General features: G+C 38.2%; 4 protein-coding genes and 1 long non-coding RNA gene across 8 annotated transcripts in view; 2 read left to right on the forward strand and 3 right to left on the reverse strand.

Moving 5' to 3' along the window:
* The window catches only part of slc29a2 (solute carrier family 29 member 2), an 11,156-nt gene extending 3,829 nt beyond the window's left edge, over positions 1-7,327 (reverse strand). The window contains exons 1-10 of the mRNA XM_053648726.1: positions 6,311-7,327; positions 4,303-4,370; positions 2,876-2,917; positions 2,683-2,761; positions 2,452-2,600; positions 2,182-2,321; positions 1,962-2,096; positions 1,744-1,841; positions 456-531; positions 196-356 (exon numbers count right to left, since the gene is read on the reverse strand). Coding sequence (XP_053504701.1) covers positions 196-356; positions 456-531; positions 1,744-1,841; positions 1,962-2,096; positions 2,182-2,321; positions 2,452-2,600; positions 2,683-2,761; positions 2,876-2,898 — 861 coding nt within the window. The 5' untranslated portion in view covers positions 2,899-2,917; positions 4,303-4,370; positions 6,311-7,327. The remainder of the gene's footprint in view (positions 1-195; positions 357-455; positions 532-1,743; positions 1,842-1,961; positions 2,097-2,181; positions 2,322-2,451; positions 2,601-2,682; positions 2,762-2,875; positions 2,918-4,302; positions 4,371-6,310) is intronic.
* Positions 7,328-17,031: 9,704 nt separating this feature from the next.
* On the forward strand, positions 17,032-26,162 carry LOC128622558 (complement factor B). Its single transcript, XM_053649170.1, has 18 exons — positions 17,032-17,154; positions 18,060-18,260; positions 18,348-18,533; positions 18,644-18,817; positions 18,937-19,023; positions 19,133-19,266; positions 19,698-19,845; positions 20,469-20,600; positions 20,724-20,804; positions 21,110-21,247; positions 21,409-21,518; positions 21,966-22,092; positions 22,520-22,667; positions 22,947-23,023; positions 23,259-23,365; positions 24,659-24,791; positions 25,033-25,079; positions 25,220-26,162. Exons 1-18 carry the CDS (start codon positions 17,088-17,090, stop codon positions 25,370-25,372), a joined length of 2,250 nt encoding a protein of 749 aa, XP_053505145.1. The 5' UTR covers positions 17,032-17,087; the 3' UTR covers positions 25,373-26,162.
* Positions 26,163-29,163: 3,001 nt separating this feature from the next.
* LOC128622831 (uncharacterized) lies at positions 29,164-33,220 on the reverse strand. Of its 2 annotated transcripts, XR_008388451.1 has the most exons (5): positions 32,815-33,220; positions 32,538-32,739; positions 32,384-32,451; positions 31,916-31,962; positions 29,164-29,485 (listed from the first exon to the last, which is right to left on the reverse strand). It is a non-coding gene; the product is annotated as an uncharacterized LOC128622831 (long non-coding RNA). The 2 variants fall into 2 exon arrangements; XR_008388450.1 differs by having other exon boundaries at positions 32,538-33,220.
* A 1,779-nt stretch (positions 33,221-34,999) lies between these two features.
* Positions 35,000-44,817, forward strand: bbs1 (Bardet-Biedl syndrome 1). 3 transcript variants are annotated; one of them, XM_053648729.1, is made up of 17 exons: positions 35,000-35,345; positions 35,764-35,840; positions 35,975-36,009; positions 38,091-38,363; positions 38,811-38,857; positions 38,959-38,997; positions 39,097-39,169; positions 39,624-39,755; positions 39,831-39,937; positions 40,114-40,234; positions 40,426-40,584; positions 41,054-41,123; positions 41,517-41,675; positions 41,811-41,944; positions 43,485-43,619; positions 43,717-43,803; positions 43,887-44,817. In XM_053648729.1, the coding sequence occupies exons 1-17, from the start codon at positions 35,314-35,316 to the stop codon at positions 43,971-43,973; spliced, it is 1,767 nt and encodes a 588-aa protein (XP_053504704.1). In that variant the 5' UTR covers positions 35,000-35,313; the 3' UTR covers positions 43,974-44,817. The 3 variants fall into 3 exon arrangements, with proteins under 3 accessions (XP_053504704.1, XP_053504706.1, XP_053504705.1); XM_053648731.1 differs by lacking the exon at positions 35,000-35,345 and adding an exon at positions 37,110-37,900 and having other exon boundaries at positions 35,357-35,840; XM_053648730.1 differs by lacking the exon at positions 35,000-35,345 and adding an exon at positions 37,110-37,216 and having other exon boundaries at positions 35,357-35,840.
* Positions 44,818-45,430: 613 nt separating this feature from the next.
* On the reverse strand, positions 45,431-58,182 carry si:dkeyp-50d11.2 (calpain-1 catalytic subunit). The gene is made up of 22 exons (XM_053648732.1): positions 57,892-58,182; positions 57,298-57,568; positions 57,070-57,139; positions 56,251-56,369; positions 54,079-54,212; positions 53,378-53,546; positions 53,209-53,292; positions 53,051-53,136; positions 52,859-52,933; positions 51,853-52,013; positions 51,567-51,727; positions 49,230-49,241; positions 48,811-49,022; positions 48,130-48,169; positions 47,528-47,593; positions 47,380-47,437; positions 46,882-46,946; positions 46,690-46,758; positions 46,487-46,565; positions 46,283-46,399; positions 45,604-45,662; positions 45,431-45,511 (listed from the first exon to the last, which is right to left on the reverse strand). The coding sequence occupies exons 2-22, from the start codon at positions 57,547-57,549 to the stop codon at positions 45,485-45,487; spliced, it is 2,115 nt and encodes a 704-aa protein (XP_053504707.1). The 5' UTR covers positions 57,550-57,568; positions 57,892-58,182; the 3' UTR covers positions 45,431-45,484.
* Positions 58,183-67,765: the final 9,583 nt, after the last annotated feature.

Here is a 67,765-nt window from a genome sequence, read left to right on the forward strand (position 1 = left end):
TGTTACCACCGTGTTTGTTAAACTGGCTCTTTACCTAAAATCTTTGCAGAAAGCATAGGCAAGATTATAAAGGATTTCTTAAAAGAGACGTGTCAAAGTGTATTATCAGCAGAAAATCAAAGTTTCCAACAGGTTTTCCCAGACCACCACTTGTGTATCATTATAAAACATTGTTGTTGTTTTTTTTAAATGTACCTTTTTAAACACTGCCAACACTGGCAACTTTTCTTCTTGCTTCTCTACTCCAGCCACAGTCTTGAAGGCTTCAGCATCAGGGTGAGTTAACATACTTTGACCATTGCATTCTGGAGTGTAGTCAAAATCAGTGGGCTTCACTTTGACCAAGGCCACATTCTCTGCAGCAAAAGACAAAAACCTTTAAAACATGAAAGTTACTCAAGTCTCAAAATTTACTAAAAGTAACTTTTATTAAAAATTCAATGTCTGAGACCAACCCTTTTGTTTGAGATCCAAATCTGGCTTAGTCTCTTTGTTTCTAATTCCAGCTTCTAAATATAGTCCAGCAAATTTCTGAAAAAAAGTTCATAAATAAAATACATGCATAGCATAGTAACTAAGTTTAGAATCAATCATTTGCTGACATCTAGTATGATGTAATAATAATATTCTTTCAAATATTATGGATGGGACTAAGGTGTCTGTCTGTACTGTAAAACATAGCACTTATTAAGATAAACATGATTGGATTACATCTTACAACATAGGTTCTCAAGTGCTTTGGATCCAGCCCTATAACTGTAAAATTAAATTTTAACAGAACTCCTCTAAATATAATCCAACAACTCATATTAGTCTGAACTGAATGTTCACTTGTTGCCTAATATAAATAACATTATTCACGTCATATATCTATATGTATATATATTCCCAGCACAACATTGCCCAGAGCATCTCCCTGCCTCTGCCAGCTTGCCTTCTTCCCATAGTGCATCCTGGTGTCATCTCTTACCCAAGTAAGCAACACACACGCACCTGGCCGTCCATATGGTGTAAAAGAAAACATGATTCATCAGACCAGGCCGCCATCTTCCATTGCTCCATTGTCTAGTTCTGATGCTCACGTGCCCATTGTAGGTGCTTTCGGCGGTGGACGATGTCAGCATGGGCACTCTAACCAATTTGTGGCTACACAGCCCCATACGCAGCAAGCAGCGATGCACTGTGTGTTCTGACTCCTTTCTACCATAGCCAGCATTAACCTTTTTCAGCTATTTGTGCTACTGTATCTCTTCTGTGGGATCAGACCAGATGGTCTAGCTTTTATTCCTCACACGCATCAGTGAGCCTTTGGTGCCCATGCCCCTGTTGCTTGTTCACCAGTTGTCCTTTCTTGGACCACTTTTGTTAGGTACTAACCACTGCAAACCGGGACCACCCCACAAGACCTACCGTTTTGGAGATGCTCTGACCAAGTCATCTAGTGATCACATTTTGGCCCTTGTCTAATTCCTTATGCTTGTCCATTTTTCCTGCTTCCAACACATCACCTTTTTCTTGCTGCCTAATATATCCCACCCCTTGACAGCTGCCATTGTAACAAGATAATCAATGTTATTCACCCGTCAATTTTTTTTAATGTTAGTGGGGGATCGGTGTAGATCTCACACTATCCCTGGCTATGCTTCACAGACTTCTGGGATCCCCAGACCCAACTTTGACAACCACTGTCTTATAACACTGAGTGTTTTTATGAACTAAGAAAGCCATAATGAAGGAATGTACCAGGTGGGGCAGCACTGAGTAACAGCACAGTGTGAGGAGTGTCGCAGCACAGGGAGTGATGAAGTAGCCTAAAGCTGCACTCTCGTTGTCTGTTTTAGCTAGAGATACAAAGCAAACACGGTCAAAGGCAACTTTCATTAAGGATCCACAATAACACATTAATCGTTTAGAGTGGAAAATAAATTCATATTGTGCAATTGGAGCTCACTGATACTCACAGATCTTTGACATCAACATGGCAGCTGCAGAGAAGATGCCAGCCATGGCCTGGCCACTCATAAACCACGAGCTATATTTTGGGGGAAATTTCCCAACAAGACCAAACAGACTGCCCTGAAGCACCGCCCCGAACACTAAAAGCAGAGAAGTTTACAATGATCACAACTGATCAGACTGTGTCTGTTTATTTGCATTAAGCCATAATGTGGCCAGACATACTGTTGATGAACCAGATGGTTGACATTGTGATGGAGAAGAAAAGATCCTGTTCCATTTTGACTTTCACTAAAGTGGCTGTGAGGATAAACAGCAGTAAAATGAAGACCATACTGCCAGCTATCCTCATCCTTTCTGGAATACTACAAAGCAAAATAAAGAGACATCACATCACACACCCCCCAAAGCAGTCAGAGACATAGTTTGACTTTTTATTTTCATTTATCTCTAGTGTCCTTAAAACTGAATATAAACAAATCAATATGTACTTACTGCTGGTAGAGAAATGAGTTCAGGAATGTGAACAACAGCAAAGGTAGCTGGGAAAGCAGCACACACATGTTGTCGAACATGTACGGATCAGTCTTGTGAGATTCCGAAAAATTGCTCGACGTTGTTGTGTTGAGCCTTTCATTAAAATACTGTGAAAGAAAGCAAATGAGTGATATAGATTTCTGTGGGGAAAATGTTGTGCAGACCTAAAAAAATCATAATGCTTCTTACATCGAAGGCAGTGATGAAGAAATTCCATGGAAGAAGTGTTCCCATGCCCAGTATGAAAAAGATGATGGTCACAAAGCCTCTGTCAAAGAAAAAGCAACTTAGTTTGGTATTAGGGTAGGTAGTTTTACTTAGTAATAAATCTCTCGAATTCTAAAACCAAAACTTGGGTTGTGAGTATAAGCAAAAGACCCACCTGTTATCTGATGCACATACCATTTTTATCCCTCAGTTCTGCCTAAAGACAAAAAGACAAAGAGAGAAAAGGAAACTTCACTAATAAATAGAATGATATGAATGAGGTAATTAATTCAGAATTATGGACCTAGATGTTTATTAAATTCTCATTGCCCATATAAAATCTTATAGTAGGCTAAGGAAGGAGTAAAACACAATGGATCATAAGCTGTTATAGGAAAACTATCAACTACCCTGAAGTTGATTATTTTCAGTTTCATATTTTTATTTATTAAAGAACATGTCATTCTTTTTATCCTTTTTATTACAGTTATATTTTATAATGTCCAGTGCCGGCGAAACAAGTTGTTTCCTGTTATCGCTTATAACAGCTATAAACAGTTCCCTCCCCAGCCTTTTTTCTCTCTCTCTCTCTCTGGAAGTTAATAAGACAACTCAATATGTCATCATAAAGAACAAATTCCTCCACCCTGAATACATTCCATTTTTGGAAAACTTACTATAACAATGCACTGACAAAATAAAAAATAAAAAACGTGCTTTTAGACTATATAAAAATACAATCCCAATCCCACCTTCCCAAAGATATTCTCTTTCTATTATTTCTGTTTACACACCATTGCAGTATATTCAAACGAATGCCATTGTAGCCCATAAGATAAGATAAACAAATGAATAAATGAGTAATCCGATTTATGTCCATTGTAGTTCAGACGTTGAGCCATTTGTTACAGGTTAGATACTGTAGTTCAGCTCCTTGCCATTTGTATTAAGAACCACTGAAATGTTTACTTCAAATGTATTACCCGTCTTTTTCACTGTAGCATATAGACCAACTGCCTCTTCTAATACATACACTTTTACACTACTAAACCAGCATAAGCAATTCGCACATGCCTGACTACCATTTCTTTAAGACAATTCTATAAGAACCACATTGCTACGAGGAACTTTTAACACTTCTTCTACTTCCTCACTTCCTGGCACCACGTGTTAGTGATTCATGCACTGCCTGTTAATTTTGATAGACCAGCTGTGTTCTAAAAGAGAGCTTAAATATTTACCAATAATCAGACCAATTCTATGTTTTATTTAACTACATTGTGATGAAAATTCTGTGATGATTTGTAAATAGAGCAACTGTATTAACATTTCTGATAGATTACACTCTAAGATAAACCCTAACCTAACACAAAAAGCAATTCATTACCAAAACAAGCAGAAAAAAGATACACACCAAAATAAAGTAAATAAAATCACTACAAAAAAATTAAATGCCCCCCCCCCACAATTAATATTTTTTTAACCATTTCAACTGTCCAAGCAAGTTAAACTACAGTTTAAGTATTCAAATCGAAATATAGGTAAGAATGTGTATGATAAGAATAGTGTGTGTAGGTCATGCTGTCTAAAATAGTATCTTACCTTGGGTAAGAGATTCGGATGTCAGTTTGGTCAATTCAAGTTGCCTCTGTCTGGGTAAAACACGTGTGCTGAAACATGGCAAGGTTGTTTCAATTTAAGTACAAGACATGCGCATCAAGATGATGTGGCAATATGCCAATGGGGTCTATACATGTGCAAATTTGAGCTTAACTCAATGCATTACTTTCTTAAGCTAAATGTATTTTTGTACATAAGTCTGATAATAAATATATAAAAATCTTTTATTGGCCCAGGGAACCTATCCCAGGAACAATGTGTGCAAGGTGGAAGCACATCCTGAAAGCGACACCGGTCTATCACAGAAGACCATGCGTACCCACACACACTCATTTACACCTAGCAGCAATTTAGCATAGCCAATCGACCTGCTGGCATGTTTTTAGGAGGTATTCTAGTGGGTGTAACAATACATTTGATTCAATTCAATTAGATTTTCTGAATATTTTGAACAAACTTTGAATGAAGTAAAATGATGACTGATGATCATCATGATGAAATAAAATGATTTTATTTCTGAATCATATACAATGCAGAACAATGTGCATTTATGTCTGTATAAAACTAATTAAATCAAAAATACCTACAAACAGAGGTTTAATATTATAAACAAAATGTTCTACAGGTTCACCATATCTTAAAAATAAATGCATTCATAAATTCTCCCAAAATTTGACTGAATAAACATAGTCTCTGATCTGGGGAAGATGATCGATTGAAACATAGTGTGCTCCAAAGCAGCACCTATATGCTATATCATGGTCGTGTAACTGTATTACATGAAATGCATGTCAGTCACTGTCATCCAGAGCTATCAGTACCAGCATGCTCTCTCTATTTTTATTTTTTTGTAAAAAAATGGGTTGTGCAAATTGGGACCTCTGATGTTCAAACAGTGCAATTCATGGAGAACATGCAACCTCCACAGGGCCATGGTGGGAATCAAACCCCCGACCCTGGAGGCGTGAGGCGAACGTGCTAACCACTAAGCCACCATTACACCCTTAGTGCATTCTGAATATCTCATTTTGTCCCACTTTTTCTGAATTTTGATTGTATTATAGTTGAAATAAAAGTAACCCAGTCAAGTTATCGAAAGACATTATATAAAGCACAATCAGTAAGACAAAAACATAAGGCTACACGAAGAAATTATGAATCGGCAACATTATGTACAAATCTGTTACACAAACATTACCTTGGAGTCACTACTCATCTTTATAGCCAACATATATGGTATAACGACAAGCTTTCTTATAAGATACAGTATAGGGCCATGTATTGACTCCAATGGCCTTCCATAAAGCAGAAACTTACTTCCTGTTTTTGTTCTTTCTGAACAACCTAAATGTAATCTTTTATATAATAATAATAATAATAATAATAATAATAATAAAAATACATAATAATAATAATACTACACAAACACACACACACCATATACGCACTAAACAGGCAATAACCTGTATGGAATATCCTATATATACATAACCATAATTTAATTTTATGCAGTTGCCTATAGGCAAATATGTTAATGTGTCAAAATTTGGTCAATAGGCACATAGACAGCTTATCTGGATATGAACGTACATTTAGTTCTACTTTTGAGTTTTTATTTTATTTTTAAAGAGTTGGAGGTTGTGCGTAAAAAACGCGCGTTTTACGTAAATTTTGCCGCCAAATAATTTTTTCTCAAAAGGAAACCCATTTTTTGAAAGTTTATTACGCTAATCTTGAACGCCAATGCAACACATACGACACTTAGTAATAAACTGTCCATGCGGTTATTTTGTTTCAACTTGTATTACTATTATTATGACGCACAAACATAATAATGTCACCTTAGGCTTCAAAAATCATAGAACAAGCAATTTAATTTTACTCATAAAATGCTATGAAGATAAACCGGGCTGTTATAAAGATTCCATTTGACATAATCTGCACTTTTACTTTAGCCTAGGTTAACATATATGATATGAATAATACTCACGTTTGAAAGGTGGACAGTGTGGAGTAATGAGACCTGCCACAGCCTCAGCCCGCGCTCTGTTTCAAAATATTGGCGCGTGCATACAGCCTGCAGAATGTGTCGCTCCGCCCATAACTGGTCTCATTGGTTAGTGGCAAGGAAATGCTTATGACTCATTTGTGATATTAAGCTGTTTGTTATTAAAAAAGATAAAAGTTTCATTCATAAGTACATTTCCAGGCAAGAATCCACTTACTGCTTTACTTGCCTGATTGTGACTTAGCCTTATATGTCATGTCATGTCACATGGGCATTAAGAACTGTAAATCTCAATGTCAATGAATATTGTCGATGTACAAATTCATATAGTTGTTTATCTCTGGCTGTTGTTTTTTTATTTATACAGGTGCATCTCAAAAAATTTGAATATCACGAAAAAGTTCATTTTTTTCCGTAATTTAATTTAAAAAGTGGAACTTTCATATATTCTAGATTCATTACACATAAAGTGAAGTATTTCAAGCGTTTTTTTGTTTTGTTTTGATTTAATCTTGATGATTACGGCTTACAGCTCATGGAAATCAAAAATCTACATTTCCACATTCTATTATACTTTTAATATTGTAATCTCTTATATCCATTCTCCTTAGCTGTTCCTTCATCTCTTGCCTTTCTTGTGAATATCTCTTGCATGACATAAAGATCTGTTTAACTGTCTCCTCCTCCTGATATTCATAGCATAAACATGTAGGATGTTTTCCTATGACATGTAGAGTTTTATTTAGCTTGCTTAGTCTACTTATTATAACTTGTTCTTTCCTTTTATTTCCCCACTCTCTTACCATACCTATTTTATTTTGAACCCTGTACAGATGTCTCCCTTTCTTTTCATGCTCCCACTGATGTTTTTCCATTATCTTTTTCAATACTAGATTCTTCCCTTCTGACTTTGATAACTTAATTTTGACGTCAACATGCCCCTTTTTTGTTGTGTCTTTTGCCAATCTGTCAGCTTTCTCATTTCCCTGTGTTCCCACATGTGCTGGGACCCACATGAATGTAATACTTCTCCCTATAGTCTGCATATTCTTGAGTTTGTAAACAAAATTTCATACAATATTTCTTGATGATTTTGAGTTATTCCATACTTAATACTCAGAAGGGCTGATGCAGAGTCACTACATATTAAAATGTTGTTGTCCCTGGTCTGTTCAATACATTCTTATGCTATTAATATAGCATAAAATTGAAGTGTATATACATTTAAGCTGTCAGATGTTCCCGAAACAGACTCCCGTTTCATATTTATGGACGAATACCGCAGATCCTGCTGCATTTGTTTGTACATCCTTTGACCCATCTGTAAATATTTGAATGCTGTCTTTGTATTTATAATGTTTGTATTTATAATATTCAATGGTTATATTTATACATCTTCTACTTCCTTTATTTTTTAAAAGCTCTAGATCAACTTTTTAGTTTTCCAGTAACCAAACTAGTTTATCAGACCACACCAGAACATCTAAACAAATTCTTTATCATACACTTCCATTTCCTTTGCTATTAAATCACCTGTCTATTTACTACTTTCTTTCTTTCTCTTCTCCTTCTCCCAACATTTCTGTAATACCTTTTTCATTGGATGGTTATCTGCATGTCCCCATAAACTGATCCAATAGTTGGTTGTTAATTGCCTTCGTCGTAACCACAACTTCATTTCATCTGCTTCAACCTGCAGTACACATACTGGGGAAGTTCTGATTGCCCCTAAGCATATTCTTAACCCTTGTGCATTAATTTAAAAAAAGTTACACATAGACATTTTTGTCTTCTATGGACCTATGTCCAAAACTGTCATAAAACTATTATATATGATTTGTTTTCCACTTTCATTGACGTCAATTTTTTTTTTACCAGCATCAGTTCTAATCATAATTACCACATCAGTTCTAATCATAATTACCAAACTTTCATTTATTTTCAGAATTGCTCCATTGTCTGCAAACAAGGACCTTCCCATATCTATTGGTAAGTTTAAGTAAATATCATTAATCATTATGGAGAATGAAGTGGACTAATTACACTCCCTTCTGGTGTTCCATTTTCTACATTATATTGCCTTGATATATTTAACCCTATCTTCACCTGTATATTCCTTCCATTTAAGAAATCCATGATCTAGTTGAACATACCCCCCCCCCCACTCCCATCAAGTGCAATTTTATTAGAAGTCCCTCTTTCTATAGTATATTGTATGCCTTCTCCACATCAAAGAACATTGCTATTACTGTTTCTTTATTTATTTGAGCTGTCCTGATTTCCTCTTCCAAGTTTATCACATTGTGTTTCTTCTAATTGACTTTCACTTATCATGTGTCCATTATTTTACATGTATGTAATGTTAATGCATCTTAACGTCTACTCGCATCTTTCCTAGGCTTACTTATTGGAATAATTACTGCTTCTTTCCAGCTTTTTGGCAATTTTCCCTCCTCCCATTCTCTATTATACGACATCAATAGTTTCTCCTGGGTTTCTGGACTTAAATTTTTTAACATACTGTAACATATTTTGTCTTTTCCCGGTGCAGTTTTCCCTGTATTATTCAATGCTCTTTGCAGTTCTGCCATACTAAAAGGGACATCTTGTTCTCCATCACCAATATTTTCCCTACATAACGCATCCTCATTCTCTACTTTTGTTCTTTCTCTACCTTCTATCTTCTAACTTCTTCTGATAAATTATTAGAGCTGTTTATCTTAACAAAGGCTTTTGCCATAATCTCTGCTTTTTCCTTATTTGTTACTGCAGTTTCATTTTCTTCAATTGTATCTGGATAGCTCCATTCTCTCCTATCACCCCCCCCCCCACCCCCCCCCCCCCCCCATATTTTTAATCATACCCCATATTTCTTCAATCTGAGTTGTTTCCAATTGACTCACAATATGTTTTCCAGAATGTTCTCTTTCTTTGTCTTATTGTCCTCCTTACTTCTGCCTGAGCTTGCTTATACTGAGCTTACTTATACTGAATGTGTTGAAAATTGTGTTCTTTTAACTATCCTAAATGCGTTATTCCTATTTTTACTACTTCCTTACATTTGTCATCCCACCATGATACTACTTTCTTTTTAATTCTTCCTTTACTCTTGGGAATTGACTCTGCTGCTGCCAATATTATACCTTGCTTTATTTTGTTGTCTAATGTTTCAATGTTCATTTCAACTTTAATTTGTTTTAAATAGCTACTACTTTCCTCCTGAAATTTTCCCCAGTCTGCTTTCCCAAGATTCCATTTCTTACTTATGTTCTCTGTATTCCATGCTAACTCTATATTTATTTTACACCACAGTGGATAATGATCACTGCCTATTGTTCCTTCTTGATACACTCACGAATCACATATTGCTGCAATGTTGTTTGTTACTAATATAAGATCCAGTACTGATTCTTTCCCTGTATTAATATCTATTATTGTGCATTCCCCATTATTTAAGCACACTAAATTCTTCTCATCTAACATTTCTTCTACTATTTGAATGTTATTGTCTATTCTATCTCTCCCCCACAATGTATTATGACCAATAAAATCCCCACACCACACTATGTTGCTACAATTTTGTCCCTCTATCTCATCAAATTTCCTTAACTCTAGTCTTTTACAAGGATTATAATAATTTACAATCACAAACTCTTTCTTTTCAACCAACATCTTTACTATCACACATTCTTGCTCATTTCCTACACTTAATACTTGGTACGGTATTCCTTTTTTTAATTTTATTTATTTATTTTTTAAAAAAAAAAATAAATGTAGCAAATCCTCCTCCCCAATCTCTTCTATCATATCTTACCACCACATAATCATACAAAACAAAATCCAATTGAGGTTTTAACCAAGTCTCTTGAATGCAAACAATCTCTGGTTTTCCTCCCCTACCAGCTACAAATTGTTTAAAATCTTGCCCAATAGCTATCAAACTTCTCGAATTCCACTGCAAGATTATCATTATTAGTACTATCACCCGACACATGATGTCTTCTGACTTGCATGCATCCTAAATTCTTCATTTACTTCCTCCCACTTCAATCCTATCATGCATAAATGGTGTTCCGGTGCTTTCACAATCACCTGAATCCTTTCTGTTTTTTATTTAATTTCATACATTGCATTTATTACTCATGCAGTGAAAGTAACCAGTTTCTTCTTCTCTATCCATGTGTTCCTATTATCTTTCTGTTAATTTATTTCCCATTTCCATTTATTTATTCTGTTTATTACCTATTCCCTCCTTATTCTGATTTTCCTGACCAGCCAACCTAACTGCTTCAGCATATGACACCTTTTCTTTTACCCTAATCTGCTGCACCTTCACTTCTACCTCACATCCCCAGTAAGCTACACTGTGATTTCCTCGACAATTACAACACTTTGGCTTTGTTCCCTCACCACACTGCCCATAATCATGTTCCCCTCCACATCTGGCACACCTTCTCTTGCCTTTGCACATTTTGTCTGTATGTCCAAACTCTTGCAGTTATAACATCTCATTGGTTTGATTACATACTCTCTTACATTATACCTTACAAATCAAAAATATACCTCCTTAGGTATCTCTTTTCCCTCAAATTCAATCAACACAGCTACTGTCTCCTTTTTCTCTATTCCTTTTGTCATTCTGTTTACACTTTATACTGTACCATTTTTCACTCTCAGGTTTTCCATTATTTCTCTACTATTAACATTTATGGGAACCCCATATATCACTCCTTTGCAACCATTAAACCTCATTTCCCCAACTTTTACGACCTTAACTTCTCCAACGTTTGTCATTTTTCCACCCTTCTCAATTTGATCTTCATTATTACGTCCAATTAGCAAATTTCCATCTCCTAGAATACTTGCATATTTCACTTCCCCTATCTGTCCTCTGATGATTTTTTAAAATTTAATCAGGTCTACTTTCTTAATTCCTCCCTCTCCTTCAAATCTAACAACTAGGCTATATAGACTTTCCTTCTTTTCCCCCTTTTCACTTCGCTCTTTTTTCTTTCTTTTTCCGACTTTTCCCTTTCTTTCCCTTCCCTACGCTTTCCCACTCACTTGCCCTTCTCTCATCTTCCTCACTAAAATCATGCGATCACTCTCACTATCCGTCTCTTTCCCTGCCATTTTCTTCTAGGTTTGCAAGGAACTTTGTGATATTATTGTTCCGGACCTATACAGGTCATCGGTTGATAATCCCACTCCAAGTTCCCCACAATACCCAAATAGTATTGGGGGTTCGAATTTTGCCTCGGCAATAATCACTTCCGGTGCAGCATCAAAGGTTGTGCTAGCCACTGAGACTCAAAGCGGAAGTGGCTGTGCATAGAGTCCAATGAGAACATGCTGAGGCGTCGACGTCATTACATTGCCACTAACCAATGAGATTGGTTATGGGCGGAGCGACACAAGTAGCCCCGCCAAAAGTGCATTCCCGCCCCGTTCTGCAGGCTGCAGCCAGGACCTTCTCAATCACTTTCTTTTTTTTCAGATTTCCTTTTCACCCTAAACGGTTCAGTAATTACAGTCTGCCGCCTGTAGATGGCGCCATAAAGTGCACTCTCACTCGCACAAGACTATAAGCTCTGAATAAAAATGTCAAAAGATCTCATTCTCAAAGCATCTCACAAATTTGATCCCAACAGACACATATGAGACACAATGTAACACACTATCAAAATACTCCACAAGAAGAAATTTTACTGTAGTATTAAATAATAATAATAATAATAATAATAATAATAATAATAATCTCTCTGTTGGATCATAACCTTGTTGTGGTGGAAGGGCTTGTGTGATCCTGTGAACCTTGGAGCTATGTTGTCTGTAGGCTAGTACTCCTGGTAGGGTTTCCCTTGGGAAAAAGGTATGAGGCAAGACTCCAGACAAATAAAGATCCACCTGAAGAGCCCCATGATGGTGACTAAAAAGACCGAAAGACCCTCGCCCGGAACAGGGATACCGGGACCCACCCCTGGAGCCAGGCCTGGGGATGGTGTTTGTCGGCGAGCACCTGGTGGCCGGGCGAACTACGTAACTACGTAAACCGGCCCAGCTCAGCCCAAAATGGCTGCCAGAGACCCCTTGTGGGCCCACCACCCACAAGGCAAAGGGTGGGGGTCAGGTGTGATGCCAGATTGGCAGCCGTAGGGATGGACATAGACAGACTGGACCTTGGCAATGGAGACTGGCTTGTGGGACGTGGAATGTCACGTTGCCAGTGGGGAAAGAGCTGGAGCTTGTGGAGGAGGTGGAAAGGTACAGACTAGATATAGTTGGTCTCACCTCCATGCATAGCATTAGCTCTGGAACCAAACTTCTCGAGAAGGTGGGTATGGTGCTCGATAGGGTGCAGCCTACCAACTCTGTTGTCTTACTTGGAGAATTCAGTGTGCATGTAGGGAACGATGGAGATACTTGGGGGAGGGGGGGGTAATTGGGAGGAATGGCATCTCCGATCTGAACCTGAGTGGTGAGTTGTAATTGGACTTCTGTGCTAGTCATGGATTGTCCATTTCAAACACCATGTTCGAGCACAATGATGTTCATAAGTGTACTTGACACCAGAGCACCTTGGGCCGAAGGTCGATGATTGATTTTATAATTATATCATCGAACCTAAGGCTGTATGTTTTGGACACTTGGGTGAAGAGGGGGGCAGAGCTGTCAACTGATCACCACTTGGTGGTGAGTTGGATCCGACGAACAGGACTCTGGCTGGATAGACCCAGGAAACACAAATGAGTAGTGAGGGTATGCTGGGAATGTCTGACTGACGATGCTGTGTGGAAAGAATACAACTCCCACCTCCAGACAAATTTCTCCTGTGTCCCAAGTGAGGCCAAGGACACTGAGTCCCCGAATGGACATCAATTCAATTCACAATTGATCTCAATTATGGAGGCGGCCTCAACAAGCTGTGGCATGAAGGTGGTTGGTGCCTGTCAAGGTGGAGTCAAGAAGTCACCTACCTCACCACAAGTTGTTTGGAAGGGTTTCAAGAAAAAGCCTCTACTCTCATCTAAAAACAAACTCAAGCATCTTCAGTTTGCCAGACACTACTGGAATTTCAAATGGGATCAGGTTCTATGGTCAGATGAAACCAAAATAAAGCTTTTTGGCAATAAAAACCAGACGTTGTTTTGGCACACAGAGAGGTAGCCATATGGAAAAGTACCTCATGCCCATAGTTAAATATGGTGGCTCTTTAATGTTTTGGGGCTGTTTTCCTGCCAGAGGATGTGGACATTTTCTTAGGATACATGGCATCATGGACCTGACTGCCTCTGCCAGAAAGCTTAAGCTGGCCCGTGGTTGGATCTTCCAGCAGGACAATGATCCAAAACATACATCAAAATCAACACAAAAATGGTTTACTGACCACAAAATCAAAGTCCTGCCATGGCCATCCCAGTCCCCTGAATTGAAACCCATAGGAAACATGTGTGGTGAACTGAAGAAGAAAGTCCACCAGCGTGGGCTTCAAAATTTGAAGAATCTGGAGAGATTCTATATTTTGGAATGGTCTCAGATCCCTTGCCATGTATTCTCCAACCTCATCAGGCATTATAGGAGAAAACTCAGAGCTGTCATCTTGGCAAAAAAGCACAAAGTATTGACTAAAAGGGTGACAATAATTGTTGCTCACCTACATTCAAAAAAATATATATTTATTTTTAGGATATACCTGTGTTTTGTTTGCAATTGTTTGACCTCAATCCCCACTGATCACTTTTGAGATAAACTGGAATGCTGACTGTGTGTCAGGCCTCCTCGCCTGACATCAGTGCCTGACCTCACTAATGCTCTTTTGGCTGAATGCCACGCTTAGAAATGTAGTGAAAGGCATAATATTTTTTCTTCTAAATAAAAAGTTCTCAGTAAATTCCCTAAGTAATGAATAAATACGATTTGATAATAAAATTGTATGCTCTTTTTTTTATATAGGTAAGGCACCCTTTGCTTTTTGAGTATTCAAATGCACTTTGTATCTCTGTGCGTTAAATTTTGTAACCCCAAAGTTTTCTGGACTTTGTACTTCAGTCTGCACAACAAACTTATCAGTACTCTTTATCAAAAATTGGCGCAGGCTTGCGTGGATTATGGGAATTAGGATTAGGTGTATGTGTGTGTGTGTGTGTGTGTGTGTGTGTGTGTGTGTGTGTGTGTGTGTGTGTGTGTGTGTGTGTGCGTGCGTGTGCGTGCATTCATGAAAGTGTGTTTGGACTCTTTCCTGTGTTTATTTTTCTCAAGAGTTTACTTAGATATTTAGGATGTCTTTGCTGTTAGCAATTTTTTTTATTCACTATTTGGTAGGTAGATCAGTGTGTCAAACTGTGTTGATGTATAATGAGTACTGTTTTGTAAAAAAAAAAAAAGAATTTCATTTTGAATTGAAGAGGTGGAAGTTCCATTATTTTGCTAAACCAACTCAGTCAGCTCTGCATATTTTGTTGTGGTAAGTTTAGGTTGCATGTTGTCAGCATGTTATAAGTAACTTCCTAAAAACAAGTGTTTATTCATATGAACTACTAGGTGCAGGTGCATTTATCTAAGTTGACACGATTTTAAGAGCCTGACAAAATTGCATGCAGGCACGTTATAACTAGGACCACTCAGCGAATCATACACAAGGTCACTGCCTAAAACTGTTTTTTTTTTTGTTTGTTTGTTTTTTTAAGCAGAAATTAAATTAGCATTATTACATTTCTTACACAATTACTACCAAAGACCCTTAAAGGAGCTTAACTTAAAAGGATTCCTATCCTCCAAATTACAGTCTTCCTTGACACAGGATCTGAGTACCAGATGAATGTTGCTGAATTCAGATTAGTGAACTGATCATTTATTCATTCATCTTCATTAACCTCTTCATCCTGGTCAGGGTCTCTGTGCATCTGGAGCCAATCCCAGGAAAATGCAAGGTTGGAATACAGCATAGATTCCATCACATGGCACCAAGCACAAATTACACACACACATTCACACCTAGAGGCAATTTAGCATAACCAATCCACCTACCTGCACCTGTTTTTGGAAGGTGGAAGGAAAATGGAAAACCTGCAGGAAACCCACATGGATTGAGGGAGAACATGCAAACATGCACAGATAGTGATCCAAGCTCTGTAATATATAATTACATTAAAATGTCCTAGAAAAGCATATAGTTGGCAGCCTTAAATGTGGTCTTCAGGTGCATGAATCAGGATGTAGTGTACCTAAAACAACCCACTTTTCTAGGAACTCTTCTATTTACATACTGTCACATTTAAGGTTTGTTTACATATCCACCCACAATAAAGTCTTATATAAGATCCTGTAAGCCACAGTAATTCTCATCAAATTGTGACAGCTTTGTTTGAGATCTGTAATCTGTAAAAAGCCCCGAAAAAGTGGGACTGCATTGGGAATAGCCATCACGAGACAGGTTTTGAGGAGTATAGGTTGATGACAATACCCATACTGCTCTACATTTTATTATAGGTATGACTTAATTTTCACCTGCTTGCTATCTGAGCCCATCATGTTTTATGACGAGGACTACCTTAATTAAACATAAGGCCAATTATACACACTTGCTCTGACTAACACACTGTAATTTGCTAAAGAATTAATCTGAAGTAAAATATCCTGTAAATAACCAATATTTACCATCCATCCATCCATCTTCTATACCGCTTATCCTTTTCAGGGTCACAGGGAACCTGGAGGCTATCCCAGGGAGCATCGGGTATGAGGCGGGGTACACCCTGGACAGGGTGCCAATCCATCGCAGGGCACAATCACATACACATTCACACAACCATTCATACACTACAGACATTTTAGCCATGCGAATCAGCCTACCATGCATGTCTTTGGACTGGGAGAGGAAGCCAGAATACCTGGAGGAAACCCCCGCGGCATGGGGAGAACATGCAAACTCCGCACACACAGGGCCACGATGGGACTCGAACCCCTGACCCTGGAGGTGTGTGGCAAATGTACTAACCACTAAGCCACTGTGCGCCCTCAAGATTTACCATTAGCTAGAATTTGAATTGCTGCTTAGTTAATTTATTTTATACTTACTGGAATTGATGCTTGTCGAACCTGGTATTAGCAAAGAAAACAGGCTAACTTAAGTTAAACATAGTTAATGTTAGCAAATTAGTAAAAGTTATCTCAACACACTTTTTAAAATTGGATGGAGTTCAGGCCATTTAGGGAGGCAAAGTAGACACCTCATTTTGTGTTGTCTAATGGAATTAATAATACTCAGGTAAATACACCAAAAATATAGTAACTAAAGTATAGTATGTAAGTTCAATTACTCAAGTATTTTCCACCCCTGATATTCAGTGACAGTCCTTAGACTCCCAATCCTCCAGAACCTCAGCACAACCTGTCATTTTTGAGAAGACATGTTGTGCTACCAGGGAAGGTCTGGTGGGTAGTGCCCTGCCTTGTAATATAAAATACAAATTTTGCGAAAGATTTTTATTTTCATTGAAGTTTTATTTGCTGTGTTGCACCTCAGTCATACCACTTTCCAAAGCATTTTGCTTCCTGACATGATTTGGGGAAAAAATACTAATGATCACTTTATACATTGTTGGCCAACGACCCTCTTTATTTACTTAAAGTTAAACAGTGACCATATGGTATTTGTTCCACCCTCCAAATGACTCATCCAGCCTCGCTTTATAAGTATTCCTAGTTACTGCTAGTTCCTTATTTTTCATCTCATTTACAGTAAGGTTGAAACGGCAACATGCAGTCTGTGCTTCTGTGGAGTTCATTCTTTTTGGTGATTTTCAGCCATTGCTCCTTTCTAGACGGTACGTTTATTGAGTCTGTCTTTACAATCTGAGTGTTTTCATGCTTATTTTATGTTTACACCCATTCCCTTCTAGATGGGCAAATATATTCTATTCATCATATATTACACTCTTACTTTTCCCGCCTTTTGTTTCCCCGTCCCAACTTTTTTGAGATGTGTTGCGGCCACGAAATTCAAAATTACCTTATTTTTTTCTTAAAGTGGTACATTTACTCAGTTTAAACATTTGATATGTTTTCTATGTTCTACTGTGAATAACATATGGGTTTATGAAATTTGCAAATCATTGCATTCTGTTTTTATTTACATGTATTTACATTTTACACAGCGTCCAAACTTTTTTGGAATTGGGGTTGTAACTTAAGGAAATGTTATTGTCCAGCACTCAAAAGTTTACTTGGAATAACATATACAAATATTTACACTAAAGGAGCTAAACATTAAAAATTAAAGTGAGTAGAGATATTCAGTCTACATTATAAGTAATAATAATAATAATAATGTAATTTCAGAGTAATAATAAAAATTACTCTGAAATTACAATCAGAAATGAATTATAGATGGTTTTCTCTACATTTACTGCAACTAGTTTACAAATATTGATCATTTGTAAACTAGTTGACATATAAAAGGAGGTTAAAAAAAAGAGTTGAGTTCTTTTAATTGTAGTAAAGTAAAAGTATCTAAATGTATAATAAAGAATAGTACAAAAATGTAAAATGGTCTATAAAAACCGTACTGCCCTGCTTATCTTTACTAAAATTTACTTTGTTGTTGAGCTATGTCAGATTAAACCTCTTTCGAAACCTGAATTTTACATATAGAAAAATTAATCAAAACACATATGTTTTTTTTGAGTATCTTCCAATCAATTATTAGACCCAATTGTCTGTTCCTGTGTAGGTGCTCCGTCTTTATCTCAGTGCTCTGACAGTAATCTGAGTATCAGTGGGGGCAGATACACCCTCTCCAAGTTGCATAATGATGGTAGTATACTGAGATACATCTGCACAGAGGGTTTTTATCCACATCCTATAAAAAGTCGTAAATGTGACGGAGGCCAGTGGGATCCTATACCCAGCACAAAGCTTCCAGTATGCAAGAGTAAGTAACAATCCATTCTGCAACAGCCCACCTTCACCAAATTGTCCTTTACACACAGTTGCATTAGTATCTTTCTGACTCTTTCAGAGGTCACATGTCCTAATCCAGTTGTTCTGGAGAATGGAGTTGTGCAACCTTATAAACCAGTGTACTACGTGAATGACACAACCACCTATAGGTGTCATTCTGATTACACATTTCGAGGATCTGCCACCCGTGTGTGTCAGGCCAATGGGAAGTGGAGTGGTGGCACACCAATTTGTAGTCGTAACAGTAAGCAATGAGCTTTATCACTATTAATTAATTAATTCATTATACAGTTCTGATGAAATCATTATGAAAATGACAACCAGATCTTGTAATAATATATACCCAACCCACAGCTGATCACTGCCCAGATCCTGGCACTCCACCTGGTGCCAGCAGAGGTGGTCACATTTTCAACATTGATGACAAAGTTACCTACACCTGTGCTAAGAATCTAAAACTAATAGGTTCCAAAGAGCGTGTGTGTCAGGATGGTGGCCAGTGGTCAGGGAAAGAGCCGGAGTGCTATGGTGAGCATTCTCACTCAAAAGTTCTACAGCATAGAAATACTGTAATACAGGGATCATGTTTCATTTGCCTGATGTCAGCTTGGTGGTATTTGGATATAGTCCTCTTTTCTTCATTTTAGCTGATTTTACGTACGACACTCCTGAAGAAGTAGCAGAGGCTTTTGGCAGTTCTCTAAAGACTACTCTAACCCTGCATGAGGAATCAGGTACAGTAAGACTCCACAAGTCACAATTTCATTTCCATTTTAGTAAGTGACTGTAAATAACTTGGTTTTATTCTGAGTAATAAATAGAAGTTCATTTTTAAAATTTCAGGTAAAGAAGGAAAGAAAATACGTTTGACGCAGGAAGGAAAACTTGACATCTACATTGCCCTGGATGCCTCTGACAGCATTGATGAAGATGATTTTAATAAAGCAAAGGAGGTCATTAAGAAGCTCATAACAAAGGTATATTAGAATAAAAGAGGTTTTAACAATTGAGATGGAGTTAAGAGTATAATTTAAAAGTATTTTTAAATGGTATTGGTGCATAATGAAAAGAGATCAATGTTTATTTTTTAATATTTGTTTTATTAATTATTTATTTTTTACTCAGTATAGTATTACTGTGCCAATATTTTTGCTGCAATTTTCTATCACTTCTCTCCAACTGGATAATAAATGGTAAGGAAATGTCTGCAAACTGTGAAGCCCAGATCCTATTATTCAAATGATCAACTCTGTGCCTGTGATTTTATGTTTTAAAGCACCTTGTGATCTACTAATAGTCACATTTTATACTGTATGGCTCAGTATCAGACCATTCCAGGTCTGAATGTCTGTACCTCAGTGTTTGATCTTGACTGCTCTTTTATTTAATATTTTTTATTTTTCAACAGATAAGCTATTATGAGGTCAATCCAAATTATGAACTCCTAATTTTTGCCACAGATGTGACAAAAATTGTTAGTATTACTGATTACAAGAAGGGTCCTGAAACAAGGTTAAAGAACCTTCTTACATTGCTAGAGGATTATAAATATGATGGTGAGTTTTGACCTGGAGAAGTATTACTAAAAATCTGTGTAATGCGTCTCACATACATGGTCTTTAATTGGATGGAGTTTGTTCTGAGCCTAAATCTAAACTAAATGTAGATAGTTCTAATTAGTTTACATTCATTATTTAATAATCAAACTAATGTATCCTCTATATAAATAGTAGACTGTCATAAACCAGCCTATTAACAAATCCTTAACTATATGTCAACAGTTTATGGTTGCTTGTTGTTTAGTAGATGATCTATACATTTTTAACTTGTCTCTTTGCTCTTTACCTTATTTGGATGATCCAGTATATAGCTTTTAATGTGTAGTACCAATTCATCCCTGGTCCTATCACAATTTCAAATTCAGTTCATGTGGACTCATTGATACATTGTTTGTAACAGACAGATAAACATTATGTGACATGTTGTTAAGAAGGCTGCTTTATGACAGTCTATAGACAAATAACTAAATAAAATGTTACCAATTTTTTGCAAGTATGTAAGTAATTTGTTAATCATTAAGTGATTTTTTTATTCATTGAAAAAAAACAAACAAACAACAACTTGAAAACTGTGTACTGTATCATCCTCGTTTAATATGATGTTTCTTTAAAATCGGCAGCGAAAGGACAGAAAACAGGAACCAACATTCGCAAAGCTTATGATGCTATACTAAGTAGCATGAGTTTTGAGAAGGAGCAAAATGACACAGCCTTTGACATGACACAGCACGTCATAATCATGTTCACTGATGGTATTTATCCTATCTTTGTAAGAACATTCCATGATCATTCAGTCTTACAGTCCACATTCATTATTATTATTATTATTAATATTATTATTATTTACAGTGCTCCATATTTCACTATCTATACAGGTATAGCCAATATGGGAGGAAGCCCCAAACCTGTTATTGACGAAATTAAGCAAAAAGTTAAAAATCAGGAGCAATATCTTGGTGAGTAAAACATAAATATTTATTAAGATTCATTTATACTAATAGTAAAGATATGTACATGACCAAAATAAGCAAATTTGTCATCTCTGATCTTTCCTGCTATATCCAATCCTGATATTATTTCATTCGGGCCACAAGGTAGAATTTTTCTATTGGCTTCTTGTTCTTCATACATGAGCAGTAACCTGGACCAAGAGGCAGCTAAATGTATTTTTAAGGTTAAATATCAATAGGCGACCTTAATAAAAATATAAGCAATTGAAATTCTATATATGTATTCTAATACACACATGATTATGTTACAGATCTTTATGCATTTGGAGTTGGTCAAGATGTTGAGAAAGAGAAAATTGATGAGTGGGTGACAAAAAGAAATAACGAGAAGTACTTTTTCATACTTCCAGACATGGACAAAGTTGGAGAGACATTAGATGAAATGATTGGTATTAAAATTTTTTTTTTTTACTTATTGGTATCTGAAATTAGCTAAATGTACATGATGATGTTTTTTCCCCCTCAGCTCTTTCTATCTGCGAATTTGATCCAGAGTCATTATATTTTTAAGTTTTTTAAGTAGTGTGCTTCAATGTGTGTGTCTCCTTAGATGAGGGCACTAGTGTGTCTCTATGTGGACTCTACAAAGACTACAGTGACCCTGAGAGTAGAGCAAGCCTGCGCCTCACATACCCCTGGCTGATAAAGATATCTATAACTGTAAGATTTGTGTGTGTGTGTGTATGTGTATGTGTATATATATATATACACATACATATATATATATATATATATATATATATATATATATATATATATATATATATATATACACATACATACATATATATATACACACACACACACACACACACACACACACACACACACCACCCCTTTTCTCCCCAAAATGGTCACCTGCCAATTCCCCCTCATTAGCCAGTTCTCCCCCTATCACATAACTGCTATCAAGATATTTTTAATGATGTGTTCTGATTTGCCGCAGCAAATTACTGATTATTCTCTTATAATAAACATAAATGTCTTAGCATCAATGGTTTGCAGTTCATTTGTTGTCAGTCTTTTATATCTTGGCATCACTACATTTATAATGATATTGTAGCTGAAAAAATGTAAGCATGATTCTTATTTTTCTGTTCTTAACAGCATGAGGGTGGCACAGCAAACTGTATAGGATCATTAGTCTCTCCCAAGTTTATTCTAACTGCTGCCCATTGCTTCAGGTTTAACGATGATCCTGAAAGAATTGGACTTGTGGCAACCGATGCTAAAGGTATCATACGCAGCTAACACGTATATGGTGGTCTGGGAAAACCTGTCACATGTCACTATACCTGAATTCTGGCAAATCAGGTTTTGGCTTGACACCTCAACTTTAAGAAAGCATAAATATAATATGTCTGTAATGTTTTTGCTCCACAGACTGAATGCAAACTTTAAATATTGTTTTCTCCATTTTCATAATTTGGGGTGACTAGACTTTAATACTAAAACTTCCTTGTGGTTGAGATAAGATGCAAAAGAATATATTTCAGGACAGGAATGCCTGTAGTTGTCATAACTATATATTGTAGAAAGTGGCAAACATACCATATTAAGGGTTTCCCTGGCTTTCACACATATAGTGCTTTTCAAGAGTACTGGATGAATATAGAAAAACTATGTAATGTTCAGTAATTGTTTCTTTTTTTTCTGATTAGATACTGGATTACTAGCGGTGAAGAGGTACTTACTTCATCCTGAATACAATACCACTAAGAAGAGGAACCTGGGAATACCAGAGTATTATGAATATGATGTGGCTCTCATTGAATTAAAGAAAGGTGTGAAAGTCAGTCCTGACATCAGGTGAGGAGTTTATGCTAATCCAGCATCTTATTGGATAAAGGCAATTTCACGCATTAATCCTTGAAGATGAGAAATAAACACACAACTCCTAAACAACTTATTTAATCGACTTACAGAAATTTAACAGCTGACTCTTATGACAGAGACTTATGCGAGAGACTATGACGCACGCAGTATTACAAATAAATGTAAAAAAAAATACACAGCATTTTATCAAATATAACTCTTAAGGTTAAGAGACTACAGTTCGCGTAACTCCTTTTTCTCTGTGTATGCTAGAACTATCTGTATTCCCTGCACTCAGGAGACAAATGGGGCTCTACAACTGCCTGCCAGTGTTACATGTGAAAAACAAAGTGAGTTAAAAAACCCTTTAATCTTTCAGTGCACCACTATTCTTGCTTATGTACATACTGTATATTATACATTTAGAGACAGGCAGAAAAGTTTAAAAATAAACCAGGTCTATATAATGATGTATATTATGAAGAAAATGCATGGAAGTGTAAACAGGCATTGCACTCAACTACATCACTTAATCACTTTAGGCAACTGCAGGTCAATTTTAATTTTCCATTTGTTCTCTTACAGAGGAAGTTCTGTTGAACAGTGATCTTGTGACGGCACATTTCATAGATCATAATGTTGAAAATAGCAAAAAGCCAAAAAAGACTGTGCTAATCAGACAGGGGCAACAGGTAAATATGTAGTTATGTATGTCTGAAATTTACAAAGATGGTATGTAATATTTTAACTGTAAGAGATTTTAAAAATGGAAGATATTTGGTAATAGAGGATGTGGGCCTATACATTTTATTTTCAGGTGATTACAAGATTACACTGACCAACATTTTCACTTTAGCTATTGTTGTCATTTCTAGATTTGTGTTCTTTTTATTGTTCATTTTAAAATATATGGCTGATTATCTTTAATTCTCTTGGTTTAAAATAACCTTTTAAATATTTGTTGTAACATTTGAACAATCCTCATATTATATGAATAATATACCAGGGGCTGTTGCTTAAGATTATGAAAGGCACCATATTTTGGCCAGTATTTTGTATAGTTGAGGTAAAAAATTAACTTACACTTAGGCTAAAGATATTAAATCTCAGTTTTTTACAAATCCACACATTTATTTTTATCATATTTATTTTGGCAAATCAATTAGGGCATGTACTTTGTTTACAGGCAAGTTTTAAAAGTATATTTATTCACTTTATTAAAATTCCAGTCGGTCAACAGTTGGCATACACCACGTTGACTGCCTCTTAAAATAGTTTGGCAGAAAATTATGTAAGGACTTTTAGAAGCTACTGATTGACCAGTTGTCATAATTGGGAGTGCACATGTGACCGTATTTAAGGGCTAGATCATTTACAGCCAGTGACTTTTTGCTCCTGATACTATGGGAAAATGCTATTCCCAAACAACTGAAGTTACCACAACGATTGTATGCAAATATAAAAATCTTGGGACTGCAGAGACACAGGATTGATCTTAAGCATTCCTCTAATGTTGTAACAAAACTGCTTAATGACAACAAAGTGAAAGTACTGGAGTGGTCATCACAAAGCCCTGACCTGAATCCCATAGAAAATTTATATATTGAAGGCCCAAAAACCTGAGGAGCAATGAGCAAAACTTCCAGCAAAGAATTGTGAGAAGCTCAGGGAAGGCTACATCAAGTGATCCAATTTCAAGCAGTTAAAAGTCAGTGCCTGCAAAAACACAAAGTGCATGTAAATATTTGACCCACTGATAATCTGATAAAATAAATAAAAGCTTAAATAAATCTGCCCCTTAGCTATTATTTTTAAACTAAGTATTATGAAAATAAAGTAGATACCCTAATTGACTTAACATTTTGGCCTCAACTGTATACAAAGCTAATTCATGTTTCAAATTTTGCCACAAATATCATGACTTTTACATGTCACCACACAGTAAAAGATTGCTAATGTCATGTTGTGGTTCCTCATTTCTTCAGAGAGATGAATGCATTCATCAGACCAAAACGATATTTAATATCAAACCAGAAACTGCAAAGGAGATGATTACAGAGAACATGTTGTGCACAGGTGGACCTTCACAAAATTACATAGATGATGTTACTTGCAAAGGTAATATGCCATGATTTTTTTTTATTAGCACACAACTCAGGGACAACTTGCAATATGCAGATGAAATATACTGTGGACTTGGAATATATTAGTGTGTACAACAGAAGATCCTTGTTCATGTTCCCTTTATATTAATTACATTGAAACTTTCTTACATGAATATAAGGTATCTTTAAATTCCAAAATGAATTCACATCAGTTTATCAAATTATGACCTTACTTAAATGACATTTTTCAACAGGTGACTCTGGTGGTCCTACATTTGTGGAAACAAATCGTTTGATCCAGGTCAGAGTTAAATCTCCCCTCTTCAATTTTCTGTTTGATCTAGCTTATTATTTAAGTGTCCACATGCAAATGGCTCAGAATAGCAATATAAATTGGAAAAAGAGAAAAGTTTTATAACAATATTGATTAATCATAAACAGGTTGGAGTCATCAGCTGGGGTCTGAACGATACATGTGCTACTAATGTGGATCCTAAAGATACCAGAGACTTCCACACAAACCTCTTCAGTCCAATTGTGCAAGACTTCCTTAAACTATACCTGGACGATGGGGACTATTTACATTTTCTGTAAACATTTAGTTAGCTACTTTTTGTTTATCTACTTAACAGCTACTTAATGCCATTACAGATTTTCTCATCAAAGTATTCAACATTAAGGACAGTATGACAATAAAATTTTGTAGGTTTATTAATGTCACGTCTCAAACATTTTTTTAAATTACTTATTTGAAAAACTGTTTGCCAATAGAACACTGTAGAACAGTTAGTGATTAAAATTAACCCTGTCCTGGTGTTCATCTAAACCAAGGGAATTCAACTAAAATTTGTGGAAATCCTTACAAAATTCTGGATCAGCAATATGACTGAATGGCGACATTTGCCCTTTAATAACCATAATTAGTTTATGGCTGTAAATTAGACAGTTTGAAGTGGTTATGTTTTGATTCGTAGTGGTGCTTCCTGTTACCATTTTGGACTAGCGCCATAAACTCTGAAGAGACAACTTATTCGGCTTAATGTTGGGAGAATAAACACATAATTCTCTCCATTTTATTTTAAGCAGTGTATTTTTCTCATTGACTTGTCATCAGTTTTAATAAATAAAGTAAGTAAAACGTAAAAACGTCTATAAAATACTATGAATGCTCTCCCCTTCTTGACCATATACATTATCAAAATATGTGGGCTGTACAAAAACAAACTCTGTTAAAGCAAATCAATTCATTCATGTGGGACTGATGTACACATCAAGAAAATTTAGTTACTATTTTTTTCAGTGTAGAAAACAATGACCAAAGACAGTATAAAAACTACATTTAAAAAAGTTACTTGAATTTCCAAATAAAGTACTTACTGAATTACGAATGTGTCAGGTTACTCATTAATTTATGTTAATTTAAGTATACCTACAGTATGACATTGGTTATGAATCTGTTAATTAAAGAACAGTCTAACAAATGTGATAAATTAGTTAGCATTACAAATACATCCCCACCTTGGTTATACTTTGCTGTGTCTGAAAGGGGACAGCAGTCTACCAGTTGATGACCCCTGTATAAAATGGGGTTTTCCCTGATTAGGCACATCATGGAAACAGTTTCATAGACAGTTCATAAAGGGCTTGATGATTACCAGAAAAGCCTTTGAGCAGGAAAACATAAAAAGCTGTATTACTTAATGCTAATGCAGGGTTTCTCAAACATTTTGCAGTCACAGAACGCTTTAACTGTAGATTAAAGTGTTGCCATTATTTATATTATTTAGGCTGATTTATTTTTGATCGATCAAGATTTGAATTAAACTCATTCAATTAAAGCCAGACATTTTAATAACTGTAACAGCTAAATTATAAATGATATCTTAATAACATCATTTTGAATTGTGATTTTCTGTAACTTTTTTTTTTAATTCATGGACCCCACTTTAAGAACCACTGGCTTACTGTACCCAAGACCGATATTGAGAACCACATTTAGAGATTATCAGACCTAAATGGAGTGCATAAGTGAATTTTAAACTTGTATTACTAATCTCCAAACTAAACCGTATGTATGAACTATGCGAATCATTTCCTTCAGCCATTTACCAGTTTTTTTTTAAAAAAGTTTTTTCTATCGTAAGATATTTTCCTCTTATAAAGCAAACAAAAGAAACAGTATAGCATTGTACCCCAGTTTGAGCTCGGGTTCACATGAACAGTTTCACATGTTCTACCTGGGTTTACTCTAGGTTTCCTACCACGTCCCAAATGCGTAGCATTAGGTAGATTGGCTTCACTTACAGTAATTGTCCCTAGCTGGTAATGAACATGTGAATGTGTGTGCATTGTGTCTTCTGACGGACTGGCATCCCATCCTGGGTCTACTCCCCCTTCACAACCAGTGTTCCTGGGATAGGCTCCGGCTCCACCGCACCCCTAAGTGCTTAGAGATGATGAATGAATGAACAAAACTAAGATGGATTACAATGTACTGGAATACATATAATATACCAAACATATTTTAATATACATATATTAATGTGTTCATTGTATAGACAATGATGATGCAATTTAAGGATTACTGAGGCGAGAACACCTGGGGTGCAGTCAGTGTTCCAGTTAATCCCAAAAGTGTTCATTATGGTTGAGGTCAGGGCACTGTGCAGGCCACTCAAATTTTTTGTACTTACAGGGTTCAGCTGTAGTCTCCTAAAAAGAGCCTTTTTAAGATAGCATAAAAGCTCAGGTTTTAATAGTAATACATATACTACTACTAGTAATAATAAAGTAATATAACTATATAATATAGTATAATATATATATATATATATATATATATATATATATATATATATATATAAATAATAAGAATAAAATGACTTCTGAATTCTGAGTCACAACCTCCAAGGGCAGGGATCGCTCAACAAGGGCAGGGGTGTTTCAACAAAGGCAGGAGTGGCTCAACCAGGGCAGGAGTATCTCAACAAGGGCAAAGGTGGCTGAACGAGGGCAGGAGTATCTCAACATGGGCAGGAGTGGCTCAACAAGGGCAGCTCATTGGTTAAAGCTTTGGGCTGCTGATCAGGAGGTTGGGATTCAAGCCCCACAACTGCCAAGCTGCTACTGCTGGGGCCTTGAGCAAGTCCCTTAACCCATCTGCTCCAGGGGTACCAGCTGCCCTTACACTTTGACCCCAGCTTCCTAAAAAGCTGTGCTGTAATTTATATGTGACAATTCAAGGGTTCTTCAAATACCTTCATCCAATCAATAGAGTTCATGTAGTTACTTAAACTTATTAGTGTTAATGCATGTGTGTGTAAGAGAGTGCGAGAGAGAGAAATTCTTTTTTCAATTTAAAAAAAAAAAAAAGATGCAGCCTAGTGTAGTTAATCACTCATTATCAAGTTCTAATTCTGTCACCTACATGGATACTTATAGATTGCTACATGTATTAGAATGTAAATACCCCACAGAGATAGATAACTGGTGTTTTGTTTTTGGGAGACCAATGTAGTGAACAGAGATACAAGTAAGAACTCATGTCCACTGTAAACTCAGTAGAAACCTATTTTCCAATAATTTTGTTTTCCCATAACTAGCATCAGTTTTCAACTATAATTGGAATAGAATGTTTGGATGTGATCACCCATTTCACCGTTTTGTCCTGTAACAGAGGGGTAAACAGTGCTGCTAATCAATTAGTAAAGTCACTGAGTTGTTGGTCAGTGATCTCTGTTAAACAGTGACTAAATAGGGTAAGTTATGTCTTATGATAAGCTGGCTCCTGCCATGGAAATATTTCATGTTTGTTGCCTCACTTACAGTAACCTGAGAAAGACAACATGGGTCTCTGGAGTTAAATTGTGATATGCTTCTGTCCACTTATAATTGGTAACTTCTGTAACTTTTGTCTTACAGGCACAGTGTGTTCCTCATGGAATACCACAACATACAAAAATGTTTGCTCATAGGAGTTTTATGAATTATACTGAATCCTTTTAGCATGTAGCAAGACTTCTATGGTACCATGTTGCCTCCAGGAAACATGACAAATTCTACAACCAACATTGAGTTGATTCTTCAAGAGTGGGGAACTCAGTAAGAACCGATAAAAATGCCAATGTTCATCATCTGATCCTAGTAAAACGTGACCCTTTAATCAATGTTATTTCATTAAGATAAAATTTATCCGTGTGTAGCAATGTGGCTTGTTTCATTTTGTACCAACTACACCACCCTGAGAAAATAAACTACACCACATGTAGCCATGCAGCTCGTTCGTTTTGTAAATATACCAGCTACAGCACCCCGAGAAAATGGGGAAAATAACCCAAATAAAGACGTGCAAGTATGTTCCACTTAGAACAGGCAAGAGGCATGGGTTTCCATATAAAAAATACATTTTATTTTGAAGTTAAAAAGACTGGCCAAGAACTATTTTAAAAGAAGCAGCCAACACAGTCAGGCATTGGTCAAATAAAACAGTCACAAGAGAAAGTTAACACTAGTCATAAGAGGACTGAGGCTTCCTGTATGAAGGGCAGGCTAGTATGACAGCACCAGCTATACAAAAAGGGAAAAGCACCCCACTAATCAGAATCATACCCACAAAGTTCACTGCAAATGAACAGCAATCATGACGACCCTTAATTAAGTAAAGTCTAAAGGTGCAGCAAAGAACTCCCCCCAGGAAACACTCCGTTCCTACAAGGAGAAAAACAAAAAAATAAAACCCACAATAACACACAAAACAAAAAAAAAAAAAGAATAAAACAAAAACACGCTTACTGTCAAAAACAGATAACCCTCCCCACTTACTGATTACAAGTAGCAAGTTTACCAAAGCTGACCACGTAGAAGAATCAGCATAACTGAAAGACTATTACAACACAGTTGAATGAAAGAAGACTGATCTCCATGACAGTAACCAACACAAAATAAAACCAAGCAGCAGCAATCAAGCAGGCAAGCACTAAGAATCAAGCAGCAGAACCAAACAGCAATGTGTGTAAAAAGTTTCATTTGTGCTGCTGTGGTTCAGGAGATATTAAAAGAATATTCAAAGGTCATTCTGGGATCACTCAGGCCCCCCCATGCTCCAAATAGTCTTAATCATTTGTGCTGCTTTTGTTTTTTAAAATATTAGACATTTAGTTATGGCACAGTGACATCACCAGCCCCACACATGCTCCAAGGATTATTTCAGTGGGTAATTATGTTTTGCTTATGCCAGATGCCCAAGAAAGCAGCGGTCAACAGGGATTCAATTTTCAAAGTCCTGTCCATCAAAAGAGGCCATAGTCCAAAATGGCAACATAGCTACTCCTAATCAGAGCATCTGGACAGAGCTTAGTGAGCAGCTAGAAAACAAGATCACTGCAAAGGCTCTATATACACACACTTTTGTTAAACTGAACAGACAACATCTGGACTGCTTTAGGGTTTGTTTATGAAAGTGATCATGAAACAAGTGGCAGTAGTAATGACACTGATTGAGCCAGGGTCCCTTCCCCCCAAGACCAGAAGACTTCTGGACTTTTGATCAAGTTCCATTTCAGAAAATGATTGAATTCATGTCAGAAACAGTTAAATATAAAAACAAGTTCTCTAAAACAAAAGGGAATACACAATTTTGAAGCCTGGCATCTGGACACATGATAAATCACCACATTTGGGAAGAAGCAAAAAGCCCCTGCACATTTGTCTTTAAAAGAGCCCAGGTCTATCCATCAGTAACAAATTCCTAGAAATCAGAGGCAATTGTAAGGAAGGTCATGGCCACATTCATATAAAATGTGACAGAGCCCGAAATGAACAGCCCAATGGTGCTCAGTTGTTTGAGAACACTGATGACTCCTTGCACACTGGATATGCAAAGCATCGGATGTCTGGTAACTTGCGTGTGCATATAGCCAAAGAACTGAGTCAGGGTAGAATGGAATGCCATGTATGGAGGGCATCAGAGGCAACAAAGCGAATGGATTTTAGAGATCCTGAGCCAAGCCATCTTCCTAATTTTGCCACCCTGCACAAAGCAGGGCAAGAGAGAAGTGACTTAGAATTAGGTGTCAAGGATCCTATTTTGTCACTGCAGATGTTAAATAGGTGCACCTCACAGTGGTAGCATTAAAGACATTGGACTGGACAAGTTCTTCTGTCACTACTGGACTCAAAGGTTTATGTACAAGTCATTATCAAAAGAAGTCTAACCCCACTGTGAGTTTTGATGCAACTGGCTCAGTGGTGAGGAAACTACGGAGACCAAATGGCATGTCTGGCCATATCTTCTTATATCAGGGTGTTCTGGCAGGGGATGAGAATTCAAGTGTCCCAGTGGTGCAAATGCTGTCAGAGAGACACACGATGTTAATGCAATAACACCTTGGCTTACAGAATGGATACATGCAGGTGCACTAATTCCAAAAGAGGTTGCGAGTGACTTTTCTCTGGCTTTGCTTGGAGCTCTGGTCAAGGCTTTTACCCCTCATCCTGATCTGAAGACCTACAATGAGTGTTGGTGTCTTACTCAGTAAAGTGTCAGCAAGTGCCACCTTGCTTTGTTCAGGTTGATGTTGCACACTGCATCAAGATGATCTGCCAGTGGGACTGCTTGGGAAACCCCCATCACATTAAAGATTTCTTTGTGAGGTCAATGGCATAGCTTCTCCAGTCACAATCCATAGACAATGCAAGAGAGCTACTACACAGTATTACCGTTGCAGCTCTCAGCAAAGCAGAGGGCAGTGATAGCTCCGGAGCCCTCCTTATATCAAGAAGATGCAAGAAATATCTGAAAGCCTGAATTGCAGAAGGGTGTGTAATCATTCCAGATGTAGAGAATGAGGACCTGGAAGAAGTGCATCCATTTGACCAAACACAGACAGACCTATGGCAGTGGGTGACATGTGAGGAGAGCAGGTCACTTGCTATGGGTAATGGTGATAATATGCACTTCCTCCCTTAATTTATTGGGTCATTTAAGTCATTACATTTCCACATACACAATATATATAAAAATACACAGCCTATGTATGTATAAACAGCTACAGCAAACAGGTTATGGTGTGTATATTTATTCGTGACAGTGTTAATACAACTTATTCTCATAACATACAGTAACAAGTAAACACTTACCTTGGGGTTCGTGTTACATTTCACACATCCTGTGATCCGCTGTGTCCCTTAAAAGTTGAAAACGCACAGTGGATAGGTAGCAATTACGTGAATGCGACTATTTAATGTGAATTGTCGTTTGGATTTTACCTTGTTACTTCAACTGTATTGTTAAAATAGAAGACAGTCGGCAAAAACCGGCACAAACGATTGAAACCATTTCTGGGTTAATTTGGAGCACGTGTGTGGCTGGTGACGTAGGCGCATAGAACTTAATGCCTAATATTTTATAAACGGGGGGGGGGGGGGGTGGCCCCAGAATGACCTATAAATATTCTTTTAATACCTCCAAATCCGAAGCAGCACAAACGAGCCTATTTGGAGTGAACTTGGAGCATGTGTGGGGCTGGTGACGTCACCGCACCATAATTAAGTGCCTAATATTTTAAAAACAAAAGCAGCACAAACGATTGAGAAGATTTTGCTGACGTTTTGCGTTGGGGGGGCAACTTCACGCAGGTCTCACAGCCCGCCTTAACGCATGCAAAATCGAGGACCTAAGAACAAACAGGTGTTACAACCTCAATTTGGAAATCATGCAAGATAGTTTAGCTCAAATAACAGAACTAAACGATTTACCTACCGTGATCCGATGACATGATACTCACAATGGTACATACGAAAGTCATGATAGCGTCCTTAATAGTTGTGACGACGACAGCTGGCGCTCCGACCGGAGCTACGTTAAATTACCATGCTACACAGCTGGGAGCCTTGACGTCACAGCGCACTGATTGTGAGCAGCACATCACACCTGCACACAGTCTCAGTAGCCCAACGTCACACTAAACAAATAAAGCGCATGGTAAACAGACAACGCTAGCATCACACAGCTAAGGAACACCGCTAAAACCACATACCTCTGTAGCCCATAGCAACGAAAGGAAGGGACGGGTTTTCGACCATGACGCATTGTGAGAAGCCTCAACGACCATTTATATACTGTGGTAGGGAGCGAGCCCATTGGCCACGTAGTTAATAAGGGTGACGTTTTAACCACGACACACACCCCACTACACATGTTTCTTGATGAGTCAAGATGTACTTTAAGTAATTTTATTTCAGAAAAATACACTGCCTGGCCAAAAAAAGTTGCACACACACAATTGTGTTGCACCACCTTTAGCTTTGATTACATCGTGCATTCATCATGGCATTGTTTCGACAACCTTGTGCAATGTGACAACATTTATTTCCATCCAGAGCATACATTTTTGGCCGAGATTTTGTATTGAGGACTGCAGAGTGGAACCACGCTGTAAAGACTTCTCCAGCACAACCCAAAGATTTTCAGTGGGGTTAATGTCAGGATGCTGTGGTGGCCAATTCATGAGTGAAAATTATTCGTCATGTTCCCTGAACCACTCTTTCACAATTTGAGCCCAATGAGTCTTGGCATTGTCATCCTGGAGTATGCCTGTGCTTTCAGGGAAGAAAAAAAATCCATTTATTGGATAACCTGGTCATTCAGTCCATTCAGGTACTCTGCTGACTTCATTTTATTGCCGTATAACGTTGCTGAGACTAGACCTGACCAACTGAAGCTACCCCAGATCATAACACTTCCTCCAGAGGCTTGTACAGTAGGCACTATGCATGACGGGTACATCGCTTCATGTGCTTCCCTTTTTACCCTGACGCACCTATAGCTTTGTAATAGGGTAAATCTGAACTGGACCACATGACTTTTTCCATTGCTCCACAGTCCAATCTTTATGCTCCCTAGCAATGTGAAGTCGCTTTTATCTGATTACCCTCACACTGATTAGGCCACACAGCTGTTTAGTCCCAATCTTGTAAGTTCTTGTCACATTGTGCGTGTGGAAATACTCTTACTTTCATGATTAAACATAGCCATGAGTTCTTCTGTTGATATTTTACGATGTGACCACCAAGTGTGAACATTCATTTTTCCAACCGCATTTCTTCCTCAAAGTTGATAGTTCACCACTCTCCTTCCAGGTTTTAATAACGGACAGTTCTTAATCCAATTCCAGTGATTTCAGCAACCCCCTTAGTTGTTTTCTTTGCTTGATGCAGGCCAATTATTTGCCTCTACTGAAACACAGTAACATCTTTTCCATGACCATGGGATACGTCTTCCAACACGGTTGTTAAAGAAACGAGAAGCTACACACTGCATCAGTTAAGGTTAAAAGAATTCTTGCCAGCTGAACCATATTAATCACACAGTGGCTTAGAAGTTAGCACGTTCGCCTCACACCTCCAATTTTGGGGGTTCGATTATCACCTATGGGGAGGAAACCAGAGTACCAGGAGGAAACCCCCACAGCACAGGGAGACCATGCAAACGGCGTGCACACGGGGCAGCGGCAGGATTCGAATCCCCAATCCCGGAGGTGCGAGGGTTTCCTCCGGGTACTCTGGTTTCCTCCCCATGGGTGGTAATCGAACCCCCAAAATTGGAGATGTGAGGTGAACATGCTAACCTCTAAGCCACCACACGCATGTCATGGCAAACTGGTATAAGACAAATAAAACACTAGTTTAAAACACTGTGCTAGTATAGGAAAAGGATCAACTTTGAGGCAGTAACAGTAATGTTCCTATTACAGCATGCCCTAAAGTGTTTCATTTCTTACACACCAGGTGCTGAGGACAAACCAATCAATGCACCTGTACAACCAAACTGCAATGTTAATAATCAATGTTTTGATTATTAACTGCAGTGTCTGAGTGTTTTGTAGCCTTTGCAATCACAGTCTTATTTTTCATAATGAATCAATTACAGTCCTTCAATGGCAGTGACAATTTAAACTATTATATTGCATTACATTATTTGGGGTTATGGACTTCATAATAAGTGCAGAGTTGGGATCTCTTCCTGCCTAATTCCTTCATTCAATAATAGAATTGTATAGACAAGTAATAAACAATACCGTTCTAAAAATAATGCAAACAAAATCGCTAAACAGCACCCCACAGTATGACTCTCAAGAAATGCGAAGAACTGACCAGATGATTCACTGCCTTAATGAAGCAGCTAAGTGATTCATACGTCATGAGTCACGTTAGAATTCCAAACCAAAACGCGAGAGTTTTCACAGTGAAGGATCATGTCACATAAGTACACAGCGCATGCGCAAGCCTATGCGCATGCGAGTTTAAGCGCGTGAACTTTTCACCGCGTCAACTGTTTTCGTTGCGATGCTACTCTACTGATAGGATTTCTCTCTTCAAGCGCCTCGCTTGCTGTTACTATGGAAACGTGGAAAGCCGATCTAAGGATTACAGTCATGCTTTTAGCTCGCTTGTTATTGTCATTATATTATTGACAACACCTCTGTGGACATTCATACATCACAGCTAGCGCTTAAAATAAAAATAAAAAAGCTAGCATGTCGTCAGTTCCTATCGAGATAAAAGACAGGTTAGTAGCTGGCTAGCTAATCTAGGCTACATGCTAAATTACAGCTGCTAGATGGCTACCTCGATTAGCATATTTTACCTAGAGAAATCAGATTACTTCTCTCCTTGATATCCATAGGTGAATAGTTATTACATATCAGAGATAGTACTGTCAGTATTTCTGAATAGGAAAATAGCTAGCTAAGCATAGTTAATAATTTGATGAGCAGTTTTGTTTAAAGTATCTGAACCGTTATGCACTTCACTTAATGTTAGCTGCATGCTGTGAGTTAGGAGTGCAACCATTTTCTTGCATTTAGATTTGCAAGTAAAGTTAGCAAACCCTCTACAGGTGAATAATGTGGTGGTGCTGTGTAAATTCATCCAATATTGAAGTGTTGTGGGAATGTTGCATGCCCTTTTCCGCTTTTCCCCTTCAGTGCGGTGTCCAGTTCCAAATGGCTTGATGCACACTATGATCCAGTTGGCAATTTATATACTTTTTCTTCATGCATCAGTAAGTTTTCATTCAACTAACTAATCATTCATAGGCTCATAAAATCCTTGCTGTGTGTAATTTCACTTAAACACACAATATAACCATCAAAATCTAGAACCAAACATGATTGAAGTTTTATATCTCCTTCTCAGCTCTGGCAGACTTGCATGGAGATGGTGAGAACAAGGTGAGATTTTGTCTTAATTCATTTTCATGTGCATGCCCTTAGATATACTATTATACACTGTTCAGCCTTAACATTAAAACCACTGGCGGGTGAAGTGAATAACATTGATTATCTCGTTACAATGCCACCTTTGAAAGGATGGGACATATTAGACAGCAAGTGAACAGTCAGTTCTTGATGATGTGTTTGAAGTAGGAAAAATGGGCAAGCGTTAGGATCTGAGCGACTTTGACGAGGGCCAAATTGTGATTTCTAGACAACTGTGTTAGAGCATCTACAAAACGGTATTGAGGGTATTGAGGTCTTTTGGGGTGTTCCCGGTATGCAGTGGTTAGTACCTACCAAAAGTGGTCCAAGGAAGGACAACCGGCGAACCAGCGACAGGATCATGAGCAACCATAGTCTTAGTGATGCACAAAGAATCGAATGTAGCAATTTGTAATACAAATTGCTGAAAAAGTTAATGCTGACTCTGACAGAAAGGTCTCAGAACACAGTGCATTGCAGCTTACTGCGTAGCCGCAGACCTGTCAGAGTGCCTACTTCACGTTTCACAAATTCATCACGTTTTCTTTTACATCATGTGGATGACCAGGTGCGTGTGTACCTGGGGAAAAGATAGCACCAGGATGCACTAGGGGAAGAAGGAGGCTTGTCGGCAGAGACAGTGTGATATTCTGGGCAATGTTTTGCTGGGAAACCTTGGGTCCTTGCATTCTTATGGATGTTATATTTACATTTATGGCATATGGCAGATGCTCTTATCTAGAGCGACTTATAGAAGTGCTTTGAAGTCTCTATTAATAAATGCATCCTGATACTGGTTCACTAGGTCACAGACTAAGAATACCATCAGTCTTAAAACTCTGTTGGGAGGAAATATAGTAAGAAAAACACACAGACACCACAATATTTATTTTTTCCATTTTATTTAATTTTTAAATGCTAATGTAAGTACTTTAGGAAGAGGTAAGTCTTTAGACGATGTTTGAAGACTACCAGTGACTCAGCTGTTCGGACATCTAGGGGAAGTTCATTCCACCAACTATGTGCCAGAACAGAGAACACTCTTGATGCATGCTTTCCTTGTACCCTGACAGATGGTGGCACCAGTCTAGCAGTGCTAGAGGATCGGAGGGATGTTACTTTGACACGTACCACCTACCTAAACATTGTTGCAGACCATGTACACCCCTTCATGACAACAGTATGGCAGTGGCCTCTTACAGCAGAATAATGTGCCCTGCCACACTGCAAAAATTGTTCAGGAATGGTTTGAAGAATGTGACAGAGTTAAGTTGCTGACTTGGCCTCCAAATTCCCCAGATCTCAATCTGATCGAGCATCTGTGGGATGTGCTGGACAAACAAGTCTGATCCATAGAGGCCCCACTTCACAACTTAGAGAACTTAAAGGATCTGCTGCTGTCAACTTGGTGCCAGATACTACAGCACCTTCAGAGGTCTTGTGGAGTCCATGCCTTGATGGGTCAGAGTTGTTTTGGCAGCACAAGGGGGACCTACACAATATTAGGCAGATGGTTTTAAGATTATGGATGATCTGTTTACCTACCATGTAGCCACACTCATTAGCTATTTAATCAAGTGCACTTACCGTATACACTCATGTACAATTTACATTTATGGCACTTCAATGACTCTCTTATCCAGAACGACTTACAGAAGTGCTTTGAGGTCCCTATAAGTAAACACATCCATTGGTTCACTATGTCAGAGACTATAAAAACCCTTTTTGGAGAGGTTAATATAGACACCATCCAGTTTATTAGGAACACCATTACCCCTGCAGATTGATGCAATTATCCAATCAGCCAATCATGTGGCAGCAGTACGATGTATAAAATCATGCAGATGCAAGTCAAGAGCTTCAAGTAATGTTCACATCAGAACATCGGGGGGGGGTGATCTTGGTCACTCTCACAGTTGAGTATTTTCAAAACTTCTGATCTCCTGTGAAGCCTTTAAAGTGCACCGACTGATTCTGGTGTAATGTTTGTCACATTTATCTCACACAGGCTTTTCTTATTTCATTTGTTGTTTGTGTGTGTACATACATGATAGCTAGTGGTGGGTGATCTGGGTACAGGAGCAGGCAACATGAAGCTGAAGGTATATCGTGGCACTGGGCTGCTCAGTGAGAACACCCTGCTGGACTTGCCCACCGGTCTGGTGTCTTTCCTCATGGACCAACATGAGCCACGTACCCCTGCCATCGCTGTGGCCTCAGGCCCCTTCATCTACATCTATAAGAACCTGCGGCCCTATTTCAAGTTCACTCTGCCCACTCTGGAGGTCAACCCCCTGGAGCAGGATGTATGGAATCAGGCTAGAGGGGTGAGCGAGCCTTCCGGCACCTCTGATCTGTCTAGCTGTGTTTATACACACAGCTTTTGTGTTGCATGTGATATTTAAACAGGGGAAGCTTTGCAGTAGAGAACTGCTACTGACTGTTACTGACTGCTTAGTTGATTGAATAAATTAGTACTGCATGACTCACATTTATGTGTTCTCTAATTATTTGGTAATATCTATTAAAATATGGTATAGTTGCATGTAGTGTCAAATCTTTGGCAAGTTTTTTGAATTTCTTGACATTTTCCAGGATCAAGGTGTGATGCATGTGCTCACTCCTAGACTTATTTTAAGAATTCTTTGTCATTAAGAAACTTTGTCATTCATTGATTGATTTTTGTGATTGCGTGTTTGTGTGCGTGTTTGTGTGCGTGTTTGTGTGTGTGTGTGTGTTTTTACATCTAATCGTGTGTTATACCGTCTCTCAAGGATATGATTGACCCAATGACACTAAAAGAAATGTTAGAGGGTATAAGGTAAGTTGCAAACTGTACAGATTTGCACATTGTCATTACATTGCTCAAAAGAGACATGATTGTGAAAAATGTTTCTTAAGCATTTCCCTTCTGTTCTTTAGAGATAAGGCTGAAATTCCACTATCAGTCAGATCGCTACGGTAACGCAAGAACAATTTCACACAGTTTCTTCAACTGCCTATGGACATTGGACTGTTTTCATCAGACATTTCACTGTTTAATATTGCATTATATTGTAGGTTTCTCATGCTTGAACCACAGGAAATGGAGTCTTATGTAAACCTCCAGAAAGAGCAGCCCATACGCAGACAGGTGACGGGTCTTGTCTTTCTCACTCACTCACTCACTCACTCTCACAGTTGTATATGTACAGTAAATAGAGACATTGGTCCTTATTTTATTAAAGTTGTCTAGAAATTAGTGTAGATTTGAGCATAAGGCTTAAAAAATCTTTGAATAAATCTGTCATGAAGCTGTTGGCTGACATCAAAACTAAACCCCATTACCTATAATTTGCTGTAAAATTCCTGTGATTACTGTTATTTGAACTACTCTACCTACTAAACTTGCTATACTTATTAATCTTCTTGATTGTGATTATTTAAAAGCAAATCAAGCATTTTTCACATTTGATTGTGCACATTTTCCAAATATGAAAGTTATGAATAAGGAAACAGACTACAGAATTTGTGTACAATCGTTTTATGATCAGATTTGACCATATGCAACTTTGATGAACAAGGGCAATCTTTTTGTCTGCCCTTAGACAATCATTACATGCATAGGGACACTGAAGAAGAACATGGCGGATGATGATGCAGTCAGCTGTCTGGTCATCGGCACAGAAAGTCAAGATGTTTATATCTTGGACCCGGAAGCCTTTACCATTCTCTCAAAGGTCAGTAGTTCAGTTTTATTCCACCAGTATTTCCAAGGTCTTGACAGAATTTTAAAATTATATTTGCATCTGCAGATGTCCCTTCCCAGTGTGCCTACACTCATGGATGTGACTGGTCAGTTTGACGTCGAGTTCAGAATCATCGTAGCCTGTCGAAATGGGAACATCTATATACTGCGCAGGTGTGTGAGCATCCAAACAGTTCCCAGCCAAGCCAACCATGTTGTTCGGTTGCAGTGACAGATTACTGCATCTAACTTGAATAAACTTGCATTATTGTGATCAGAAGCATTGCAGTGCACCAGAAAACATTATATCAAATTGATCACATCCTGTATTGGACATGTTTTTGTTGCAGGGACTCGCAGAAGCCCAAGTACTGCATCGAGCTGTCCTCTCACCCTGTTGGGCTGATCAGGATGGGGAAGAATGTGGTGGTGGGCTGTGCTCAGGAGACTATGCAGAGTTTCACTCAGAAGGTCTCACTATCTCACCTGAACACACAGATTGATAGATTAATCTATGTCTCACAGAGCTTCTTTTAAAAAATTATTCAACCACTGCAGCTTTTCCTTATAATGTAATTGTAATAATTGTAAATGTTAAAACTGTGGTACTAGTGTTTAACTATACCAACAATTTGACTTAATTTTTGTTTTGTCTTTTGAAGGGGAAGAAACTATGGACGACTTATCTGCCTGCTCCAGTCACCACTATGGCCCTTCTGGACTTGCCCACACGGGGCTTCCAGGCTATACTGGTGGCCCTGGCCAACTGTGAGGTCCATGTGTACCGGGACAAGAATGTAGTCAGCACCATCAAAACGCAGGTAAAATGCATTGAGATAAGTGTACATTGTAAGAAGCTATAGTAAGTGAAATAGTCTTGTTTGGCTATTTGTTGTAAACACAATATTTCACTTTAAAATATTTCAAACAATGTAAATACACACAATAATCCATGGAATGGGCACCCCAGCGTTTTGCATCCTTTCATATGCTTCCTGCTTTCTGGTACTGTTGGTACTAAATAGTACTACATGCTTTCTAGAGATCTCAGTGTGAAAAAAATTGTCTGTTCCCCATTATTATTAGGATCTACTGTATATTATTGAATTATTCTAAATATTGTTTTTAAGTTTCTCGCTTTTATGTTGCAGCATATTGCAATTGACAGCATAATGCAACCTCATTTATCAGACTGCATTTTTGATTTTCTTTTTTGCCCAATTTCATGTTTAAATAATCTGAATTACTCTCAATTGAATACCTTTTGTGTATTACATCTTTGTGTTACAGGACGTGGTGACCAGCATTTGTTTTGGCCGTTATGGTCGTGAAGATGGCACCCTAATCATGACCACCAAAGGTACTGGTAAAAGACTTTTGTTCCATTCAAAAAACACCAAAACAGTGATTTGTATGTAAGGGATTAAACACAATAGGGTGTGCTGTAAGAGGAAAATAATCAACAGCTGGTTGATGTGATGCCGTTACCACGCTGACATTACTTTCCTATAACAGCTTGTCGACATGTGTTTTATTCCTTTTATACCATAGCAATCTCAACACTAACAAAGTTTTATTTATTAAAAAATGATGCGTACATTTGATCAGTTTATAGTTACGTTTAACGTTGTGTGACTTTATGAAACAAGTTAGACGTAAGTCTTGGTGTAAAACATCTGGTTTCAGTATGTGGATAGTATAGTGGCTTTAACTTCATCTACTGCTTTGAATTCATTTCTTTAATGTTGTGCAGGAGGGGGTCTGATCATTAAGATCCTGAAGAGAACAGCTGTGTTTGATGACCGGGACTCCATCTCTGGTCCTCCAATTGCCCAGAGCATCCGACTAAATGTGCCCAAGAAAACCAAACTTTATGTGGACCAGACCATGAGAGAAAGGGAGAATGCTGTGGGTATGTACAGCCACCCAAAGCATACACATCTACATAGTTATCAGAAACAATTGAAGGAAGAGCTTTATCAAAATTCACTATGATTTTTCATGCTGGGTATTTCTGAAATGATATTGTCTGTGGAATGTTGTGTAGCCATGCACAGAGCCTTCCAAATGGACCTGAGCAGGCTGCGACTAGCTGCAGCCAGGGCCTACGTCAAAGCCCTGGAGTCCAGCCTAACTCCTATGTCAGCCAGCTTGACAGAACCTCTAAAGATGAATGCAGTGGTGAGTATAAATGTGTTCATGGTGGCCTTTATTTTAGTTACCTGTAAATGTATCTTAAGTATCTATGCCTGTGGACATTGACTTCAAACATTTTAGAACGCATTTTCATTAGGGTTACTGTGATAGCCGGTGTTACACGGTGTTCGGCCACACACTGATTACATCACTTGCCAATCGCGGCAACGCCCCAACTCTAGTTCTGCTTTTGTATAGTAATAAAAATTATTGAGTTCAGTTAGAGAATGGATGCTACAATTAAAAACTGAACGCATCTGCTCAATTCAGCTTGAGCTGAATGAGTCCGAGTCGCAGCACAGATCAGCCGGAGTCGGATTTCATTTATCACGTGACGAGATTGAGGCGAGCTGACTGACGAGACGACAGCAGAATATTTGGTTTCAAAAGATCTGTGTTTAATATAAGCGAATTTGTCATTGTACTGTTTTGTTGTTGTTGTTGTTGTGTTTTTCTTTAAGAATAATCATGAACCCACCATTCAAGCAATTGCTGCCCCGAATTGCTGCTAATTTGAAAGCGAAAGTAAAATGTGCAAGGCGGCACGGGCATTCATAAGTGATTTAAAAGCGAGTGTGGAAAAGAGGGAAATGCCCCTCCCTCGTGATACCAGTATTACCGGTGTCGTCACACGTCGCTTAACCAGTGGGAATATTTCCTCACCGTCACATCCCTAATTTCCATTTAAACAAGCATTTTAATCACATTGAAATTAGAAGACTTTAGTAAATAATATATACAAGTAAATAGAGCGAGGTTTGTAACCTTTTATTGGAAACCATTTAGATCTAATGGAGACGAGGCCTTTTTAACATCCAGATGCAAGACAAATTGAAGGCAAAAACAAGATGTTCGTGTGTGGTGGTAAGGTCACCACAAGACACTGGAAAAACTCAAGTGAGCCATGGCACAGATTCTACAAGTCTCTGGGGCTGTAGCAATGAGTGCCATTCTCCCAAAACGATATTCCCTTTGTTGGTGTTTTGATGATGATGGTGGTGATGAACGATGTCTAACAAACCCGTCCAAAATCTTGCATAGGTCTTGAAATCTCATGACTGTAAAGGCCATAGTGTTTGATTTACATAACTTTCATTCTCATCAAACCGTTCAATAAGCCCTCGTCCCCTGATGATGGGGGTGGGGTCATCCTGGAGAAGACTATTGATATCAGGATTGAAATATTCCATACTAGGATAAAGGAGATCAGTCAGAAGAGCTTTGTATTGATTTGCAGTGACCCTACTCTATAAAGTGACAGGTGGACTCAAACCATTGCAGCAAAATGACTTCCATGGTATAACAAAGCCTGTGGTTTTTCCTTTAATTTGTCATCCTTTTGTATATTTGTCTTTTAACTGACATGGTCTATAGGCCTAGCCAATTTACCCTCCACCTGCCTTCAATTAAGATCTGACAGTTAATACAAATATTTACATCTTTGGTGGAACACTAGTTTCATGAATAGTATGTAAACTATAATTGAAATACTTGATATGACAGATGTTTTTCCCCTTTGAGTTAGGTTCAAGGCTTAGGCCCGTCCTTCAAACTCACTCTGAACATCCAGAACACAGCAGCATGCCGCCCTGTAATGAACCTAGCCATCAGTTTCCTGTATGATGAGAATTTGTACAGCATGAGGACAGCCTTCTTTAAGGCAAGCTTAATTTTTTGCTCAAATTCTTCTTAAGTAATGTGTAATGAGGTGAATGAGTAGGAATTGGGTCATGTCTTATTATGCTGTGTGTCTGTAGATCCCTCTGCTGGTTCCAGGGCTAAATTACCCCATTGACACCTTTGTGGAGTGTCTGAGTGATAAAGGGATTTCAGACATCATCAAAGTGAGATTTTCATTTTATGTATGTCTTCTGATAAATACAGTACATGTCTTTTTTTTAAATGCTGCCATCTTTATATGCTGCAGGTGTTTGTGCTGAGAGAAGGGAAGAGCACCCCACTCCTCACCGCGCATATTAACATGCCTATAAGTGAAGGACTGGCACTCAACTAGGAGACATGGCCAAGATGGCCTGTATGTGCACTAGTACTGGATGAGATTGTCACTGTCACTGTGGCATTGTAGCGGCAGGGCTTAGCCATTATGCCACAGAGACTGAAGAGCCACTTACTGCAGGTGATCAGAGAAGCTTGTGCTGGCCATAGAAGCCGAACTTTAGGTTAAATCCGAAAGAAGTGTCTTGATATGATTGCTGAAGTCACAGATGTTTTATTGTTAAAGGCCACATAGTTTGGTGCGTGCGTGTGTGTGTGTGCACACAAGTCTATTAGCTTTTTTGTAATATAGTGTTGTAGTTAGTATGTGTATTTGTAAGTGCATTCACTGGCCACTTTATTAGGAAAACCTATGCGTCTGTTCATTCATGTAATTCATTCATGGACAAATAGGAAAAAATCTTATCTAATCTTCAGCTGTCCAGTTTTGGTGAGCCTGTAAGCCACTTTCTTTATCCTGGCTGACAGAAGTGGAACCCAATGTGGTCTTCACAGTATGTGACCATCCCAGTAGTTTCTGAAATACTCAATCCAACCTCTCTGGCATCAACAACCATGCCACAATCACAGTGACGGAGATCACATTTCCCCTCCCATACTGTTTAATGTAAATATTAACCAAAATGCTTGACTTGTATGTGCATGTTTTTATTCATTGTGCTACTGCAAAATGATTGCCTGATTGGATATTTGCATGAATGAGCAGGTTTTCCAAATAAAGTAGTTGAGGATTGTATATTATTTCTTATTCCTAATAGTATGTATGGTATTGTTATTTTAAGTCTTGCTGTCATGTTTAAAGGAATAAATTGAAAGAAAATTAAATCTCTAGTTTTCTTTCACCTAGGTGTGAATCTATGTTTTAATGCGTGCGCATGCTGGTTGATTTCCAGAACTTAGCCAGAGCGACATCTTATGGGTTTTTGCAGACTGACACACAAGTATGAATAGGGAACTTTTGATACAACATCTGAATATTGGGTGCGCTGTTGTCTGAAATACAATATGTTGTGTTACAAAAAAGACCAATGGAGGCTGACATGACTTTTACAAACCATGTTATGGTAGCGAACTAACTTCTGACTACAGCCATAATCCCAAATTAGCTATATTACACACGACAGCTAGCCACAGAATGTAAATTTGTAAACACAGATTTGTTAATACAGAATATCCAGCCTTTACAGATTCATCAGTGTGTGACTTGGACATCAGAAGATAAAACAATAATATACTTTGTTTTATTAATTCAGATGAATAGTTACTATACAGTGAAAGTCAAAAAATGCATCATAAATGTTGTAAAACTAGATTTGATTAGGTAAAAATAAATGCAAGTGAGGCCAGAGTGTCACAGAAGAATCGGTTCAAGTTAAGGTAGCTCAGTGAACAAGCATTTCGTAATACAGGCAGCAGGTTTTTCCACATTGCTTAAACTGCTTAAAGTTTCAAAAGCACAATCTTTGACATGCTTAAGATTTAAGTGCAGTGAAAAAGAAAAACATAGATCTATGTAAACATGGTAAGGGAGATCCACTGAAAGAAGAGAGACATAGAAAAGATGTAAGTTTTGTGTGATAATTGTAATTAAACTGAAATGTAATTTACTAATGACCAAGTGGACAAACCTGGGAGAAACTGAAGGACACCACTCCATCTGCATCTGTGTCCATGGTTTTAAATGTCTCTGTTGGGAGAATATAGTGCCGGAAAAAACATCAATAGAGGTCTCTATGTATTGATCTATCTACGTAGATAGATAGATAGGTAGATAGATATACTAACCTACATGTAATAAAACATGGATACATTTTGACATATTAAATAATGTTACCATATTTTATAACTGTCTTGTACTACAGCGCACTTGAATGCTTAAATGTAACTGATCACAAGGTATTAATTTATGTAGTAACATAGACACTTGTATGGCAGATGATAACTTCTAACCATCAATATGGTGGATTTTTCTGTGAGGAGACATTTATTTAGCATTTTGTGTAGGAGTGTCTAGTGTCAGTGTTTTGAACAGTAAAACTGTAACTTTCCAGTTAATCTATAACAATGCAAGCTGTATTTCTTGTCTTATTAACTTCAATAAAAAAAAAAAAAAAAGAGGCTGGTGAGGGAACAACTGTTACAATGCTGCTATATTGTGAGCCTGACATTCCACAACGTTGTATTTAATTGTGAATGGATAAAAAAAGTATGATGTGTCGTCCTTTAATAAATAAATCATTGTAATCAGGCAGATTGCTGTTATGTAAGAGGAATAAAACGTATTGTTATATGTGCATGACCACTCACTGAACATGCTCTCCAGGCGGATCAGACAAGTCACAAAGCTGTCAAAGTCCACATTCATGTCCTGCTTAGCATAACGCAAGATTATTAACTGGAAAATGTGGTTGGTCAGCTTGAAACCTGACAAATGAAACAGACATCTAAGCACTGTTCAGTTTTCCAATAATTACAATTATTATGCAATTCTCTATAATGAGTTGTTTGTACCTGCGGCTTCTAAAGCCAGACGCATTTCATAGGAGTTCATAGTGCCCGACTTGTCCAAGTCAAATTCTCTAAACACTGTCTAATATTTTTCAGTGTAGTCATATGCAAGAGAAGAAAACATTTAAACAAAGTGGATAAGTGCATGTTCAGTACAAGATGGAAAATCGGTTTGAGTTTTCATACAAGGAATAATAATTACTAACAAGATATTGTTTAATCTTCTCCCAAAGCACATGAAAATCTCTTAAGCCCAACCTTCCTTTGCCAGTTGTCTGCACAGACAATGTCAAGGCTATGTGTAGAATTTTTGCACTACAGTAGAGCTTCTACAGTGGTGAAATACTCAAAGTAATAAATATAAAAGCATAATTGGATATTGAGAAGTGAAAGGATACATCCAGGAGATTAATCATGCTTCTGCAGGCCTCCTTCTCAAAGCCATTTGTTTTTATGTCCTTGTCTATAAAGAGAAGTGAGAAGCTCCACTCAGTTATTAATTCAAAAATTAATCTCATTAGGATTTCCTGAAATCCAATATATACCACCAAATTCACAATCATTAGCACTTCTCAAGAGAAAAGACAAAATGAGCATATACAATATATTCCTGGGTTTAATTATGTGCAGATCCTGAGCTATAGCCTCTATCAAAAAATTATTCTGATGATAGTACAAATAGGTCAGGGACTATTATAAGCAAGGATTTGGTGCGAGTTGGTACAAGAATATATTTGTTTGGTATTTTCTTTAGTTCTGTATTGGAAAATTTAAATTGTATGTAAATTGACTATATATTTAGAGCTTGGTAAATGCTGCTAGCCACAGTTAAAGAGGTGCTAATGTAAAACAGTGTCCTACAATGCATGCCGAAGGATACACTTAAGGTTGCTTACGTTTGTTTACAACGCGGTTTAGAATCATCTGCAGCTTTGGTATATCAATCTCCATTTCCTACAGGCCAAGAGAGGAATATTGAAAAGGGGTTATAACGTCTTAGTAAATTCATGACTCAAAGACAGAAGTATACTTTCCTCTCCTTACCTTTCCAGCAAGCTTGACGAAAAGACCTTTAAATCCTTCATCAATCTCACTCTCCTGTAGTACGGGCTACAGTAGTCAAAAGTAGTCATTATGAATTATATAGCAGTTGTGTTGTTTTTTTATTTATTATTTTGAGTCCAAAATCTCAAATTGCTTTACATAGTACAGATAAAATGGTGAAACCAAGTAGACACGATAAAGCAAATTAATGAAACATTCTACAGTCATTAATGAAATATTTGTAAATCTATTAAAAAAATTAACAAGCTGTTTTTTAAAATACAAAAATCATATAAAAGACCCAATATGACTATGCTCAGGCCCAACTATTGAAGTATATATTTTTATTTAGCACCAATGTTTGTAAATCATAGATTAGAGGCAATATTAGAAACTGTTCCACCAACTAATCAGGTGATTAAAAGTAGTTAGTTAATCAAGTGCTTGGGATGGGTTAATATTAACAGTTAGCATCATCCAGAATATTAACATATCATCAAGATGGGCTTCAATTATTTTAAGCAGAGCTTAGCAGTCAATATAAAACTTTTTTTTTTTTTAAAGTACATTTTGAGAAGGTTAGCAGGCTTTGTGTGCGTTACCTCCTCTGGTAGATCTGCAGAAAGCTCATCATCAAGTTCCCTTCAAAAGAAAGACAGCACCTTTTTATTAGAATCTTTTTCCTCCATTTATAAGATAAATAATTATTCCTCTTTGCAAATATTGGACTTCATTTATGAAGCTGGACCAACCAAATGTAATAGTTTGTGGAAGGATTTACACAAGATATGTGTTATTGTATTATTTACGTAAATACAAATAGTTCTCAAACATTTGAGAGCTCCTGAGTTTGTGTAAATTGATACATAAGACTCACTAATGTAAACCTTGTTTGAGCTGCTTCAAATCAAATAACTGGCTTTAGTAACTGCAATGTTTTATATTTACTTGAAATAATGCAATCTAAAATAAATCAATAAATTAAGACAAATAATAACTAGCCATTTAATTAGGATAAAATAAATGACCCCCTGTATATAAAAGAAGGAAGTCAGCGTTTGTCTTTTGTAGATGACTTGCCACAGTGGTTGAGCTACATTGCTGCACTTTTTTACTAATAACTTTATGCACAATTTTACTAAATGCTTGATAAATGAGGCCCATAGTTATGGTTAACACTTGGTTCTTCTACATGTTCTTCAATGAATATCATGTTGACATAGATCACATATTTTGTAATTGTGTATTTAACACTGGCAGAAATGATAAATGAAATCACTCACTCAGATTCTGTGGCTTTTTCAGAGAAAACCCTCAACACAAAATTGCCCTCTTTGTTTGGTTCGAAGGTGGAGGGAACAATGATGTACTCCCCTGCAGGCAGACAGAAGCGTGAGCTCACCTCCCGAAGGTTGATGAACAGCTCGGAGCGAGCGCTGGACGTGTTCTTGAGAAAGAAGTCACGCTTCAGATGCACACCTGTGCTGCCCAGAAACTGCCAAGGACATACAGATCTCTCTGAGGATTTTTTTATTTCATGCAAATAGATTCCTCCTTTTCAAGTATCAACCTTAGCAAAACTTAATCCAGAGAACTGCACCAGAGCAGAACAGGCACTGACCTGACAGCATTAAGAACATCTCATGGATTACTCTAGATCATATATAGTTTCATTATTTTAGATGTGCATCAAACCCCATACCTCTTTGGGAACCTGTAAATGATTCAAAAATGAAAATTAGCAAGATAAAAACAAAAATGTACACAAATGCATAATTATTATCTAACCCATGATCTCAACAGCAACTGTTCAATCTCAGAACATGCCTGAATCTATAATCATCAGGGAAATAAGCACTGATACAGTATCTCACAAAAGTGAGTACACCCCTCACATTTTTGTAAATATTTGATTATATCTTTTCATGTGACAACACTGAAGAAATGACACTTTGCTACAATGTAAAGTAGTGAGTGTACAGCTTGTGTAACAGTGTAAATTTGCTGTCCCCTCAAAATAACTCAACACAGCCATTAATGTCTAAACCGCTGGCAACAAAAGTGAGTACACCCCTAAGTGAAAATGTCCAAATTGGGCCCAAAGTGTCAATATTTTGTGTGGCCACCATTATTTTCCAGCACTGCCTTAACCCTCTTGGGCATGGAGTTCACCAGAGCTTCACAGGTTGCCACTGGAGTCCTCTTCACTCCTCCATGATGACATCACAGAGCTGGTGGATGTTAGAGACCTTGTGCTCCTGCACCTTCTGTTTGAGGATGCCCCACAGATGCTCAATAGGGTTTAGGTCTGGAGACATGCTTGGCCAGTCCATCACCTTCACCCTCAGCTTCTTTAACAAGGCAGTGGTTGTCTTGGAGGTGTGTTTGGGGTCGTTATCATGCTGGAATACTGCCCTGCAGCCCATCTCTGCTTCAGTATGTCACAGTACATGTTGGCATTCATGGTTCCCTCAATGAACTGTAGTTCCCCAGTGCCGGCAGCACTCATGCAGCCCCAGACCATGACACTCCCACCACCATGCTTGACTGTAGGCAAGACACACTTGTCTTTGTACTCCTCACCTGGTTGCCGCCACACACACTTGACACCATCTGAACCAAATAAGTTTATCTTGGTCTCATCAGACCACAGGACATGGTTCCAGTAATCCATGTCCTTAGTCTGCTTGTCTTCAGCAAACTGTTTGCGGGCTTTCTTGTGCATCATCTGTAGAAGAGGCTTCCTTCTGGGACGACAGCCATGCAGACCAATTTGATGCAGTGTGCGGTGTATGGTCTGAGCACTGACAGGCTGACCCCCCACCCCTTTAACCTCTGCAGCAATGCTGGCAGCACTCATACGTCTATTTCCCAAACACAACCTCTGGATATGACTCTGAGCACGTGCACTCAACTTCTTTGGTCGCCCATGGCGAGGCCTGTTCTGAGTGGAACCTGTCCTGTTAAACCGCTGTATGGTCTTGGCCACCATGCTGCAGCTCAGTGTCAGGGTCTTGGAAATCTTCTTGTAGCCTAGGCCATCTTTATTTAGAGCAACAATTCTTTTTTTCAAATCCTCAGAGAGTTCTTTGCCATGAGGTGCCATGTTGAACTTCCAGTGACCAGTATGAGGGAGTGTCAGAGCGATGACACCAAATTTAACACACCTGCTCCCCATTCACACCTGAGACCTTGTAACACTAACAAGTTACATGACACCGGGGAGGGAAAATGGCTAATTGGGCCCAATTTGGACATTTTCACTTAGGGGTGTACTCACTTTTGTTGCCAGCGGTTTAGACATTAATGGCTGTGTTGAGTTATTTTGAGGGGACAGCAAATTTACACTGTTACACAAGCTGTACACTCACTACTTTACATTGTAGCAAAGTGTCATTTCTTCAGTGTTGTCACATGAAAAGATATAATCAAATATTTACAAAAATGTGAGGGGTGTACTCACTTTTGTGAGATACTGTATGCTGTACATAGGGGATCAAACCAGGGAGCTTGGAGCTGTGAGGCTAACCACTGTTCTACCATGCCACCACATTGGACTATTAAAAGTATAAATTTACACTTACAGGAACTAGACCATTTCTATTCCAACAATCATTAACTTATCTCAAAATGTTTTGGGCTACCCCTAAAGCACATCACATCACTAGTATATATAGTTTTCATCTTTATTATCACAGGAAACAATTTGTGCAAAGAACAGAAATCATGTTGACTTGAAAGTCACTTCTTGAAACTCACTCAGTCACTCAAAATATATGACTATGTCACTAAAATGACTTACTACAACCACTGAGAAGGACATTAGAATTTTCAATTCATCTCTCAGTAAGCGATTATCTACAGTTGCGTTAGATAAAGATTAGGTTGAAAAACACACTGAAGTATTCTTTTAGGAACTGTGATCCTCCAAGACTAGAGGTAGGCAACTGTGGTATTGAGCATCATACCAAAGCCTTGGCGAAGAAAATCCCTCTAATCTCCCATATGTTATATTACAAGATCCAAATTAGCTTCTTACCTCATAAATGGCATATCCAATCGTTTCCATGTCTTTGCCCTGTTGTCGTAACAGCCGCCGATCCTTCTGCATTAGTGCCACCAGAAAACTGCAGCCATCTTGGCCCTCAGTGTCTGGGTTTTTTAGTGCGATTTTATACTGGGGGTTGATCCAAAATGTTGCTGCATGCATAATAAAATATGAAATCCAAGGGCTAAATACTCTGTTTTAGAATCTACATAAGAAGCGTGACAATAAAGCGATATATGGATAAACTACAATAATGGACATAGTTAAGCCTTAGTACCTGGGTAGTTCCTGCAGCCTCCAGCCGTGCTGCCTCTCCTCCACTCTCCTGGGTACAGGGCCGAATTCCACTTCTTCAGCTCACTGCTTTGCAGTGCATCAGCTGTCAGATTACAGATCTCCAACCTGCTGAACTCCTTCATGAAATCATTGAATGACATCCTGTGGTATGAGGGGCGAGAAAGAGAAACTATCCAAATAAAAACAGTGACGTCTGAAAAATCTAATTTGATATTATTTTAATACAGTATCTATTTGTGAAATGTGGAATAAAATGCTGTTTGCACATATTCCACAGTGCTGTTGTATGATCAAATCTGATTTGTCAGAACATGTTGAACGTAGCTTTATCCTTTCTATAGTAACAACTAATTCACTGGGGCTTGTATGGTGAACAAACTACGTAAATTAACACTAATAATAAACAGATTAAATATGTGTTGCTACTTAACAAGAAAACCATATAATTGTTCATATTTTGAAGTTTTATGTTAGGAGATTAATTTAACATTCATGAAAGGAGTCTCCAATGTCAGTGCTTTCTAACAGTCAGTTAATTTTCTTTCGTGGGAAGGTCTTCAGAACAGAGGACTTTGTTATTTCTCAGGTTTCGCAGTAACATGACAAGCTGCATTGTTTTCTTAATAACTTCAAGGAAGAGAAAAAAAGAGAGGCGCATGATACATTACAGCTGCTATAATGTAAGTGATAACAGGAACTGACACTTCTCATGGCCATTCCACAACATAAATGTAACTAAAGATGGACAAAAAGCATGATGTTCATTAATAATATATATATATATATATATATATATATATATATATATATATATATATATTTCTATAATAACATGCCCAGTCATGTTTTATTCCCTACTTACTGATTTAACCTTTTTATGGCGGGTGAACTTCGTGTAAATTGCATCTTCCAACAAGACCATCGATTTAACTTCAAATTGACAATGCCTTAATTTACTATAGCATAATTAAACACTGATACTGCACCAGAACTCTCCATCTTCGCAGCAATTATGCATACGTTCCCTTAAGGAAGGGTCAATCCCATTCCACTCCTTGGAACTAAATGGGACAAAGCAGAGTTAATGACATCATTATCTATTTTTCTGTGACACCAGCTTCTTCACTTTTTATTGCACTTTATGTATCTTTATGTATTAATTTATTCTGCATTCTCACGTGTCACTCCAGGATCCAGTCCATTCCACCTCTCCCCAGGGGTTTCGGATGCGAAGCAGCTTTACAAGCTTTCCCTTAAATTCCACCTAACCAAAGGGAATTCAGAGATAAGTAACCAGTAAGCTTTGGTTATACCAGACAACAATTACCTTGCTCACCTCTTCCACTCCTGTAACAGAATAGGCATGGCCTTTCACAAGCTTTTTGAAGGTGACTGCCTCCATGTCAAAGAAACCTGTGATCTAAATGTGAGAATGTCTTTAGAAATCATTATTAATACAGAATCTCATATACACTGTATGTAAAGTAATGCATGTATATACTCACATCTATAGAGCAACCCATTAGAGATCCTCTTTCTACAGCTCTTCGGATGATGCTGAAGAGGTTGGCTGGAGCTTTCTTTAGTTCATACATTTCTGTAACACCACCGGTAAAATCCTCAAAACCTTCAGAGGTGCAGCCTCCAGAGAGTGCCTCATAACAACCATTTAACCTGTCACACACATGTACATATTTAATATACACTTTAATAGGAACACCTCTACCCCTGCTTATTCATGCAATTATCCAGTCAGCAAGCTCACCAGAACTGTATAGCTGAAAATTTAAAAAAACAAAACAACAAAAAAATCATCTTTAATTATCCAGTTACAGTGAGCCTGTGCCTAGACTGATTTCTGCTCTTGGTTGACAGCGGAGTGTAGCCAGATGTGGTCTTTTGCTGTTGTAGGCCATCCATCTCAAGGTTTCATGTGCTGTGCATACTGGGACGCGGTTCTGCTCACCACAGTTGTAAAGAGTGGTTATTTGAGTTACAGTAGCCTTTCTGTCAGCTCCAAAGAGTCTGGCCATTGTCATCTGACCTCTTTCATCAACAAAGCATTTCCACCCACAAATCTGTGTAGACTCCAACTCATCTGGCCCGAACAAACCATGCCATTGTCAAAGTCACCGATATCCCATTTTCCCCTATTCTGATGTTTGAAGTGAACAGTGTGAACTATAAAAATCTTAATCCCTCTTACTTGGCATATGCCTTCTCGACTAGTGCACTCCAGAACTCCGCCCCTTCAGCTGAGTGGACAAACAGAAGCTTCCCATCTCTGACTGGCAGCCGGTCATCAATCACTACATCTACCCAATCCCCAAACTGCCAAAACTGCAAGAGAGGAGTGAGAACACTGATTATTACATCAGGTCAACCAGAGTGAGACTAATAGTCCTTTTTATCCTGTTAGTTCATAATCATTCATATGCAAATCAGAAGACACTTTATTTGAAAAGCCAATGCATGATGTTGCTGCTGTGGAACATGGTATAAATCACATTCATACAATGCCATACAAATGACAGATCACTGCATAGAAAAACAATATCATGTACAGCAGGAACAATTATACTAGCTCAGTTAATAGGAGGTACTGTACATAGGACATTCAACATATTGCATATCATTGCTTCTGTCAGGTGGGAAGTTTGAGCTTTTTTGAACAATACTTTCACTCACTACTTTAAAACATGCTACTTTCCACATACTGCAATGCATCACATACTCTTTCTAGGTCATTGTCACGTCTCGAGACGTAACGAAGATAGGGACGGATGCAAATGCAGTTTTACGGTTTTATTGAAGAGAGACACAGGCAGGTAAATCCAAATCGTAATCCACAAACGTAATCCAGAAACATGCAAAGGTCAGGCGATCGGCAAACAAGCATAAACTGGGCAAGGCAGGAATCAATGTCATGGTCACGGAAAACAGGGTCGAGATACAAAACAAGAAACATATAACAATAGCTAGGGACTGGGAGAGGAGAAACCAGCGTGAACTAAATCTAACGTTTAACTTAAATAACTCTAACAAGCAACCTAACATGGATATTGACTATGACTATGACTATGACTATCTATGGTAACGTAACGAATGGAATGGAATGGAATGGAATGGAATGGAATCTAAACTAAACTTATCTTATCTACTATTCCACGCTGTGTGCTGGGAGGCGCGCGGTATATATACAAACCTAATCAGCGTCAATTGCTGACGGCTGACACCAATCTAGACACACGTAAAACAACAGCCAATGACAGAACAGGGAGGAGACATAACAGAAACATACCAAAAGCACGTGTCCAATGTACACAATGTCACGATTGTCAACAAACGAGAAGCAGGTGCTCGCGCACCTTGCTCGTGCACGCGCGCCCACATGCTCTCCAGCGCGCTGCTTAAAGGGGAGACCGTGACAGTCATGATGTGACTTTTTTTCAAGATAGCTTCAATTGGTTCAATAAAAAAAACTAAAAAACAAACAAACATATTAACCAAAAATAACACATTATGTGCTTTGGGAGATAATTAGGCTCCCATGATTAACTGTAGATTAACGTCTGCGTATATTCATAACCCTAATGAAAATATTGAATTATTTCTAACGCATATTTCTGAAGAAAATATTGAAGTATTTCTAATGCATCCTGTCCAGACAGTCTCAGAGATAGCTCATGGGTTTGGAAAGCATGCCATAAATTCACTGGATTGCTTTGCCAATTTTTCACAACAATATTATTTCACGGCACAGCTTGGATATCACTGCAGGGTTTGTAGTTCCAGAAGATCTCAGGCTTTGTTGCTGAAGACTAGATGAGGTCTACAAACAGCTAACACCACACAATACAACATTACTCCCCAATTCAATAATCATCCAGTGCTGTTAGTCAAACACAGTATACCATCATAGAACATAGTCAAATATAGTAGACCATCATTTCTTCAACAACTGCTGACCCCCACATGATTGGTTTTACCACAAGTCTCAGTGAACAATCCATGCTGTTTTATTCAGATGACTGAGTCTAAATAGGCTGAACAGGTTTGTGAAACAGACCCATGTATGCTACTGGAATTTGACAGGAGGGCGCAAGCTCTGCCCGGCCCGGTTGAGTTGTAGGCAATTGGGTATCTGTTTTCCCCATAAATAATCCCTGTAAATATAGCCAACAGTGAGGGGGGTGGTTTGAAATGCTGTATATGCAGTTCTACTGAATGCTGCTCTGGGGGATGGGAAGGAAAAGGCCATGCAGTAAAGCAGTAATTTTTTGCCCTGATGTTAGCAGAGGGACCAGAAATTATCGCATATTCACATTAGTAATAGAGGTCTTGCTGACTTTTAATGTGACAAATTGTGACATGATACCTGGAAGTGAAAGATTCCAGCATATTGTTGATGGAAGCTCTGGCCATGAGGTACCACACGGCGAAGCAGTGGCTCATTCAGAGTAAGACATGCAATGGCCGCCAGCAGCCAACAGTCCCCTGAGTCAGAAAGTGATAGTTAGCAAGAATGAAAGAGAAATATTTGTCTGGTTACTAATAAAGATATGTTACAAAAACAAACACTGCTGCTCATGTTGAGTCACAGGGCACCATAACACACTCGGAGAAAAGCAGTATCTTCCCTCTTCTGCATACATGAGCTCACAGATGCCCATGATTGGCTAGTATAATAGTGATTGACAGGGAAGAGAATATGCTAACCCTCCTACCCACTATGGCCAGTCTTGCTGTGGCCTCACCTGGAGTCAAACTTGCAATCTCCAGATGATAGGGATAAACATTTTTCTCTTGTGCCACTTGGGAGTCAAAAGCTAATTTTTATATATTGTTATGCAATGGATGTAGTTTGTTTCTTAATTTTTCTGGTCCAGAAATGATCTCCACTCCCATAGAGCTGCTCATCTTTGCCCCTTTTCATTAAAAGGCAACTTATATGGCAGAGTTTCAACAGACGAAGTGGTATTAGTTGAACTGGAAAAGAAAGTTAGTCAGTTTTTTCAATGTTATTGCAGTACACCTTTCATACAGCAAAAAAAGACAAACGATTCCTTTAACTCTTACAGCTGTGAATTAAGTAATTTTTGCATTTTTGCCTTAAGAAAAAAAATCTTCCACTTCTTTCTAATCATATTGTTCAGCTAAAACATTCTTTCCGTCCCTACTGAATGCAGGGTTGTACCTAGAGCTCCTTGGCAGATGTCCGTGCGAGTGGCTCCATCTACAATGAAGTGTGGGTCAGTACAGAACTCCTGGAGTGCACAGAGAAGACCTATGGGTCAGACAGGGCACAGAAGTGACTGGAATATCTATGAGGTTTGTAGGTGTTTGGATGTAAACTGTAGAAGATGGCAAAAGAGCCTCCACAGGTAAGCAGCTTGTGAGAGGCTTGCATACTACAGACTCTCACCGTGGGTCTCATCCAGCAAACCCCTTTGGTTTTGGCAGAGCCGGGTGCCAACTCCCTGAATCCTAGTGCGGAAGGTTTGGCTGGGAAGGTTTCATCCTCATATAAACGGCCACTCTGGAGGCAGCTGGCACGCAAAGACTCAAAGTCTTGACCGAGGAACTTCAGAGCCCTATCATTCTGACCAAGACCTTCATTGCGGTCCCACTCACTCCTCAGTCGAGCAGCTACTCCGGTGGCATATATAGGTTCCATGGGTCAGTAGCTAGTAATTCTGAGAATAGCATGGAAACTGATTAGAGATTCAGGAATTTAATGTCTTAACATTGATATAAGTAAACAAATTCTTATTACTAATAATAAATTCAATGCACAATCTCATGCATAACCTCAATATGATTTCCTTTTGTTATGTATGTCACATTTATTTGGAATAATTCAAGGAAGAATTTACAAAAAAAAAAAATATTGGAGTGTTAAAACAGATATGTGGATAAAATATTGTTTCCAGTACACAGGACATTAATGGATACTCTCTCAGAAATGAAAAATTAACTAGTAGACATAACTAATACTACTTAATTGAAAAATGCCTACCTTTAGATCTCTAGTTCTGATATTCTTGATAGCACTCTCCAGTTGACATTAAAAAGCATGGATTTTGCTTATCTTTAATCAGGGTAGTTTATTTTCTGTATAGCCAGAGCTGTCCCAAATGCCAAGCCTGCTGTGTCCTGTACCAGTGGTGCTAAAAAAAACAAGCCTGAGTGAGTTGCTGGGTTGCCAGATTTGATCAACTCCCTTTCTGTGATTTATGTTTAAAGCCTCCTAATTCAGTTTTAATTGCAACCCAAGTTACAGATTTGTTTTCTACAGCCCATTACTATTTGTAATCAGTTTGATTAAAAAAAAAAAATTATCTAATTGAGCTGTATGTTTCAATCTGGCATCGTTATGCAAGCCGTCAGCTCTGCACTTCATGGGTTGGGCAACTGCAGTGAGGAGGAGCTGTGAGCAGACTGCAGACCAGTGGGCGTGTCTTTCAGCAGCCTTTTAGACACACCCTTCAGACTATTCTGGGTAAGCTCCAGCGGGTAGGTTTCCTCTTCAGTTCTTCTATCTCACAAAAGTAATTAAAGTAAAGTCACTGTGAGTAATCTTTCAAACATGCACAACAGTAGGAATATGAATTCATATATTGAGGATTTTTTTTATTATTTCCACAGTGTGTAAGCTTTCTTGCTGATAATAAAACAAATTCCCAGCACATGATGCATTTCTGAAAGTCTTAAGGTGTTATCTACCTACAGTGGGGGAAATAAGTATTGAACGCATCAACATTTTTTTCAGTAAATATATTTCCAATGAGGCTATTCACATGAAATTTTTACCAGACTTTTGATATTCACTCAAGAAATCCACACATATAAAGAAATCCAAACATTAAAGTCCATGAATGAAGTTATGTGTGATAAAGTGGAATGACAGGAAAAAAGTATTGAACAAGCTAAGTGGAATTTATTTAATACTTAGTGAAGAAGCCTTTGTTTGTAATGACGCTTCAAGACGCTTCCTGTATGAGGAAATTAATCGGCCGCAGTATACAGGTGTGATTTTGGCTCATTCTTCTAAACATATTGTCTTTAAATCTTGTTCAATTGGATTCAAGTCAGGTGATTGACTGGGCCATTCTAACGCCTTGATTTCTTTTCTCTGAAACCAACTGAGAGTTTCCTTTGCTGTATGCTTTGGATACACTGGAATTCTTTGGATCGTTGTCCTGCTGGAAGGTCCACCCATTTTCATCATCCTGGTGGATGGCAGCAGATTCTTCTCAAGACTCTCCTAGTAAAGGGCTCCATTCATTGCTCCTTCAATTATATGAAGTCTGCCAGTACCATGTGATGAAAAACAACCCCAGACCATGATGCTTCCACCTCCAAACTTCACTGTTGGTATAGTGTTTTTAGGGTGATGTGCAGTGCCATTTCTTCACCAAACATGGTGTGTAGTATGACAGCCAAAAAGTTCAATTTTGCTCTCATCTGACCAGACTACACTCTCCCAGTATTTCATAGACTTGTCCAAATGAGTTGTAGCAAACTTTAAATGAGCTTTGACGTGCCTTTTCTTTAGTAATGGAGTCTTGCTGGGTGAGTGTGAGCAGTGGAGTGCATCACCTATTGTTTTCTCTGTGAAGATGGCACCTGCTGCCTCCAAGTGTTTCTGGAGCTCTTTCTGAGTGGTCCTTGGTTCTTAGGCTACTCTGACTATTCTTCTGACTCCCTGGTCAGAAATTTTGCAAGGAGCTCCTGTACATGGTTGGTTGATGACAGAGTGATGTTGCTTCCACTTGTGGTTAATGGCCCCAATGGTGCTTACTGGAAGATTCAGAAGTTTTGAAATACATCTGTATCCGATTCCATCAATATGTTTCGCAACAATAAGGTTGCGAAGGTCTTGGGAGAGCTCTTTGCTTTTACCCATCATGAGATGTTTCTTGTATGACACCTTGGTAACGAAAAACCTTTTTATAGACCATCAATTTACTAACCCAAGTGATATTAATTATTTATGGATTTCAGCTGGTTCCTTACCTTACCTTGCCTTGGAGAACTGCTTTTTCTTAGTGTGTTCAATACTTTTTTCCTGTGTCATTCCACTTTATTGCACATAACTTTATTTATGGACTTCAATGTTGTGAATTCTTTATTTTTTCAGATTTCTTCATTTAATATTGATGTCTGGTGAAAATTTCATATGAATAGCCTCATTGGAAATATATTTACTGAAAAAAAAACTGAAAATGAAAAAAAAAAAACTTTTTTCCCCACACTCTATGTGGAAAAATAAATGTTTACACCATATTTAAAAGAAGCATGGTTTACCCATTTGTGAAAAACTGACTGAAACTAATTTTTAATGACATGTTTGGGGATTTGGTACACATATTTCCAATGGTGTAGGTCCGTACTTTCATTTTCAATTACATGTTTAAAACTTTGATATTATTAATGACAAAAAAATTTATGACATAAAAAAAATCTAATTTCAATGGCAAGATTTGATATAATCTTCTCCAAACTCATCATCAACATATTCTAATATTATATGAACACATCCCATCCCATCCCAACCCTAGTCCCCCTTTGCTTTTATAATAACCTCCTCTCTTCTGGGAAGGCTTTCCATGAGATTTTGGAGCATGGCTGTTGGAATTTACCCATTCAGCCACGAGAGCATTAGTGAGGTCGAATGATGTCGAATGAAGAGGGGTGCATATGGTGTTCCAATTCATCCCAAGAGTGTTCAGTGGGATTACGGTTAGGGCTCTGTGCAGGCCACTCCAATTCTTCCACACTAACAATATCTTCACTGAGCTCGCTTTGTACACAGGGGCAACAGTTTGGATAAGAAACACATATGGATGTGACACTCAGGTGTCCACAAACTTTTGTCCATTTAGTGTATATAGTATATAGTTATATAATATGCTGCATATTAGCACTAAATAGTAAGTAAGATTCTATTTTTTGATCTCTTGTAGGGCACGGTGGCTTAGTGGTTAGCACACTTGCCTTGCACCTCCAGGGTTGAGGGCTCAAAACCCGCCTCCGCCCTGTGTGCACAAAGTTTGGGTGTTCTCCCCATGCTTCGGGGGTTTCCTCCAGATACTCTGGTTTCCTCCTCCAATCCAAAGACACGAGTTGTAGGCTGATTGGCATTTCCAAACTGTCTGTAGTGTGCGTACGATAAGTAGTACAGAAAATGGATGGATCTCCAGTAGTAACTACATTATTACTCAGTATTTTTAAAAAATAAAGATAAAAACAATCTCTTATATGAACACAGAACAATAAGTAAAGTCTCTGCATACTACATTTTTTTCTTTGTACTCTCTCTGGTTCTGATACATCTGTATAATGTATCCTGGTTAGAATTGGGTTAGAAGAAGGCAAGAGTAAATTGTAAATCTGTGACATGGCCTGTGTATAGCCAGTGTTACAGACAGTGAAAATGTATGTTCATTAGCAATTATTAGGAGAAATGTAAAATGTTGGAACCTATCATTACTTTATTTAAATTACTTTTGCTTAGAGTATGCATTTTATTCTTGATTAATTGTAATATACTTTATGATCTATGATTTAATGTAAATTATATTTATTGTAACACAACAATGCAAACATCTATTTCAACAAAATCACCCAGGCCACAGATATGCTAATGAAAGGTTTCATGAGATGTCTGCACATTGCCCATCTGATATCTAAGGTTCCAAAATTTTGACATTTTACATTCAAGGGGCTTCAGCGGCTCCCTTAAGTCCTTTAGCCTCAACTCCGGGTGTAGAATGTGAGAACAGAGCATCACAGAGTTCATTAATATGTTTTGTTTCCACCTAACACCAAATGACTGGAAATTGAAGAAAAGCAGTTCCCCTGCAAACATGGAATGCTCAGAAGAGAAAAAAACTGCAGTGTGGATAATGTGAAGTGTTCTGAAGATTAGATTAGTTGTGGTGCAGGTTATTATAGAAGTAACGGTATCAGTCATTGATGGGCCTATGAGATAATGGCTGGGCGTATAAATAGATAGTCTGGGCATCAAAACATATGGTTTGGAAAACAGGCTCATTTCAGATTTTTCCCCACTAGGGGGCAATAGTAGGCTACAGTATAGTGTGACGGTCACCTGACAGTACAGCCCCATGTGACCGAAATCTCACAAATCTCTCAGTACAACCAGGAGAGTACAGAGAGAAAGAGATAGTGAAGTGGTTTCTGATATTCCATAACTTTAAGGGTCACGTCCTTACCTGAGTAGGTGTCAATGTCTGTGGCACACGTCATTGAGATTAAATGCCATACCATGAAAGTCAAAAACATGCCAGATTAGAACAAAGTGGAATAACCAGCACATCTACTACACTAAGGATCAAATATTCCCCATCTGTTACTGAACAGGTCAATATGAACACAGTACTGTACTGCTTGACTACTCTCCTGGGTTATTCAGTTCATGTGCTGCTTAAAGCCCTGTGCTAAAAATACCTAGATACGTTTTGCCAAACAGAACAAATATGTACTTATGCTGTCAAGTAGGTCTGTTGTGGTGAGAGTAAGAATGGTTGAACATATTTCCCCCCAGTGTTAAATACCTCGTTAATCAGCCTAGTTTAATCGCCTTTCCTTTGCAACACCTGCACACTTGATAACTCTAATCTCTAAATTGCAATTTTGCACACATTCTGTAATTGCACCCACACTATGTCGACATGCAAAATTTATCTACCTCTACACATTGTGTGATTGCTGCTCTGTGCAACTGCTAAAAGTAGAGCAATGTGCAATTTTATATGTAAATTGTATACTGTCAATGTGAACTCCCAACCTATAATTTACGTAGCCTACTCAGCCCATGCACTTTGTATGTGTAGGTTGTGCTTTGTTTGCTGTCATATGCATAGGCACTATTACAACCCCAATTCTAAAAAAGTCGGGACACTGGGTAAAAAGTAAATAAAAACAAAATGCAATGATTTGCAAATCTTATAAACCCGTATGTTATTCTCAATAGAACATAGACAACATAAAATGTTTAAACTGAGGAAATGTACCATTTTAAGGAAAAATAAGTTAATTTTGAATTTGATGGCTGCAACACGTCTCAAAAAAGTTGGGACGGGGCAACAAAAGGCTGGAAAAGTAAGTGTTACTAAAAAGAAACAGCTGGAGGAACATTTTGCAACTAATTAGGTTAATTGGCAACACATCAGTAACATGATTGGGTATAAAAAGACTATCTTAGAGAGGCAGAGTCTCTCAGAAGTAAAGATGGGATGGAATCTGGATGGAAGCATATGTTGCTATAAAACCTGTATATACCTTTCAGCATTGATGGTACCTTTCCAGATGTGCAAGCTGCCCATTCCATAGGCACTAATTCACCCCCATACCATCAGAGATGCAGGCTTTTGAACTGAGTGCTGATAAAAAGCCAGATGGTCCCTCTCTTCTTTATTCCTCTTTAGTATAGAGAAGTGTTTTTCAACCTTTTTTGAGCCACGGCACATTTTTTACATTGGAAAAATCTTGCGGCACACCACCAACCAAAAATGTTACAAAATGACACTCTATAGCCTAATACAGTATATATCATTACAATATAGTTTCTCAATTTATTTATACTCACTCAGTGTGCAACCTGGGCCTGTTTAGATGAACACAAAGCCGATATCCTGGCAGGAATTGAAGAAAGACACACACAAAGCTCTTCTTCAACAGCTCTCACTCTCTCTGTTTTTAGTTTTTATTGCAATTAGGCTAGAAAAGCTCAGCTCACACAGATATGTTGTGGAAAATGGGAGCAATGTCAAAACAGCTTTGTTGGCCAGAATGTTGAATTCCTTGCCAGCAGTCAACCAAAAACTGTCCAAAGGAAGATCAGCAAATCTTAGCTTTAAACCACGATCTTGTTTCAGTTCAGTTAGTTCCTCTGCTCCTGTAAAGTCATGTCCTTTCCAACATCTGATGCTGAGCGGTATGGGTCCCTAACCCAGTCAAGGCATTCAGTGGAGGCTGAAGAGAAATAAAATGACAACTTCTCCTCAAGAGTTTTCAAATGTTTACCTATTACCTTGCACAGTGCAGCAATGTCCATCCATCTTCTATACCACTTATCCTTCCTTCAGGGTCACGGGGAAACCTGAAGCCTATCCCAGGGAGCATCGGGCACAAGGCTGCAGCAGTGTGATCTTGCCATTTCTCTATGAGTGGGAACATCTCAAGGTTGGCACTTGTTGCACATGTTGTTGCCAGAGGTGCACCTTTAAACTGAATCCATTTATTTGATCTGTGCTTGTAAGCAGGATTTCATTTCCTGGGGGGGTGACCCCCCCAATGTTGAGGAAATACCAATCTGTCCCCGCTAATATACAGTAGAAAATATTTTCTATATGTCCCCCTTTAATGAACCCTGCCAACTGATCTGTATTTTCTTCATCTATTCTATTTATTTATGCCTATTCCTTTTTAATATATTTCCGTTTGTTAAGGAAAATCGGTGTGTGCCCCACCTCCAATTGTACACTTGGTTGCGCCCATACTCAACGTAAATTCATTGATATATTTTAGCAGCTCAGTCTGTAAGAAATGGAGACAGCAGCCATGTGGAGAAAAGTGCAGCAGAACATACGAGCTTTTTTCAGACAGTAAGTAACTAGATACCTAAATAATAGGTAACCTTAGCTTAGTATAGAAGGCATCATACCATGGCTTGGTTTGTTCTTAAGAACGTCAATTAACGTTTGATATTTGCACACCCACGAAGTAGGCTAATCTAATGTCAGTTCCAGTTTTTGACCATTAACGTTACATTCACTTGTATATCCTCCCGCCGAGTTCGCTGTGAACCCTCACGTTGTGACAGACTGTTATAAATGCGAGTGAAAGTGAAGAAAATTGCACAGCATTTCGTTCCTTTACACTACATTTGGGCTAAGGACAACTAAGTGGACCTAACCCCCCCATGTCCATACCATGGTTACGCCACTGCTCACGGTCCAAAAAACAGTGCGTAACAATAAGATCTGGGTTTCTTTCCTTCACTCTGCTAACGAAGCCTGTGATGCGCCTGACCAGGGCTGCAGCTCCATCAGTGCAAACACTTGTGCAATTTTCCCACGTAAGTCCGCCCTGGTCAAGATATTCCGATGTGACCCGAAAAATTTCCTGTTGTTTTTTCTGGCAGTGCCTTGCAAAATAGGAAGTTTTCTCTAATGGCATCTCCATCCATAAAACGCACATTGGCTGTTTCTGTGTTTTCATGCAGGTGAATAAAATAGTCCATCGGCTTGTTTTGAAGTGACAGGTGTTTCGTTTTGAGATGGCGTTTAAGCTTGCTTGGCACCATGGTGCTGTTGGACAGCTTCTCGGCACACACCAAGCGTAATGGACTCGGTGTCGTCTCATCCCCGGTGAAAGTAAATCCGAACGAAAGATAGCTTTCGCTGTATTGCCTCGAGCTCACCATCGTTGCTTTCTTTTTACCACCACTCATACTAGGGCCTTCACTTGGGTCAGAATCTTGTCCAGGGCCCAGTTCGGAGTTTGCTTTTTTCCTTTTTAAAAACTTCTCCATCACTGTCACCACGACCTGTTGCATGCATCACTAATTCTCTTGTCTCTAAGAAGGAACGAGGCAATTAGCTACCTGCTGCCACCTGAACGAATATTACATTACTCTGCCAGTCACTATATATTACAGCACAGATGACAATAGACAATGGCATATTATTTGCAGAAAATAGTTAATAAATGTTAATTTTTTTAAAAAAAGAAATTTTTTTAAGACTAATTAAGTGAAATTGGAAAATTTCTCATGGCACACCTGACGATCTCTCACGGCACACCAGTGTGCCGCGGCACAGTGGTTGAAAATCACTGGTATAGAGGATGAGGCACCCACGGTTTCCAAAAAGAATTTAAAATTTCAATTCGTCTGACCAGAGAACAGTTTTCCACTTTGCCTCAGTCCATTTTAAATGAGCTTTGTCCCAGAGAAGACGGCGGCATTTCTGGATCATGTTCCCATATGGCTTCTTCTTTGCATGATAGAGTTTTAACCAGCATTATGTTTTCTGTGTTCTATTGTGAATAACATATGGGTTTATGAGATTTGCAAATCATTGCATTCTGTTTTTATTTACATTTTACACAGTGTCCCAACTTTTTTGGAATTGGGGTTGTATAGAAGAAGAAGAAGAAGAAGGAGAAGAAGAAGAACCCTTTATTTGTCACATATACATTACAGCACAGTGAAATTAATTTCTTTGCATATCCTAGCTTGTTAGGAACCGCAGGTCAGAGCACAGAGTCAGCCATTATATGGCACAACTGGAGCAGAGAGGGTTAAGGGCCTTGCTCAAGGGCTCAAAGCTTGAAACCCCTAATCTTCTGATCAGAAACCCAGATACTTAGCCATATAGCAGCAGCAAGAGCAACAACAATGACAACAACAACAAAAGAATACCTGAAAGCCTACCACAGTTAGGGTTTGTCAAGAGCAGTTTTCTGACCTCAGACCACATGAACATTTATATGAGGTATGCTGGAGAAACATAACGAGTGAAAATGTTTCTAGGCAGTTTTCTAGACAACATCCTACCATGCTCTTTGAAATGCGTAAAATGGCTGAGCAGGCCCTGTTGACCCTGATTTTGGATCAAAATGGCAAAAAATGAAAATTAGCTTAGGATAATTTTCATAAATTCACATTTATAAATGATGATTAATGTACACTGTCCCTTTTTGAAACAAACAAACAAATAAGTAAGTAAGTAAGTAAGTAAGTAAGTAAGTAAGTAAGTAAGTAAGTAAGTAAGTAAATAAATAAATAAATAAATAAATAATACAGTGCCTTTTATAACTAATCTCCTCCTTGACCTTTTTCACATTTTGTAGTGTTACAACCTGGAACTGAAATGGGCCTAATTGTGATTATATGGCATGAATATACAGGAAATAGCTTATAATATTGCTGTGGGAGGAGAAATTGATTTGCTAAATTATTTACAAATAAAAATAGTAAAAGTGTGACTGTTAGGTGTGAATACCCTAAATTAATTCTAGTGTAACCAGTTGCCATCAGAAATCCCATACTGTTATTAGTTGAATATAAAATAAGTGGCAATAAGTGAGCTTGAAAGAGGGTTATTTATTGCTCTTTGAAGAGGGCATGGATGGCAGGAGCTTCAGGCACAAAGACTGCTCAACTAGCAAGTGTTTCAATAAAACAATGACTAAAATGACATCTGTATTTAGATCTATGGAAAAGACATCAGGGCTGGAATCTGTAGTGCACATTAAATGAACATAAAGCTTGTGCAAAAGCGTGACATGTAAAGGAAAACAGAAGAGTAACTGAACAAGTAACTGAGAATGTCAATGCAGGATGTGATCAGACTTTCAGCAAAAACAATCCACTGACAACAACATGTAGAGAGATATTATATTTGCCATTACATAGACAGATGGAGATTTAGAAGTTGGTGAACAACCACAAGAACTGGTATAGAGATGTGGGGGGAAAAGTAATCTGGCCAGCTGAGTCATTCTTCATAAGCTTGACAAGTGGATGATTATTCATGTGTGGTGTCCACCAGGCGTGAATGCTTGATCCTTACAGTGAGGGGGTTCGGTGGCTATGTTATGCTGTGGGAGGCATTGTGCTGGTATGGTTTTGGTCCACATGTTATCTTAGCGAGCAGGATCACTACAAAGCAATACAAATACAAAAACATTTCTATCCTGATGGGAATGGTCCCTTCCAGGATGACTCCACCCCCATCCACAGGGCAGAAGATCTCACTGAATGGCTTGATGAGAATGAAAATTATATAACTTACCTGTTATGGCCTTCACAGTTACCAGATCTCAACCCAGTCGAACACCTATGGGAGATTTTGGAC

Source organism: Ictalurus furcatus, chromosome 18 (assembly GCF_023375685.1).
Source record: "Ictalurus furcatus strain D&B chromosome 18, Billie_1.0, whole genome shotgun sequence".
Lineage (NCBI taxonomy): Eukaryota > Metazoa > Chordata > Actinopteri > Siluriformes > Ictaluridae > Ictalurus > Ictalurus furcatus.

Excerpts from the sequence above, each read along its gene's own strand:
- LOC128622558 (XM_053649170.1), top strand. The coding sequence starts at position 17,088 with ATGCAGTCTGTGCTTCTGTGGAGTTCATTCTTTTTGGTGATTTTCAGC. Across the intron at positions 22,093-22,519 it reads TGTGGCAACCGATGCTAAAG|ATACTGGATTACTAGCGGTG; the intron begins GTATCATACGCA and ends TTTTCTGATTAG. Across the intron at positions 22,668-22,946 it reads AAAGTCAGTCCTGACATCAG|AACTATCTGTATTCCCTGCA; the intron begins GTGAGGAGTTTA and ends TGTGTATGCTAG.
- bbs1 (XM_053648729.1), top strand. The coding sequence starts at position 35,314 with ATGTCGTCAGTTCCTATCGAGATAAAAGACAG. Across the intron at positions 35,841-35,974 it reads TACTTTTTCTTCATGCATCA|CTCTGGCAGACTTGCATGGA; the intron begins GTAAGTTTTCAT and ends TCTCCTTCTCAG. Across the intron at positions 40,585-41,053 it reads TCAGCACCATCAAAACGCAG|GACGTGGTGACCAGCATTTG; the intron begins GTAAAATGCATT and ends TTTGTGTTACAG.
- si:dkeyp-50d11.2 (XM_053648732.1), bottom strand. The coding sequence starts at position 57,549 with ATGGAACCTATATATGCCACCGGAGTAGCTGCTCGACTGAGGAGTGAG. Across the intron at positions 56,370-57,069 it reads CATCTGCCAAGGAGCTCTAG|GGGACTGTTGGCTGCTGGCG; the intron begins GTACAACCCTGC and ends TTTCTGACTCAG. Across the intron at positions 54,213-56,250 it reads CTGGAATCTTTCACTTCCAG|TTTTGGCAGTTTGGGGATTG; the intron begins GTATCATGTCAC and ends CCTCTCTTGCAG.